The 72,089-nt window shown below is 49.4% G+C and overlaps 1 protein-coding gene across 1 annotated transcript; it reads right to left on the reverse strand.

Annotated features, from left to right (window-relative positions):
- Positions 1 to 17,410: 17,410 nt before the first annotated feature.
- Positions 17,411 to 56,398, reverse strand: Eipr1 (EARP complex and GARP complex interacting protein 1). Its single transcript, XM_028883155.2, has 6 exons — positions 56,222 to 56,398; positions 36,662 to 36,761; positions 24,863 to 24,999; positions 21,759 to 21,926; positions 19,980 to 20,144; positions 17,411 to 17,985 (listed from the first exon to the last, which is right to left on the reverse strand). Exons 1-6 carry the CDS (start codon positions 56,335 to 56,337, stop codon positions 17,811 to 17,813), a joined length of 861 nt encoding a protein of 286 aa, XP_028738988.1. The 5' UTR covers positions 56,338 to 56,398; the 3' UTR covers positions 17,411 to 17,810.
- Between the last annotated feature and the right edge of the window lie 15,691 nt (positions 56,399 to 72,089).

The following is a 72,089-nucleotide window of genomic DNA, read 5'->3' on the forward strand; positions in this document are numbered from 1 at the left end:
AATGCTCCACCAATAGGTGTGGTCAGATGAGGTGCCAACTGACAGACTACATTCTGTGCTGTCTATTGTTACAAAAGGAGTTGGTGTCACATCCAGCATGGCTCCAGGGATGTGGCCCGACTAGGAGCAGAAAGAGAATGAAAAAAAGACAAACAGAAAAGCTGAGTTTGGGTAAACTGTGCTCTTAGATGGAAAAGCCACAGAACCCTGGAAGCTCAGTGTATTATTATACACAGTTGAACAGGGAGGTGGGGTTAATGCATACAGATAAACAAGGAGGCAGTTTATGATATACAGCTAGATCGAGGAGACAGATTTAGCTCATCTATGTAGGGGAGAAAACTATGGTGAGCATTTTCTGCATACTCATCAACAACCACTCTTAGAACCACTAAGGAAGGCTTTACCATTTTCCTCTGAGCCTCACCCAAGAAAGGTAGGAGGGTTTGCTATTTCCTTCTGGGTCTGAGGCACTGGGGTCCTTGACATGGCAGTGCCCACGTCAACAGTAAACATTCAATCATGACTTTCTCACTCAGGGCTTCCTCTACTCCCAAGTTGTGGTATGTGTCTTCTTGGATATAAGGTCCAAGCCCCTTCCAGCATATTCCTGACCCTGCTTCCCCTTCTCACACACCCACAATCTATCTCATTTTCTACTCTATCCTGCAAAAGCATTCCATTTCCTCTTTAGTCCCACAGGCCAGTATCATGTATTTACCTGTATTGTACAAGGGGGTAAAGGTATATGTGTAGGTGTGGGGAGGTGTATGGTGTATGGACGGATGTGGGGTGAGTGTGTGTGTGTGTGTGTGTGTGTGTGTGTGTGTGTGTGTGTGTTCAAGTGCACACAGGCAGGGAGGTGTGGCAGCCAGAGGACAAACATTAGGTGATGTTCCTCAGTCAATGTCCACTTTGTTTTTTGAGACAGTTTCTCACTGGCCTGATGCTTACTGGTTAAGCTGGACTGGCTAGCCAGCAAGGCCCAGAGATCCACCTATTTTTGTCTTTCCAAAGCTGAGATTACAAATGTTACAAATGTATGCAACCACACCCACTCAGCTTTTCTCTTTTATTTAATATTTAAAAGTTTTCATATGATATATTCTGATCATATTCTTTTTTCTCCCCAACTCCTCCCAGATACTCCCCTTCTCTACCCAGCCAACTTCCTGTTCTTTTTCTCTCTTTCAAAAAAAAAGAAGAAAAAGGAAACACCCACAAAAACAACAACAACAACAACAACAAACCAGAGTCTTCCTGGAGTGTGGTTGATATACCCAGTGACACTCCAATACAGAAAACTGATTTTCCCTCTCCCAGCAATTGCAAATAGCTTCCCCTTCTTCCTGCTGGGACTCTGACTTAAACTTGTGTGGGCCTTGTGTGTGTGTCACAGTGTGTGCTTTAGCCCTGGTGGATCTGGAAGACGAGGTTTTCTTAAAATCTTCTTGCCTCCACTTCTGAATAGATCCCTGAGCCTTGAGGGGAGGGGTGTGATACAGACCACTTAGGGCTGAGTGTTTCAAGGTCTCTCGCTCTCTGAACATTGTCCAGTTGTGAGTCTCTTGTGTTAATTACCATCTACTGCAAGAAGAAGCTTCTCTAATGAGGTTTGGGTGATGTTCTAATCTATGGGTATAGCAGTGTGTCATTAGGAGACATTTTATTGCTGTTCACTTAGCAGAATAACAGCAGCAGGTATTCTGCTGGGCCCATGACCTCTCTAGCATCAGGTTCTTGTCCTCATCGACAGTGTCAGCTAAAGGTCCCATCTCATGAACTGGGCCTTAAGTCCTATCAGAAAGTGGTCGGTCCCCCTGCCCCGCACCCAAAAGACAAGCATTGCATGCATTCTCATATATATGTGGATGTTAGATTTTAACATTTATGGGTGTGTGTGTGTGTGTGTGTGTGTGTGTGTGTGTGTGTGTGTTTCATTTAGAATATCCAGAGGTTAAATACCTATAGTGCTACAAAAAGATAAAGGGAAACTAGGAGGATTAAATGAGGTAGATGGGAAGGCAGGATAAAGGAGGGAATATGAGGATAGCCAACAACACTAAAGGCCTTTTTAAAAGCCATGGAAACCTACTACTGTAGAAGCTTCATGTGTGTGTGTGTGTGTGTGTGTGTGTGTGTGTGTGTGTGTGTAATTTAAATGGTGTTACCATTGAAATGGGGAAGACAAAGCCCCACTTAGACATTTTATATTACCAAGTAAACACCTCAGTACCAAGAATGGGTTACGTCTCTTTGAGTCATTAGCCAAAGGAGTCCCATGGATCACTTCACACATTTCAAGCTATTACCAGTGCTACTGGTTACCCTCCACAACCTGAAGGCAGACTCTATTGTTGAAGATAACATATATGTACGTCACTGAACATGGGGAAATCAAGTTGATATTCAACTAGAAGTTTCATGCCTGCTGACAAGCACTGAACGTGCTGAAAGGTGCTATCTAGGCTACCAGAGAAGAAAGATAATCATCCATCGCACCCAGCTATGAACACTGTGAGCCCAGCTATGAACACTGTGAGCCCAGCTATGAACACTGTGAGCTGTAATAAGGACCTGTATGCAAGACACACTGGCACAAATGTTCTGGAGGCCACACACCAGCTTTTCAAACATGGGTCCTGGGGATTGAACACAGGTCCTCATGAAGGTAAGAACTTCAAGGTAAAAGACCTCTCCCTACCCACTACCTGCATTATTCTAACAGTATCTAGGCAAGACCTGCTTCTTCCTAGCCATCCTGTAGCTACTGAGGTGAAGTTCTTCAGACTCCTGAAGCTGTGACACCTGATGCTGTGCACACATGAGAGATCCCAGTCATGGTGCACACACAAGACTCCTTTGCATGGTGCACACGTGGGGCCCTTCTACCATGGAGTAAGCAGCCATAAGAACCTCTTTTCATGGAATATACATAGACTTACATCTATCCATGGCATTCCTCCTTTGCTATCACAGATACATGTCAACCTGTCCATCCAGGGTAGAAGACTGCTCCCTGCCAGTTCTGTCTCTCTGGCTTCATCTCATAAACCTCAGATAAACACCTGTACTCCACACACAGACTCTGGTTATTTTAGTAGCATATTTTCCCCCAGGTGTCTTCTAATAGCATCATTTGCCTCTTTGCCAGACAACTCTCATCTCTCCCGAAGCCTTAAGACATCTTTCTAGTTCCCCTTAGGATTACATCGCCTGTTCACAAGTCTCTCTCACCACCCAAGTCTGAGCTCCCTGAGAGCGGGGACATCATTACACTTCTCTGTACTCATGCCCAACCAGGTCATGCCCACCCTATGGGCCCTTGGACACACTTATGAACAAGGCCCAGAGCACATGCCATACCTGGGTGAGTTCTCCTCATTCATGAGTCTGTATTAGTTCCCAACCTGTGCTGAAAGCATGCTGGTCCCGCCTCTTCCATCCTTGCAGACTAAGCCAGAGCACTGGCCCGCCAGCTGGTGTTTGCTACGCCCTGCTGAGGGTGCAAGGGCAGTGGGCAAATTCAGCACCTTCATTAAGAGCCAAAGAGGAATGCCAGATGTGGTGGTACACACCCTTAATCCCAGCACCCTGAAAGCAGAAGCAAGCAGACTCTCTGTGGGACCAGCTTGGTTTACATAGAGCATTCCAGGCCAGTCAGGACTGCAGAGTAAAGGACTGAGACAAGAGAGAAGAGGTGTGTGTTGGGGAGGGGGGGGGACCTCAGTCCCATGGGGAAGAAACAGGCAGGGCATAGCTCATAGAACAACTGGAAGGGGCGGGGGGTCGGTCAGATCTGATATGACTGCCTACAGGGCATGAAGCAGTTACTTATGCAAATTTATAGGCCAGTGTGTGTAACTGCAAAATACAAATCACAACTAACCTATCACAGTACAAACAGAGCCCCAGGCACTCTAGTCTGAAATGAATTCTGTTCCTGCAGCAGGCTGTTCACAGCCACTTTCGTGGGACCCTGGACAGAGCCCCCTCAGCACACAGCATCAGAACCTGAAGTAGCTGTTAACTGCAGAAGTACCTACAGCCAGTACCAGGCCAGAGGCAGCCACAGACTTTCCTCTGTACAGGCTAGATATGACCTGCAGGAATTCCTCAGCTGCCTAGGTTTGTGCACTGTGGGGTGGGGGTGGGAGGGCAGTGGTTAAAGCGATACGGTTGTCTCTGCACCTCACAGCTACCATTTCCACATCGCAAAGGTATGGTTCTTGCTGTGAGGCATAGCACTAAGTCTAGAAGACCTTGCAAATACATGCTAATCCCACTTTGCAAACGAAGAAACAGAGCAGAGAAGGCTACTGGCAGAGGGCAGATGTAAAATCCAAGTCCAACTCAGGAGGACTGGCTTCTGAATTCCAGTTCTGCTGGGGGTGCCTAGTAGGTATGATTCCCATAATGCTATCAGCTGGCAGCACAAACTCAGATAACAGGGAACAGGAAACTTTCCGCCCACCTGATTCCCCTACACCCAAATCCAATTCTCCCTGTAACAGTCCCCTCAGCATGGATTTCCCGGGAGTGCCACACACCAACTGATGGGCACTGGGCTTAAGGAAGAAGACTTACCTTGCAGGTAAAGGATTTGTGAAATGGAGCGGGTGTGGGCAGAAGCATGGGACAGCTCATCTTTAAAGGCCAGAGCTCTGGCCGCAAACATGTCTAGAAGAAGCTATTTGGAAAGCACTTAGCACAAGGAGGCTCTAGAGCAGTAGGAAGGTATGTGGTTCCTCAGCCCAACCTCGGCTGCCTGTGGCACTCTATGAGTGCTCAGGAGACACCCGTGTCTTTTTTTGCCCAGGCTCCATCCAAATCAAGGCAGGGTGACATGGATGTGTTAGGGTGTCTGATAAGAGGCTCCCCCTACACTGTAATACATGACTTCTTATACCATAACATGCCCTGCCTGGTGGTTCCGTGAACACTTTAAAATCCCTCCCATGTAAGTCTAGCCCAGAAGCTAAAGCTTAAACAAAGGAGTGACTCACCTTAATCCTTCCTCAGCTTAATCACACTCGACATCTTGCATATTTCAAAAGGAACACACATTAGCAGTATTCGGTCGTGAGCATTTGAAGGTCACACTGGATTTATTCTCCAAGGCTGGAATAAGAGCTGGCGAGACTGTTAGGAAGATAGAGTTGCTGCAGGGGCCCTGAGTTCCAGCCCCTCCTTCATCACGGTTTCCATGGAGAAAGGTCTAGGCTGGTGTCAGAGGCCAGGATATTCTGGGAACCTCATTCCCATCAGGTGGAGTTCTCTTAATTACACAGGGACAGACACTTTAGCACCAACTCCAGAAACTCCCTAACACTGGGGCTCTTAATTCTGTGGCAGAGGGCGGGCCCAGGACAGCCAGAAGAAGCAGAGCCCCTAGTTCCACCTCTAGAATCTTCTCTCGGCTTCTTCAGGCAGATGTCACTGCTAAGACGCAAGGCCCTCGGCTAGATCCTGCATCCTAGATGCAAGCAGCGCTTTGCTATCTTCTCTGCTTCCTTGCCTTGAATGACTGAACTAAATCATGAGTTCCCCAAAGATAACATTTCATCTCCTTTTGTCCCTAGCACTTAGCAGAGCACTGAGGCCCAATGTGTGCTTGGTGGATGAATGGTGTCTAATACCACTCTGTGGTGACCACAGGATAGAACACACCCTCTGCCCTGAACCCTAGAGACAAAGCTTTGAGATTTAGTCTACTGTCTTTTGTTTCAATGTTTGATAGTTATCCTTCAAATGTTGTATTCTTCCCTAAAATATCTGCGCAATTTTGAAGGAGAGTCTGTCTCTTTATTCATTCAGTATTGACACTTACTAGAGAACAGTGGCCCAGGCTTGGTTAAGTGCACAAAATTCAATTAGCATGGGTCACGGTTCTCTGTCCTTTTGACCCCTAACCTCTCAATCTGAGCCCCCAAATGAGACAACTGCTTCAAAACTGATATTAAATATGAAGTGGAAATACTGATGAATGTGGAGGCCTGGGGTGCACCCCAGGGATAGAGTGCATGCCCACCATGTTAAGGGCTTCCAACATGAAAGGACTGGGGTGCTGTGCTGTCTCTCTGGGGTGAACAAAGTCTTTGCTCCCATCCTGAGTCTAGTGTTAACCTGCTGCCCAACATCCTGAGGTTCTTCTGTCCTCTTCCTGAGCCTCACAATCAGCATGGGCACCCTAGGTCAGAGTGTCCTTCCAGGAGAGTGGGACCTAGCTGTGGGCAGCAGATGGACTAAGTACAGAGAAGGTGACCAGGGGATCCAGCAAGAGAAGGCATCCTTCCTGGAGAGAGCATGGAGCTAGGCCTGCTACAGGGGCTGCAGCCTCCTAGAAGCCATCATCGCTAATGAACGCTGCACAGCTGGCCAGATGCCGCAGCCCTGACCATGTACTGCCCAGACATCTACCACGCTGCACTGGTCTCCAAACATGATTGTGAAGCCTGCCATGTTTTTCTTATCAAGCTCAAACCTGCCTCCTTTTAACATGCATTAGTCTTCACAGATGTCTTGAGTTTCAAAACATAGACTCAAATTTCACTTCCACACTTGGTCTCCAACCAAGGTCACTCTACCCTTGCCCTGAAATGTCTTTTCTCACGGGGGGTCTAAACCACCCCAGTATCTGGATATGAGGCCACTCTATGCAGCACTCAGCTTGGGGGGGCAGCCCAAGCTCCATGCATCCTAGATGGTGCTGGGCGGGGGTGCAGTGCAGAGGAGAGGCCACCAGCTGGGCCAGCGGTTAGCAGGCCACAGTTGTACTGTGCCTGACCACTATGATATCAGTGAATGAGAGGTGCCCATGGGTGTGAGGACCATGAAGTGTGATGGGGTCATGCTAGATGCCCTGAGGACTGGGTCCAAGTGTCTCTGAGCTGAGGGATACCTTGGGGCCAGCTGAGTCCCTGAGTCTGAGGAGTTGGAAGTTCCATGACTTCTGTGCATGTGTGTGATACCCCAGCATGACCATGGGTTAGACAGTGCTCATTGTCCAGGGCATCTCAAACCAGTATCCAATCCAGCTATATCACCTGGAGGGATGCCTCTTGAAGGAGCAGACCACGTCCATCATGGGGTGATGCAAATGTGCTCTCTTCTCCCCTCCTCCCCCTCCTCTTCTTCCCTCCCTGTTCTCTCATCCCTCTCTCCCTTCTTACTCCCCTTTTTTGACATGGAGGGGGACACTGGGAGGTCTTTATATGTTGTCCAGGCTAGCCCAGAACTTCTGGCGCAGGTAATCCCTGTTTCAGCCTTCCGAGTAGCTGAGACTACTAAAGCTGGCTTGAATGGTCTCTCCTTGATCACATCTTGTTGCTTCACAGAAAGGTGCACAGGATGGATGAGTCTGCAGCGTTCAACAGGAGAAGACATGCAGGATGAATGGACCTCAACAGTGTACACTCTTGCCCTGGCCTCCTTCATTTCATCCTCAGCCCTCCTGAGCCACGGGCTGACAGGCTTAGCCTACCCACTCTGCAGTTCACAGTCCAGCCAATCTGGAGTTCAGATGCCGATGGAGCCTCTCGAGGCCAAGGACAGTAGCCTCATGCAGACACACCTGAAGGGGCTCTACGACATGTGAAGGTCCTGTGCGCCGGCAGTCGGGACTTTGTGGCCTGTGACTTCCCTGCCAGGACACTGCCACATCGGGTCCTCAAGCTCCATGCAAAGGCTTCAGGCTGGTCCACTCCACAGTGTCCCCCATTTCCACACATTCTCTGGGCTATAGGCACCACCTCGCAGGGCACCTCCGAGTACTGACGATGGTGCACTGACCAAACGTCACTGACACTTGCCTGAACAGGACAAGACAAAGTACAGAGGCGATGACACACTGGCCTACCGGAGATGCTGCGTGGTACCACTCTGACTGCTAAGGTGGGTGCATATGGCCTGTCTGCAGGGTGTTCATGGACTACGGGGATAAGCCAGGAATCAAAATGATGGTAAAAGGGAGGATGTAGGGCCAATATTTACGAAGGGCTGTCCCAGGGAACCCACTGAAGCCGCATCACAGATATAGAACTTGTAATACTCCACAGTACCCCTTGTCTTGATGAGGATGTTGAGGCCAGCACTGGCCTGAGTGATCAGAAGTGCCAGGAGAGAGCACCTCCCAGGAGGCCTGGTGACCAACCTCACGCAGGGCTCTGGGAACATCACAGAGTTCTACCTTCACTTTCGGGACAAGGTCCATGTTACCTTCTTCTTTTTTACAGCTGGAGACTCCTGCCCAGAAAAGGAAAGAAACCTGCCCTAGTTCATCAGGGAGCCTCCCCAGCAATCAAACCCAGATCCCCAGGCTATTCATAACCACCTGACCTGCTCCGCTACCACGGCTGAAATTAAAAAACACACGGCAGAGGGGCAGAGCTAAAGACACAGAATCACACTGGACAATGCACTCCTGTGATGTGTGTCCATTGAGGATCTCCGGCCCGCCTGTGTGCAGGGAACTCACCCGGGGGGTTGGGGGGGGCCACCCATTGCGACTGGTGGTCTCAGGGAACCCCTGTTCTACTGAAGATGTTGTAGCCAACAACCCATTAAGAACAACTTTCTCCTAGTATGTGCTACCAATGCTGAAACACATGGCCAGGACCAAGTCTGTTGCATGCTTCTGGGAGGCTGAAGCCAGAGGCTATCCTTCCGCGGAATATTCCTCATTTGGGCGAGGGAATTTCTGCCATGGGAGCCTTCTCCCCTGGCTCGCGCACTATGGGCTAGGTCCTGTACTCCCTGCCCCCGGCCTTGACGGCTTCATTAGTCAGGGCTGCACACCTCGGCCCTCCCCTGCACTCCGCAGTGAAGCCAGCGCTGAGATGGCAATAGAAAGACAATTCTGCACAAGCCTTTCCATACGCTTATTAAGCAGCAAGACACAACAGGGCATGAATTATTATGCAATAACTCGTGCCTGGGAGCAATTTCAGACGCAGAAGTCGGCGGATTCATCATTATCATATATTCGGTTCTATTTTTCTTTTTCACGCTATAAAAAATCATGTCTAAGTCTCCTAAAACCATCATAGTTACATCAAAAAGTGGATTGGGCTATCAACTTCGACAGTTTAAGATAAGCTAGGCGCTGAGCAGGAAAAAAAAAAAAAAACTCTTAAGAATTCTTTACTTAGGTTTGGGTTCTGTTGCTGGGAGATGATGATAAATATGTGATTTCTTATTCCTGCTTTAAAAAAAATCAGCAAAAGAGGAAGTTCCCAGTTTAGGGAGCCAGGTACCCTCCAAGACGCCACTGCCCACCCGCTGCTGCTGCACAAAAGGCGAGCGGCACATCGCAGGGCGGAACTATGGTAAGAGGGAGGCCATTTTCCCGGAAAGTGTGGGGATGGCCTCAGTCACGCAGCTGCTATAATGGATGGATGGGCATGGGGCGGCTCAATGCTATTCCGTGTCCTCACAGGAATATGGACGTGGCACCTTGCCATCCCTAATGAAGAACGGACAGCAGTGATGGGCTGCAGAGTCCCTTAAAGAGACTTGAGGGAAAATTTAGGATTCTGCGGCCACCCATTCCTGGGACATTAACGATGGCCTCAGGCCAGCCGGAGGGAGGTGCCACCAGCAGCCTGAGGTAACTCATTACAATAGACACCCAGCTGTAGGCTCTGGCTTAGGGCCCAGCTGCGGGACTCATTAGTTACAGCAGAGAAATCAGTGATGCCGGAGAAAGTGCAGTTCGAGGTCCCACCCACCCTGTGGAGAGCAGTACCGCCTTCTCTGTTATTCCCACATGGCTGAGGGACAAGGCCAGCACCACCCAGGGAGCATCAGGACAAGGACAGCAGGACCTGGTGGGGACACGTGAGGTGGTTAGGGCCTCAGCTGACGTCACACCCCCTTCTGAATCTTCTCAGCGATATCTACTCCAGCACCTTCCTTCATTTCCATCTCAGTACCCGCCCCAGCACCTACTCCAATTATCTACCCCCAGTGCCTATCCACCTGAGTATCTACCCAAATATTTACCCCGGTATCCATCCCAATATCTATCTGGAAATCCATTCCAGTACCTACCTCAGTACCTACCTGAATATCTACTCCAGTACCTACCCTAGTAACCACCCCATTACCTACCCCAATATACCCCCAAATACTCACCTCAGTACCTACTTGAATATCTACCCCAGAACCCACCCTAATGTGCCCAGTGCCCAGTACCTACCCAAGTATCTACCCCAGAATCCATCCTAATGTACCCCAGTGCCCACCCCAATACCCATCCAATATCTGCCCCAGAACCTACTATAATGTGCCTCAGTGCCCTCCTCTGCACCCACTCTAATACCTATACCCCAGTATCTGCCCTGGTGCCTCTGATATGTATGCCGCAGTATCCACCCCACCCAGACCTGCTCCAGGCCCCTGAGTCCCCACAAGGCCAGCAGCCAAGACATGGGGAACACTGAGCCTTAGGATCCAGCAGGCTGTCTCCTGCTGCTCTGCCTCCCTCCCATATCTGATTTAGCTGACCCCAAACCTCTGGATCTCCATCTGCAAAGGCTGGGAGACTGCTGGCAAGAACACCCTGAGAACAACAGGAATCAGGAGCCAGGAAATGTCGTTCAGTGAACACAGCAGAAATTCCATAATCAGAGAGCGGCTGATGGTACAGCCACTCTGTGCGTACACAGCTGTGTACCTCAAGCATGCACCCGGACTGGACAGCCCTGGATCAGTGCTGGGTGGCTGGGCTTGTGCGCTTGTTGGTACCCCAAGAGTGCAGAGCACCAAGAGTGAACTCATCGTGCACCACATCGTCACTTATCACAACAGGTCGGCGTGGATTGCCAGGTGTAACTGTCACATAGCAAGAGGAGATGAGAGAGGCGTGTGGAACTTTGTACACTCGGCTCAAGAATATCTACCACTAACTAAATACAGAGCAGTGTGGCCTCTCCCTGAACAAAATGAGCCTTAACAACCGTTAATTTATGTGAGGAGAAACTGAGTCTCAGAAAAAGGCCCTTGTCCAAGATACCAGTCCATAACACCCATTCACAACTCAAGCCCAATGGTCATAACTGAGGGCCTTGCGGCCACTGCTGTGCTTAGGGGTCACCTCCAGCCCTCCCCTGCGCCCCCCAAATGCCCCTTGGCTGACCCTTCTCATGCTGAAGCTGCAGCCCCGATGCAGATGGGCTGGAGGTGAGGTGGTTTGCCCAAGTGCTCCTAGCTCCAGCTCTGTGTGTAATTGGCCTGGAAGGCTTTTAACAATTGCTGATAGCTGCAGACCTCAAGAGCAGCTCTGTTATTTTCTGCATCAAAGCAGGGCCCACGCCAGCCCAGCAAGTGCAGCCCCCTCATTCTGAGACCGTGGAGGGGGCTGGTGGGTGTCTCTACAAATGCGTGCTCAGTCACACACAGCTATGTGCACAGGACTGCACAGGACTGGGGTGGGGTAGGGGGGTGGTCTGCACTGCCCTGGGGTAGGCCTGGCCAATGCAGGGCCTGTGTGGTATTTGTGTCAAAGGGCACACCCCCCACCAAAGCCATTCCTCAGCAGGCTGTGAGGCACTGTACCAAGGAACTGCCAGGCGTGAGCGGGAGGGACTAAGAATTATGGCCATGCCTGGTCCTAAATCACAGAGTGGTGACAGGCATTCCAACATTGATCCATGAGCAGCGGCAGAGGTCTGCATGGCAAGGCCTGTGGTTAATCTGTGTGAGCTGGTGACCTGGATGGGGCCAGGGTTCCCCACTCACCCTACCACCCACCCCCTCCACCCACCCCTCCACCCACCCCACCCCCGCTGAGCCACTGCCGGAGCTTTAGGACTGGCTCTGCTTTGGAGAGAACTAAGACACAGCAGCCCCCTCTGTGACGACCTCATGTTATTTTCTTTGCAGCAAAAGCCAACAACCACAAGTAGATGCTGAGGCCTAGGAGATCAACATTAGCCATTCCTGACAGCCCCACCTACGGGACACTGAAGCTGGTCATGTAGATGTCTCCTGATAGGCATGCAGCGTGGTACTATGTGGTCAAGGTGCTCACTCAGGTGGCTTCACTTTGCCTGGCACACTGCAGTCTTCACCCAAAAGCCAGTGTGCATCCTGGCCCTGTGTGTCTCCTTCAGTGGAGGCAAACACCCATGTGAACAGAACAGGGACTGTGATTTCATTTCACAGGCGAGGAAACGCCTCCTGTGCAATTCTGAGCTTATCTGAGAGGCAGGCTTCAGACCAGCAACATGCCACCCACTTACAAGCTCTGTGCTTCCTCAGGGACGGAGTGAGAGGGCTCTTCAAGAAACAGGATTTGGGATCTGCGCTTCCTCAATGAAGATGCCCATCCCTCTTGGGGCGGCTCACCAGCTTCCACATACTGAGGAAGGGCTGGGGTCCTTCTGGACATCAACTGTTTCAATCACCTGCACAGCGAGTCCACTTGTGCATCTTACCGATGTCTGAAAACTACCTGAAGTGGATGACTTGCCCCTCCCTGCCAGTACCACAAGCAAGCACACCACAGACAGATACTGATTCCCTCTCCCTCCACTTTCCTATCCAGCCTATGCATCTCTGCCCATTCTAGGAGCCAGGCACCATGCTGACAACATCCCTTAGTTGGCCAGGCACCATCTGAGACATGGATGTGCTCTTTAGTTGACGTTCATCCACCCAACCCAGAGCGGAACACCCAAGCTTCCCAGTTGCTCTGGTGGCCCAACACAGGTCCACACTGGTACAGGGCCCAGCCAGAATGTATATGCCAGCTCCTCGTTGCCTGTGTGCATGGGTGGTGACCTAGCTCTGCTCAGGATGACCCCAGCAGACCTTTCAAACCATGCTGCTCCTCTTCTTAGCCTAACCTTTTACAAGGGAAAGTGGGAATGTCTTGTGCTAGAGGTCTCTCAAGCCATCCCTGCCACAGCCGCAGGATCTCCTTACTCTCAACTAGCACAGCTCAGGATGGTCTGGGTCTCAGATACAGCACTGTCATGCTGGGCCACCTCTGCCACAGCTGCCCATGTACCTTTGCACTCCATGCGTCCTCATGCACAGAAGGAAGAGTGCCAGCCACCCTGAAGGTGATTCACGTGTGTGGAGGAGCGGGCGCTCTTCCACACCCCTGCTGTCTGCCTCCCAGCCTCAGCAACAGTCCCTCAGGTCCCACAGAGGCCTGCCTTGCTAGAGGCATCTACATTGCTCTCAGTGTCCAGAAGAGCCCGGTGTCCCTCGGTCTGGCAGGCACAGGCCACTGAAGGCATCTGTGAGTACAGCGTGCACAGCAGCCTCAGGATAGCCCCTCTTGGTGGCTTCTGTTTGAAACCCTGATAAGTGCAATCCCATCATGTTTGACAAATGAACCCCTGAAGTGGACAAAGAAACGCAAAGTCCATTAAGGGTCCTGGAACCTTACTGCTGCCCTGAAAAGTGGGCTGCTGTCCCCTCTCCCTGAAGAGACCTGATGAGCCAGCCTAAAATTCCTATACACGGGTCTTGCTCATCCCTCATTCACGCTGGCCCTACTTTCCTCTCTTGCACGCATGCCTAGAGGACTCAGCGCTGACTCTCCTAGTGAAGGCTGCTGCCCTGACCTGCCTAAGCTTGGGCCCCAGAGATGACAGGCATGTTACACGGCTTGTCTTGCCCTTCCTTTTCTCAGTGTGGGGCATCCAACACTCTGGACAGGGCTGTGTCTGAGGAGGACTTTCTAGACCACTAGGCCTACTGAATGGAGACACCAGCCTTGGGAAGGTGGCAAGGACGGATGCAGAGGCGCTCCTGGAGAGCTGTCTCTGATGGGCAGGAGGCAAAGGGACACCAAGAAGATGCCTGGGGTCCCTGAGCAGGTGTGGCTGCCCTGGTCACTCTAGGGATGTCAGTGCAGTGGAGGGGGGCGGGGTCACAGATGTGGATGAAGGAGGCTTTGGGGGCCCTTGGTTCCTACTGAGCTTCAGGCCCTCACCTGCAATGGGATTTTCCGCTCCAGATGGGGACCACAGAGTGGAGCGCCCTTGAAAATGTCAATCATTGAGGAAGGTAATTTATACTTTATGAAACTAGATGAAAAACAGTTAGCCAAGGTCAGGCCTGCTTGGACCTAGTGACTGACCGAATGGATACTCAGCCGCCACACATCACCCCTGCCCTACCTAGCCTCGCTTGCCCCTTCTCGGACTCAGAGTATGAAGCAGTTTTCTCTTTCAGTTCCTTTCTGTCCAGAGGGTGTGGGCAGGACTAGGGCAGCCTGGCAGGACCTGGTGCTATGAGGAAGAGAGGCCCTGGAGCACTCACAGAAGGCAGGACTCTCTTGTAGCAGGTAGAGAGAACGGTTTTGAACTTCCCCACCCAACTGTGGGGCCACAGGGGTCACGGAAGCCTCAATCAACTACAGATGTAGACCCTTCTCCTCTGACCAATCGGAAGACACAGGGTCTTTTCTGTTCTTCTGCCTCTGGCCCAGAAACAGGCATTGCCGTGAGATGGGCACCAACTGAAGGACTTAGTCCTCAGGGAAGTGGTCACAGGATCCAGAGGGAGGCTCCAGGGAAAGTTCTGGAAAATATCCCATGAAGGTCCAAAGGAAGTCCTGATGAGGCAGAGAGTGGGGGGAGGGAATGAAGCAGCCAACAAGCAGGACCTGATAAAGTGCATAAAAAGAGCCACAGCAAGGAAGGTCAGCAGCAAGGGATGCTGGGACACCTGGACGTCTACATGAAAAGAAGCAAGACCATCCCAAATGGATCCAGGAACTAAACGCAGAACCAGAAGAAAACACAGTTGGTCAGGCAGGGCCAAACCATAAAGGGAAAGGGTAGACAAGTTGGATTTCATCTTTTTTTTTTTTCCTGTAAGAGATACTGCTCAGCGAGCCACAAGGTGAGGAAAACAGAGGTTGTTTGAAATTACACAGTTGATAAGGGACTTACACCCAAAATAAAGAACTGTCGAAATCAATAGTAATTAAACACACAATTAATTCACAATCAACTGAATTTACAGGCTTTGGCAAGGAGGACATCGGATGGTTAATGAGTGCGGGAGAGGTGTGGCAGGGGCAAGGTTTGTGGCGTCTAAGGCTGCAGTGTGGGCTGAGAGACAGGGACAGGGAGCCCACGCAGCCTGGAAAGCACAGTGTACAAAGTTAGACACATCTACACATCTACCATGGACCCTGACATCCACTTTTTGTTTGTGTCTTTGAGACAGGATCTCACCATGTATCCCCCCAGGCTGGCCTTGAACTCACAGCAACCCTCTTGCTAAAGGCTGAGTGCTGGGATTACAGGCCCGGACCTGGAATCTATTTCCGAGTGTCTACTTGGAGCAGGACCAGGAAACCTGGAAGTGTCAGCAGAAACAACCAGATCCTAGGGCCAGAGGGTTACCAGGTAGCCAGCCCTTCACCTCAGGGGCTGACCACCATGTGCTACCAAACATGGCATGGATTTGGCCATACGTCCTCGGCTGACCAACCCCTGCCCAGAAATAAGTGTCTGTTCCCAGGGACCTGTGCATACATTCAGGACAGCTCTACTGTTGACTACCTATCACCACAAGCCACAGCCACCCTTTGGTGGGGAACTCGCAGTTGTCATGGGTCCCCAGAGCAGAGGGTGGCCAGCAGGAAGAATCGAGATGTCTGGGCTCAGCCACCCAGGCACGATGCTCTGTGACGGTCTCCAAAGACAAAATTCATACAGGCAGAAGAATCCAGACAGTTAGGCCAAGAGCTGGGAACCAGAGACACAGAAGGGAAGAGTTTGACAGACCGTCTGCCTTGTAAAAACCCACAGACTGTACAGTGAGAGTGACATCAGCCAGCAGGGCAGTGAGCGTGTCCATGCACACCTTCTGTCCCTGCCTGTGCCCAGGCATGCAGCGCCAGGATGGGAAGTCTGGCTTGCGATGTAGGCTGTCCAGAGAAAGCAAATGTCAACTTCCCAGGTGTGCAGAGATGGCAGGCAGGTCAAGGGTTCAGACTGAGGCTGCAGTCTGATGAGCAGGCCCTAGCACTGACTGGGCCATCCCTCTCCTCCATCCCCTCTTCTGATGGGCAGGAAGAGTAGGGCATCAGGTAGGAAAGCAGTGTCTACAGGAACAGACAGACACCCTGTCTACTGCCAAGGTGGCTTCTCGGGTGTGATCATATGTCAGATACACAAGACAAGGCTCCAGGACCCACAGACAAGACAGGAGGGTAGGTCAGCAGTGCCCAGGGCTCCCTGAGAAACTGATGATGGAATGTGCTGCTGGTCTACCATGGTGACTCGAACTCCTGACTTCTGACATGACAGAGACCAGCAAAAAGCTAGCTGGCCGTGGTTTCGTTCTATAAGCAGACATAAGGATGCCCCACTGGTTGAGTGAGGACTTCACTACAGGTGCTGGACAGTGTTATGTCAAATCGACACAAGCTGAAGTCATCCAAGAGGAGGGAACCTCAGTTGAGAAAATGCCTCCACAAGATCTGTAGGGATTTTCTCAATTAGTGATCAATGGGGGAGGGCCCAGCCCATTGTGGGTGGTGCCATCCTGGGCTGGTGGTCCTGAGTTCTATAAGAAAGCAGGCTGAGCAAGCCAGTAAGCAGGACACCTTCATGGCTTCTGCATCAGGTCCTGCCTCATCCTGCCCTGTTTGAGCTCCTGTATGACTTTAATGATGAATAAACCTTTTCCTCCCCACCTTGCTTTTTGGTCATGGTGTTTCATCACAGCAATAATGACGGTAACTAAGACACTATAGCAAACCACCAACAACCCAGGCTCTCAAGACTGGGCACCCGTCCTTCACACCTGGGGTCAATAGTTAACAGGAGCTCTGCCTAAGGGATGGCACCAGGGAGGGACACCTGTCCATAGGTGAGGGATGGCCCTGTGGGGAGGGGACACCTGTCCACAGGTGAGGGATGACCCTGTGGGGAGGGGACACCTGTCCATAGGTGAGGGATGACCCTGTGGGTAAAGGCACACCTGTCCATAGGTGAGGGATGACCCTGTGAGTAAAGGCACACCTGTCCATAGGTGAGGGGTGACCCTGTGGGGAGGGGACACCTGTCCATAGGTGAGGGATGACCGTGGGGAGGGGACACCTGTCCACAGGTGAGGGATGACCCTGTGGGGAGGGGACACCTGTCCACAGGTGAGGGATGACCGTGGGGAGGGCACACCTGTCCATAGGTGAGGGGTGACCCTGTGGTGAGGGCACACCTGTCCATAGGTGAGGGATGACCGTGGGGAGGGGACACCTGTCCATAGGTGAGGGATGGCCCTGTGGGGGAGGGGACACCTGTCCATAGGTGAGGGATGGCCCTGTGGGGAGGGGACACCTGTCCATAGGTGAGGGATGACCCTGTGGGGAGGGGACACCTGTCCAGAGTATTCATTCTTTCCAGGTTGTGATGGAGAAAACAAACAAAGAGCCATGTGATTTCCTCAGTGAGGCAGAGAGCCTGAAAGGAGGCTGTGTGCATCCCCATGCACTTTATTTCAGTCTGTAATCTCATGAGAATAGCAAGGTGGAAACACACTCGTGAAAAGTTAAACTCCCAGCACCCTCAGAACAGAAAACAGACACCGAGCAGAGGCTGGGCCGCCGTCAATTCACATGGCGGGCGGCACAGGAACCCCCAGCACGGCTCCCTCCCATGCTGTGCACTGTGCCGACGGCTTCAGAGGAGCTTCTGGCAGACGCCCCATGAGTCCCTTAGAGCTTCTGGAGAAGCGACGTTGGCTCACCCATGGAGGCATCGGTCTGCAAAGGGAATTACCTCACACTGCAGATTTGTGAGAACCTGCCACGTACCAACCAGCAGTGCCACGGGCCACTAGAGCAGTATGTGGTACTTCAGTGCCCTGGGGACTCTGTTGATAACCAGCCTCCCGTCGTAACTCAGGGAAGCAAACAGCCACGGGTCAGCTGAGGCCCAATCCACAGCATACACGCTGTCCTCATGTTCCTCATAGGTGGCGATAACGTTGTCCTGCAGGGGTTCCTTACTCCTACAGCACAAGAGATAGAAACCAAGTGAGACACAGAGGATGTGAGAGGTGACAGAGGAAAACATGGCAGAACAGCAGGCAGCCTATGTGGGGCCAGCATGCTGAAGGCCAGGGGCCCTCCTGACAGCTATGGGGACAGGGGACAGCCTATGGATTATAAACATCGTGAGTGTCTAGTAACGCCTTGTGCCCCCATCCTTGACACCATGAGTTCCTGGGTGATCATCTGTCTACAGACAGGGACACTATGCCTAGTAGAGCAGAATGGCAAAGCTGCCAGCATGTGAGCCAGGACACTGGGAACAGCCAGGCTAGCTCTGTGCTGCACAGAGTAGCTGGATTCTGGCTACAGAAGGCTCTGTTCAGGTGTGCAGCCTTCCTAGGTCTGGTACTGGGTGAGGCAACACCCTCTCCCCACATCCTTAGATGTGAGCCCAAGCGGCCTTCACAGAGAATCTCAGGGCTGTGAGCATGTGGCATGCATTCCCAAGGAGCGGGCCTGCTGGCCTGCATCAGGAGCTCTGAAACCCCATGTGCGCAGGCCACTTCTCAGAAGGCACAGCTTTCTCCCCATTTCACAGAATGACTGCCAGGCGTTGAATGCAGTCTGGGAGCCCTGAATACCTGCACAAAATGCTTCCTTTTCCCAGGAGACAGCTGAAGCTCTTAAAGTCCTCCACCCACCCTTGACTTTCACCTGGAGTCTACGGTATCAGGAGGCCCCCACTTTCCCAGCAAGTGGACCTGCCAGTGGTCAGAGAATACTTTGTGACAAATACCAGGAAGAGTCTCCACAGGGAATCCAATCTTCCTGAATTCAGTGGCGTCAACGTGGCAGGAAGTCATCAGGACAGTCTGCCAGCCACAATCCCTCCCCTGCTTCCATAATGTTCCCCACACGGGGGGCAGCACACACATTAATCACTCAGCAGACGAAGGGAACAAGTCAGTTCCTCCCCTGGCACAGAGCGGTGAGAGACAGCCTCCTTGGCAGAAGCCAAGTCTACAAGGCGCCTGCCTGGGAGGAGCGGCTGGAGGCCTGCACCTGTGCTCAGCAGCGCAACAACAGCAAGTGACAGTGGACGGACAAACCCTGCAGATGAGCCTCACGGTGTCTCCTCACCAAGAGAACAAAGGAGCATGTGTGCACGCGGACCAGTGCGGGCCTGCAGGGGGCTCCGGGCGGTCGAGCTGTCCAACCTATTGGGCTTCACTCCAGAGCCTCTTTTCTCTGCAATCTGGGCACAGGTTTCTGGGGCACACCTTAAGGGAGGCCACTGACACACAGGAACACGGAAAACCACTTCAGAGGACAAGAGCATCTCCTGCAGTGAGCTCCACAAAGGAAGCTGTGCACCCTGCTGCCTTCTCTGAGGGCACCCATGCTGACCCACCCTGGGAGCCCGGCCAGGCAGGAACTCTGCGATCACAGCTGTAGCAGCAGCCTCGGACCCCCGTGTGTGCAAGAGACAGGAGCCCTGACAGGAGGGTGCGGCCACAGCCACCTCCCAGACACACTGAACTGCAATGGTGCGGCTGGGATGTGCACACCTGGGCACTGTGTGCAGGGCTCGGGGCTGAGGGGCCGACCGACCCACTGACCTGGACTGAGACCCGCATTATCCAGCTGAGGGCTACAGGGGAGTGGTCAGCACTAGGAACCATCCACTGGGAATCCTGAGGACACTGTGATCGTTCCACAGGGAGTGACAAGACCCAGGGAGAGTCATTCACACTGTTATCAGGGTTCAAATCTGGAGACAACAGTTGTCTTTCAGATAAGACATGTGGCATTCAGAAAGACTGGAGAATACAGAGGCAGGGGCACCCCATGCAGGGAGACCCCTTATAACTGCACTGCTCCTTATCTCACAGCTTCAGACCTGTGCTCTGTGACTGCAAAGGGAGGGGACATCACTCTTATCACATGCAGAAATCGCCTGGCCCCAGATGTCATCTGTGACCATAGAGCACTCTTGCCCAGAGTCCCTTACTTCTCAGCATGGTGCTCCTCTGGGTCACTGACGTCATCATCGTCCACCAGGTGGCCGAAGGGCTCCGAGGAGATAGACACCATGTTGGACAGGATGACTCTGCTGTCGCTGCTGCCAGTGAGGACCAGCTGGTCGTGAGAGTGGTTGTAGCGGACGCTCCACACCCTGCAACGGTCATGGTCAGATGAACAATGGTGAGTGAGCACACAGGAGTGTCCCTGACCTCACTGGACAGAGCTGCACCAGGTGTGGCCATAGCATCAACACCACATCTGCCGAGGCCAGGGACTTCCGGGAAGGAAGTCCAACAAACAAGGCCGGAAGACTAAATGTCAGCCTGCACCTGTCACTCGGCACTCCACCTTCCTTGAAGCAGCACTTGGATCAGCCACACCCTGGAGCATCTAATGAAGCCCCACACGCTTTTGCAGCCATGTGCTGCCTAGGACCTGAGACAAGGGCCTGTGCTTCTCCCAAGTGTCAGGTCTGATACTGGGGCCACTTCCTCCTCACAGTGGCCAGGGACCCTGCTGAGTTTGGTGCCCTGACCCTCTAAGATCAAAGGAGACTCGAGTGCCTGGTTGGAGAGTGCAGCAGGCCTAACACACAAAGCTGTGCTCAACATGGTGGGTACAGCTGAGCTTTCTGCTCAGGCTGCAGCAAATTACAGCCGTTCATCCAGTGCATCAGAACTGCACAGGAGGACCCTGGGGCTTGACAGCCGCGGCAGCACTGCTGGGGAGGAATTCACAGAGCCAGAGACACAGCCTAGGAAGGAAAAGCCCCATAGGGGCCTCCTTACCAGGGAGGAGTCCTCAGGAAAGTGGCTTTCTCACACACACATTATACACACATACATACATACCCATTTCCTACACATACATGCACACACACATTACACATGTACACTCATATACTCACACATTTCCTACACAAACACATGCACACTCACATTTCCTACACATACATGAACACCCACATTCACATATTTCCTACACATACATGCACACAGAGACACATATTCCAAACACACACTATTTCACACTCACATTTCCTATACACACATGCACATATTACACATCCACACATTTCCTACACATACTCAAACACACTCACATACACACTCACATATGCTCACACACACACACATTCCCTATACACACATACACATTGCACTCACACATTTCCTGCACACATAAACACACAAACACATGTGCACATGCGCATGTAGGCTTTGTTGGAATAAAAACATGTTTTCACACCATATAGACTAGTCTGCATTTCACTCCCTTTCCTCTTGGCATATGGTACACATCCAGACAATATCTGGAGAGGATGAATGGTGTTGGGCGCCCTTCCATATCCACACATACAGAAACGCCCCATTCCTTCTGGCAGCTGCATAATCTCCCCTGCACGGATGTCACCAAATCTACCTCACCAATCCCCTGCTGATGGACATTTGGGTCCTGTCCAGGTTCTGTGCGTGGCAAACAATGCTGTGTGAACATCTGTGCACATTTACTTTTCCACACTTGAACCGGCGCGGTTTAAAGAGGAACCAAATCTGGTGTTTTTCTTCTTCTCCTACACTTATAAATCACAAACATTCACATTTGGAATTAGTGTTTCTTTAGGAAGAATAAAACTGGGCTGATTGAATGATTCACAGCAGCACAAACTAAGCTGGTTTGTGCTTTTCCAAATGGTAAAGTAATTAGCAAAATAAATTACATAATCCCCTCTTCCCTAAAGCAGCATGCAAATGAGTTTCCGTACCAGTGGGAGTGCTCCTCCAGGGTCTTCACAGGCTCGGTGACATTCCGTGTGTCCCAGAACTTCACCTTGCAGTCATCTCCGCAGCTGGCGAGGTAATACTGCTTGTTGGGGTTGAAGTCGAGGTCACGCACCAGCTGCCCGTGAGCGTTCTCGATGCAGTATATCTGGCTGGAGGGAGAACGGCACATGGAAAAAGTGCCGGGCTGTGGTAACCACCTCACCTTCCCAGGATGCCGACTAAGCCCCCAACTGAAGGAAGAGCTGGCTCATGTCCCTGTTGGCAGCCAAGCAGAGGGAATCCCAGCCTGGGTGCCCAGGCCATCCACGTTCCTCCCCCTGCAGAAGTGGTTCATGGTAGAAACAGTGCTGACATGCCAGGAGTGTATGTGCAGTTCCCCAGACCAACTGCACAAGTGGCTGTAGGTATCGAGAGTGTGACGTGGTGGCCAGTGAGAAGGCACGGTGGTAAAGGGGCCTGCCACCAAACTGGATCACCCCAGTTTGCTCCCAGGGACCCACACTGTGAAATGAAAGAACCAGTTCCTTCAAGTTGTCCTCTGATGTTCACAGGAACACCATGGCACTCTAAACAAATGAATGTAGTAGTTTTTTTTTTTTTAAGTTTTTAAATGTACTTGGTATCTTGGGAGTGGGAGTGCCCAGAGGGACAATGACAGCCATGCAGAAGCTGGACTAGACGTGTGAGAGCCCTGGCAGCTGTGAAGCACAGAATGAGAAAGGAAAGAGAAAAAGACTACACAGTGATGGTGGTGTGCTGCTACTGTTTGGAGATATATGTAGAAAGAGAAAGAAAAGTGGAAAATGTTGAAAAACCTATGACAAAAATGTAGATGGGGTTTGCTATGCTGGACTTATTCTGTGTCTGTCTGCACCCCACTAGTTCTCAAGGCAGCAGCTGTGGGAAGGAGGTGTTTGAAATTACCCATATGGTGGTTTAGAGTGCACACCCTCAGTGCACACACACAAACACCTGAACACATATGTACACTGCTCACACACACATGAACTGTACATGCACATGCATGCATGTACATACATGCATGCGTGTATATATATTCATGTTCATTCTCTCTCCCTCTCTTCTCCCCTTTCTTCTCCTCCCCCCATTGTGCAGCCCCCATTTCTCTGGCTGCCCCTCACAGGGTCATTACGATGCCATGTACCCAAAACAGGGTCAGGTCACCCAGTTAGTGCTGGACCCAGTATAACCCTGCAGTGCCCCTTCCCACCCACACTTTACTGACCCCCTGTTCCTCTGAGAGGACTCAGCCTCCAGTGCTAGCATTGGCCTCCTTGTTTGCTATGGCTTCAGTGGGGGTTGGAGAACAACCTGGAAGACATAAGTACCTTTCATATAGCAGAACCTATCATAGTCTTCTGCCCTGCAACAAATATCAACTCAACTCCTTCCCTTCCCCTCAGATTGGACCCCACAGTCTGATGGCATTTTAATTAATTAACTTATGCTTGTGTGAGATGTGTACACATGTGCATTCATGTACATGGGTGCAGGAGCACACGTGTGGAGGTCAGGCCACACTCAGGTATCTGTCCTGTCTTTCCACTGTAAGTTCTGAAACAAGGCCTTTTTGCTGCTGTGTACACCAGCATCTGCCCTTGAGTTTCTGGAAGCTCCCGAGCCTCTGCCTCCCATCACTCCCTATCAGCAGAGTGTGCTGGGATCACAGACACTTGTGTTGCTGCATCTGGCTCTTATGTGGGTCCTGGGGGTGTGAACTTGGGGTGTCAAGCTCATAGGGCAAGTGCTTTTACCCATGGAAGTGTTTCCCCAACTTGGCATTTTACAGCTTCAGCTGGCTCGTATACACTACACTTTTTCAATATCCTGGTATCCCTACCCCCAAAGTAAGATGCCCTAAACCTTCAGAACTCTCGTGCGAAACAAGCAGCGCTATGAAATCAAAAGTGTGGAGCACTCTGAAGGTCATGGGCAGTCAGAGGTGTACTGTGCCTGGCTGAGGCTTGCTTCAGGTTCTGGCAGCACAACTTTAACAGACGCCAGAAGAAACAGCACGGCAGCCTGGCTAGACAAAAAGAAGGCTGTTGCCAAAGGAGTCACCCGTCAATGGGAGGAGTAGGGTTTGCTGTTCCGGTGTCACACAGACAACCTGGGCACAACAAGGTCACTGTGGGGAGCTGCCAGCCAATGCCATATGCATCTTGTATTTTGGTGTGTAAGCCAATCTTTGAGATTCTCGCCTTCACATCCTTCAAAGAGCAGCAAGGAGAGAAGCCCAGAGGACAAAGAGAAGTGGGCTGCGTGGGATATCCATCACGGTTGGAGTCTACGGCCTCCAGCTTGATCAGGAAGCCAAATCACTCCTCTGTGCAGATATGCACAGGGGAGGAGTGCCTACCGGTCATTTATCAGCCCTGGATTTTCACAGGGCCTCGGAACTAAAATTAAAGGTGTTCCCCCACCGTGGAAGAAACTCACGTTATTACATGACATCCGTCTCTTCAGCTCAGTGATAAATGATGGTGTGCTAAGGGGATAAACTGCATCTTAAAGAAGCCTGTGCAGGCTCCTGTTGCCATGGCAACAGACATCCCACCATCACTCCTCTGCCTATCAAAATCACAACTGGAACAGAAAAATCGCTCTTGTTTGTTCCATTAGAACTGCTGGTTGTTGCGTATAATTACTTAAATGACAAAATATGATTGCCCAATAGGTATGGCTCTTGAAAGCACAGAAATGGCCAGACAACTCCACAAGGGAGGCTTAGGCTGGGGACTGAAAGTGCCAGCCTGCAGCGCTAATCACAGAGATGGAGCATCTGTGTCACCATGGGGCTTATGAGGCACCACAAAGCCCTGGCCTTGGTTTCCTTCTACACTGCCTCTGACACAGGAAAAGCTAAGGGACATCACAAAGCCAGCACCATGACAGCTCCCTGCAATGGACCTGCCAGCTTAATTTGGGATAGATAATTCCCCAGAAATGAGATGAAGACAGCAAGCCACGTGTCCCCAGCACCTCTGGCTTTCAATCAACTCCTTCAGAAGAGGAAAGGATGGGAGAAAAAAGCAGCGATCCAAAGTGTGGGCACATCACTGACCTCATGCTCCGGGTGTCCCATCCTCGCAGGGTGGTGTCACTTGCTGTGGCCACCTGGGTACAGTTGTGGTGTGGGCTCCACCGCCCCGCGGTGAACCTCAGCTGTCCCCTTCCTTCCAGAGCTGCTGAGCTGGCCAGCTGGGCATGATGGGTATTGTTCAAAGGAGAGAAGAAAAATTTGAACTGTTTACAAGATTCTCAGGATTTTATAGAAATAATTAGGACAATTAGGAGGTTCAGTCTTTGTTTCCCTCCCTTAAAAGACAAGAGCATTTGAACCTTATTGGAAAAATAAAATAAAATAAAACCGAGCACAGCAAAAAATAGAAGGCACATTAATAGCCCTATTATGGAGGGCTTGCTTCAAGTGTGTGATTAGAGACAATCAGCTCAAACTTGAAGAGAACAATATGGAATAACTCAAACATCTGGCTTTTCCGGAGACAGAGAAAAACCAAGTCCCCATGGCCAGCTCCTTCCGGAATGACACATGTTCTTTAATCAAATGTTGTTCCCAATACACAGCCTCTTTCCCCTTTATCATGAGGATCACAGGATACTCACAGGGTTCACTCAATTTCCACAGGCTGGTGAGGCCCACAAAGCTGTCTCTTGGGGTACTGAGAGAAGGCAGGCCTTGGCTGCAAGCCTGGGAGAGAAGCCCACTGCATGTTCCCCCTGCCTGGGATCTTCTGTCAAAGGCCTGCAGGTCTTCCCATTTTCCATTTGAAGCTCTGTTCATCTGGTTAACTTGGGCACCATCTCTCATACTTCTCCAACATGCCCAGACCCACTACTGATGAATTCATTTAAACCTTCAAACTGTGCTCTTCAGAGCTCCCTGAGAAGCTGTGTGGCCAGTCACCCAGGGAGCCTGGCCAGTCCTCAGCAGCTGGGAAAAGCCAGGGGAGAAGGCCTTCTGGGTTTGCTAATGAGGCACAATGTCCTGTGGTAAGACCTGGTGTTAATGTGCCCTCCAACCATCAGAGGAACGTGGGTCTGAACCACAGCACTAGGAAGCAAGCCACGAGGGCACAGAATGGCAGAGTCATCAGGGACTGAGAACGCACCCTTACCTGAGGCTCAGGCCTTCCTCTCACCAGTGGAGGCCATCATAATAGAGGTGTTCTGAGGTGGAGTTGAAAGGTGTCTACATTGCTTTGAAAGAGCTGACTGAACAGTGGAGACCCTGCAACAGGTCCTGGCTGGACAGGAGAAGACAGGTGCACAGAGGTAAAGGCCCATCTAGTGGGGGGTGGGGGGTATTATGACAACTGTAGCTCTTACCTCTTAAAACCAGACACTCAGGAAGCTATCACCCAGCAAAGCCTGTGTGAAAAGAGGTCACAGGTAGGTGTGACACCGGAAGTCCTTGAAGGGAAGAAGATGGTGGACCAGCCTGTCCCACAGAGTCCATGGAAACAGCCATGGGTGCCCAACAACAACTCAAAGAGGCTATGAAGATGCACCTCCTATTCCTCTTCCCTGGGCATTTAGGGGAAAGTACTCTCCTTCCCCTTCGGGGAGACTGTGAGCCAAGGAATACACAAGCAGTACTTCTTCAGAGCATATCTTACAATGCAAATCTCTCTGCCCTGCTATCTGCTGTAGTGAGTGGTCACCACCCAAAAAGACTTCAATACCCCAGAAAATCACACACACACACACACTCTGCAAGCCTCATGCTCCTACCTGACTCATCAGCACGTTGTTTGGATGAGCCCAACTCTGAAGACCCAAAGGCCTGAGCTTTCAACCCCTCAAAGAGCTGAAGGCCATTTCTGGTCTATGCAGAAGGTATTCACCCTGTTCCATGGGGACATTGAGGCAGGTATGCAGGTACCAGAAAAAGGCCCAACCAAGATGATAGAATGAGGGCAGAGAGAAGAGAATCCCTAGGTCCTTGAGGACTCCAGGGAGGGATTAGGAGGAGGAGCTATCATGAGGGACAGGCCTGGGAAATGCATTAGGTGCTACGGTGGAATGGGAGCAGCTGTGCCAGCAGCAGCAGTGGGAAGAACATACAGATGGATGTGGAATGTGTTTGGTGTGGCTCAACAACCCCTTGCACCCAGTGAGGATGTGGCAGTGAGGGTAGGTAGGCATGGTGAGCCACTAAGTTCTCATAAGACAGGACTACAGCAGGAGTCTGCTCACACAGCAGCATGTAGCAGAACAAGAGGGATGGATATGGTGAGATGCCAGGAAGGGATAAAGAGCTGGAGGCAAGGTCACTCTGCAGGCCAAGGCCTACACTCCCCAACACAGTCAGGTCACCCAGCAACTCAGGAAGAAAGTAGGAAAGAGGAAGAGGAATTGGAGCCCAGTCTGGGCTATCTCAGGATCATCAGTCAGGGTGGTGGCTGGAGATCAGGGCAGATGAGTTCTAGGGACGCCAAGACTCCACCCACCCCTATTAGGAATGATGCCCAGAGCATCTGGGAGGCCATCACTGGCCAGTGCAAGCCAACTTTCAGAACTCGCCATACAACTCCCCAGAAGGGTATCACATAGCCTCGCTGCCAACCAAGAACAGCCAAAAGGGACAAGGTGAGTGAACAGGGAGGTGGGGGAGGGGACAGGCAAAAGAGGGGTGCTCCACTCATGAGACTTGTGTTTTCTGCCCTCTCTAGTTTACTGTATCAGGTTCCCAATCTCTTGCTTTTCCTTACGCTTGCAGAATGGGGAGCTCAGTTCTGCTACCAGGGTCTAGTTCCTTTCAGTTAGCACAGGGGCATGAGGAGGGCGGGCATGTGGCTCAATGGCAGAGCACTGCTTGCCCAGTAGGCACAGGGCCCAGTTCTATCCCAGCATTGCAATTAACAGCAACAAAAAAGCACACGAAAGGAAGGTTCAGACCCTGACTGAGCTACCAGGAGACACTGTAGAGCAAGTGAAGCACACAATGGGGTCTGAGGAAGAAGCTGCTATGGTGCTGCACAGGAGGGAGAGAATAGTGGCAGGACGGCATGGTGGTAAGAGCTGGCAGCCATGATGGAACAGTTACAAAAGCGGGGAGCCAACAGCAATGCTATGTCAAGCTCTAACAGAATTCTAACCAGACAACAATATTAACACCCACTCAGTATTACCACAATAGGACGCAGAACGGCCAGTCTCGGGCAATAATGCTGACAACTTAGGCTCAATGTCTAAATCTCCAAACACCCAGTATGAGTGAAAAACTCTTCCCACAGTACCTTTACACAGAGCCCCTCAGTCTCCTGAAAACCTAGTGTTCTGGTTAATGACGACTCACTGGTGACAGAGACTACACTAAAGCACTTGAGCTCTGCTGCGGGATGGTCTGTATGTCAAATGCTCTGATTGGTCAATAAATAAAACACTGATTGGCCAGTGGCTAGGCAGGAAGTATAGGCAGGAATAACAGAGAGGAGAATTGAGAGAACAGGAAGGCAGAAGGAGTCACTGCCAGCCGCCGCAATGACAAGCTGCATGTGAAGATGCCGGTAAGCCACAAGCCACGTGACAAGGTATAGATTTATGGAAATGGATTGATTTAAGCTAGCCTGCCACGGCCATACAGTTTGTAAGCAATATAAGTCCCTGTGTTTACTTGGTTGGGTCTGAGCAGCTGTGGGACTGGCGGGTGACAGAGATTTGTCCTGACCCTGGGACAGGCAGGAAAACTAAAGCTACAGAGCTCCATAAGCAGGGACGTTTTGTTCTGCCTACTCAACTCTGGGCTCTCATCAACTTCCCTTTAAGCACAATCATTTGCTGTCAAAGTCTTCAGGAAAATGACAGTATATGGTCATATTAGGTTTTTTTAAGATTTATTTTTTATTTTATGTGTAAGAGTGTTTGCCTACATGGATGCCTGTGCACCACATGTGTGCCTGGTGCCCCAGAGTCCAGAAGAGGGCTTTGAATTCACAGATGGTTGTGAACCCTCCTTTGGGTGTTGGGACTCAAACCTGGGTCCTCTGGAAACTAGTGCTCTAAACCACTGAGCCATCTCTCCAGCCCCAGGTCATATCTTTAAAAGAATACAGATTCAAGGAGGGGACAGAGCAAGCTCACTGACGAAGCTGATGTGAGAATGCCTGGTACTATGCCAGGAGGAACGACCCCAACCTCAGACAGCACAACTTCATAGAGACTCCACAGCAGAAAACCCAACTACAGAGCCAGGCAAGGCTATTGGTTCATTTCCTGATTGTATAATTGAAAGTCACAAGATACAGACGAGGAAACCATGGCTGTCTTGAGAATTCAAACCACATGGCAATGAATAAAACTAGTAAATGAGTGGTGGGGCCAGGTAAGCAATGATGGTATAAGTTTCCAAGATTTCCCCGGCTGTAGGAAGGAGTGCAATTTCCTGAGGGACAGCCATAATGTAAGCTGGGAAACAGGAGTGAGGCACTCAAGGCAGAGGTGAGAACAAGAACAAAATAGAAAAAAAGGGGAAGGGGTGGGGAAGGGGTGAAGACCAGGGCAGGCAGAAAGGGAAGCAACCAGGATGTCCTCAAGGTGAGCAGGAGATGGAGCTATGGGAAGATGAGCTCCTCAATAGGAGCTGGAGATGGAAAATGCCTACGGCTGGCCACAGCCAAAACAGTCAGAAGTCTGACCCTGGGCTTTATGGCCTGAGCAACTCACTCCCTAACCAGTCCCACCTCAGGGACCACACTGTGAGAAACACCCTGCAGAGGCTCAGTCAGCAGGAACTGCATCCTCCAAAAGCCAATGTTGCTGAGCTTGGAAGCAGACTTCCCAGGAAAGCCTTCTGTCAGTCCAGGGACAGTTCAGATGAAGGACCCATTGGGCCATACTCAGGTCTCAAGTGGGATGTAAAACACAATGTATCGGTGTGGGCTGTGCGAGACAGGCACTGTTGTGGTCAGGAATAAGACAGCAGCAAAGGTCCTAAGCTGAGGTGTCAGTAAGTTCAGAGGTCAAGGAGAGACGAAATGAAAATGAATCTCAAGCGTAAGCCTCCACAGAGCCTCCCTTACTTTCCTCCTCAAGTGGAGCGGGGGACTCACGCATGGCCACACGGCCAGCTGAGGCAGAGCCAGGACCTGACCCCTGAGCAGGCTAATGTACGGACTCCCGATGCAAGGAGTTGAGAAGATAAACCTTAGAAACGGCCCACTGAGGGCAGCAACATGGGTATGCTGCAAGGATGGCCACCACCCCTGTTTTCCTGAGACATGGAGACAGCTCAGCAGGAACTCCACAGGGTATGACAAACACAGTCATGTTTTTCAGCATTAAAGAGAAATATTCAAGGTTTCCTGGTCCAAAAAGGACGATTAAAGGCAACTAACAAATGTTGTTCAGATGAAATGTCACTAAAACAAAAGAAAACGCCTTCCAGCGAACACACTGTGGTGACCTGAGTCCTCCTTGAGCCTCACATGGGTGCGTTTCAGAAAAGCCTCGGTGTTGGAGTTGCAAAGACAAAGGGCTGCACTTTTACCACCACGGCCACTGAGCCAGGCAGCACCCGGGAGCAAGTGTGATGCTCACAGCAGCCCTTCAGAAAGAGCCAAGCATCCCTACCCTGCCTCCTTGAACAACAGACGGGGCTGCGGTGCTTACACTGTAAGGCAGCACAAAGTGACCCGTGCATGCTGTGTGAAGGGCAAGGCTGCAGCAGCTTCTGTGACAGCTCTGTCCACCTTACTCTGAGCCCCTCCCTTCCCAGCCTTGGGCCTGACACTGCCTGAAGCCAGGGACTAGTTTAGATATGACATGGGATAGTGTCTGACACCTGGACAGAGGAATCAGCTTTCTCTTTGCTGGTACTGCAGGAATCTGGATGTGATGGCTGGAACTGCTGCAGCTGTCTTGCCAGCATGATGACAAACACCAGTGAAATGCAGACAGAGCATTGTAGATGGGTAGGGAGCCGAGGACCTTGCGCTGCTGAAAAACTGCTATGTTCTTCATCCTTGCATCAGACTGTCCAACTCCCTTCTCTCTTGAGTCCCATCTTGAACTTGCAGTGAAATGCAGTCTGCCATCTTGCAACACCATCTATAAGTGCTGACTACAGCAGAGAGAGAGAGAGAGAGAGAGAGAGAGAGAGAGAGAGAGAGAGAGAGAGAGAGAGAGAGAGAGGATATCTCAGGCTAGGAACTCTACCCCAGGGGTGATCTGGCTTTGCTGGCTTCTGAGGGTTACTCTGGGCAGGTTGCTAAGTCTCAGGAGGCATGGCATCCTCTAATGTAATTTAGGTGCACAGTGAAGACAGTCCTGGTAGGACTGGGTACAAGGATCAAATAAAACAAAACAGTAGTTGTCTGGCACATGGTATTTTTCTTGAGTTTTGTCAAGACTCAATACACAACACATGGAACATTTCAAGAGCTCTGAGTGGCCCTGGGATAAGTTCAGAACAAAGGCAATGCAGTCTGTAGATACTAGAAATGGAATTCATAGGGGAGCCTGGGTTTAAAGATGATGGACTAATCTGCAGGAAGAAATCTCAAAGCTGTGGCATGGCCGTTGTTGGCTGCTTCTAACCAGGTTTACAGTGGGAATCAGAAGCTACAACACAAGAGAGAGGCCTGAAAACATGCACTTTGGCTAGGAAACGAGCACACTGGAAACTGAACTAGCTGACACAGCCACGAAAGAGACTCAAGCTACTAGAAAGGCCTCGTTTCTCAATGGAACAAAGGAAGCCACCTTGAGAGCATCTCAGGAACTGGCCAGATCCCACCTGCCAACAGGGATGAAAAAACAAACCACTGAAAGACCTTCCCCTGAGACAAAGCATCCCAGGGTCCCCTTCTTACAGAGGTTGCCCACCCAGGCATCCAGAGGCTGCTACCAGTCCAAGAAGACCCGGCTGCCACTCAAGCTGGCAGCAGACCTTGGCATCATCCACATGATGCTAATTTTACAGGCATGCAGAATATAAGAGCTGCAGTGTCCACCCAGATTTGAAAGGAAAGCCGGGGAGGCTAGGCAGTGTGTGGCAGGGCCAGGATCCCTGTGTGCAGCCCTAGAAAGAAAGGGTTGCTGAGGGCAAGGCCCTGAGAGAGTGGTGTGGACTACGAGGGTAAAACCAAAGCAGCAGTCGAGATCCCAGTATGTTGGGGTGAAGAGAAAAACAAGGGAAAACAGCACGCACTGAACAGAGCCAACCCAACAGAGAAACCCCGTGGCTGCCCAAGTCCTCTGGCCTCGCATCACACTGCTGTGTGCTGGTTGCCAGACACAAGAAACTATAGGTTTTAATATTTGCCCTCCTGAGTTCCAGTTTTGCTTTGGTCTGATCTTTCACTGCTGTCTTCCTGCCTCTCCCTTTGGAATGGAGATGTTTACTTGGTGCCATTGTAAACTGGAGTGAATAGCTTGTTTTTGGAGTTTTATAGGGCACACAGCTAAGAGTGGCCTTGGTTGAATCAACATGGGCTTCTGAACAATGTTTGAAATGTTAAGACTGGGCACTCTTAGAGATGGGCTAAAGCCATTTTACATTATAAGATGGCCATGACCTTGGGGTGGGTATTATGGTTTAAAATGAGATGGCCTCTCAGTTTCATGTTTTGAATGTTCCTATTAGTAGTGCTATTTTGGGGAAGGGTCTGGAAATATTAGGAGGTAGGGCCTAGCTGGAGGAAGTAGGTCATTGTTATGTGCCTCTTTTTTTTTTTTTTTTAATTTATGTGCATTGGTGTTTTGCCTGCATGTATGTCTATGTGAACACCAGATCCCCAGGTACTGAAGTTACAGACAGTTGTGAGCTACCATGAGTGCTAGGAATTGAACCCAAGTCCTCTGGAAGAGCAGCCAGTGCTCTTAACCTCTGACCCCAGTCCCTGGGGTGTGCCTGTTAAGGTTGCACCTTGTTTGAATTCTGTGGTTTTTTGCTGTGCTTCCTAACCACCATGATATGAATGCTATGCTCTGCCACCACCGGAGTGGGCTGAAACTAAGCAAAATAAGTGTCTTCTTTCTACATCACCAGTAACAAGGGCTGTGGCACAGCAGTGAGAAAGCTAATGCAAACAAGAGCCTGGAGACAAGGTAGAGATGGGGTCCTGCCACACTGTATGGGAACCACAGCTTGATTGTGACACTGCACATCAGTGGGCACAGAGGCCAGTGTGTCACTTATATACTACCATGGCAGAGACATCTCCCTGGGATGACGTACTCTGAATTATATTAAATTGGCTGGTTTGAGGGTCTGGAAAGGCCTCCTTGGAAAGGGAGTCTTTCCTGCATAGAAAATGCACACAAAAGGGTAGTAACAGCATCAGGTGGTAGAATTCCCTATCACAGCCATATACTCAGTTTATACCAAAAATGGCTCTGTAGACCTTTGCTAAGCATATTCTTTATATAGAACATCTTGGTCCTAGAAGGCCACATGTGCAACCTCACAAATTTTTACCAGGATGGACCAGAATGCAAAAATTGTTTCTGTGATACCAATTAGATACAAGTGACCTCTAAAGAGACCTCCTAGCTTTGGCCAAGAACAGGACATTTTGTGAGGAACACCAGAGGCTTAAAGAAAAGTAAGGCCAACAGCAACAAAGTTAGACTGTGTCCACATCAGGCTTCGTTTCTTTTTGGTTTTTGAGATGGGAACTCTCTGGGTAACTCAAGATGAACTTGAGCTCTTCCTGTCTGGGTCTCTCAAGAGCTGGGCTTACAAGCTGAGTACAGACACACTTCCATCTTTCATGCTGGAATGTCAATCATCACTCCTTGACTCTGGGAACATCATTAATCATGAAGTAAATACAATCTGCTTTTTGGCACCTTAGTTTCTTTCTTCTCTAGCTTTTGCCTCTGTCCTAAGATGTTTAGTGGTTGTTATCAAATCCAGACTGAACATCAAGTACTATAGCATCCTATAGATCCATCCATTTATGCACCATGTACCCATGCATCTACCAGTGCGCCTCTCCACGCAAGTACGTTTCATGCTGGCCTCCCAGCCAGTGGCCCACGGTCCAAAACCCACTCACCCACCCACCTGTCATCAGGCATGTGCCAGATGCTAGCCATGTCACAGTGGGAGATTCTGTCCTGACAACTCTGCTATTACATGTCATGATCTCTCACTCAGGGATGTGGATGGAGATGCCTGGACAGGCAGGCAGAAACAGGCCTTCACCCCAAAGCCCGCAGTGCCACCCTGGTGGCAGGCATTCCCTTGCCTGTACCCCTTCACCTTAGCCTTGCCCCCTGCCAAGGCAGCATCTGGGTACTGCAGCCACAGGTTCTGCAGGGGGTCACCTGTCAGAGTGGGGACCCCGGATGTAGAATGGTGGGCACTCAGAACATGAGGACACTGGGCTTGCAGCACAACTCCAGAGTTAGCAGCCACTTTCTTTCCGTAAACACACCTAGTCCTAAAGGTTTCCGCTATTCTGGAGACCAGGGCCTGCTAGGAAGTGCTCTACCACTGCATGAGAGCTCTGCCCTCTTAACTTTTTATTTTGAACAGTGCCTCGCTGACCTTGAACACATTCTATATATAGTCAAGAAAGCCTTAACATTGCAATTCTCCTGCCTCAGCATCCTGATTAGCTGGAATTATAGGTCTGTGCTACTTAAAGTCTTTTTTTTTTTTTTTTTTAATGAAAACCTTTTGTGTGGGGAAGTGCAGGGTAGTGGGACAGTAGGGCGGTAGGAAGAGAAATAACAAAAACAAAAATGAAATTTGTTTCAAAAATGCCATAATGAAAGCTATAATTTATATGCTAATTAAAAATGAGTTGGGTGGGTAGGGAGGTGGAGGAGGATCTGGGAGGAATTGGGGAGTGGGCGAATATGATCAAAACATGTATAAAATTCTCAATGAATAAATAAAAACACTTAAACAGAAAGCAAGGAGAGAAACAAAACAGCAAGAGAAAACGGCACAGCTTTATGCCGGCCCACACGAAGAAGATGGAAACATTATTTCCAGACCACACAATTCGGGGCAGGAGACCTACAAGTCAAAGGAGACAAGCCGTGGACACAGTGTTAGGACTTCAGGGACACTGTCTCTTCCCGGGGTGGACACTAGCAGAAGGGTCACCAGGGTCTTTGCTGTGCCACCTTGACAGAGACAACAACGTCCACAGAGGGAAGGCAGCAGGGTGTGGAGATGAGTGAGCAGATGCAAACAGGGAGGCCACCCATGCCTTCATCGCTGTCCACACACCCCATAGACCCTCCCACTCCAGGCCTCCCCAGGGTTCAGCTAATGATTATAAATGGCAAAGGATCTCCAATTTAATTGCAGAAGGTAATGATGCAGTGAGCATAAGATTAGATTCACCACAGAAGGCAATATCCTCAAACAATAGAAAAAGAGAAGCCAGTGTGAGGAGGCTGCAATCGATGGGAAGGTTTCTGTATTAAATACCACGGCACTGGGTCACAAAGGGATATTGACAGAACTGCTGACAGCAGATAAAAAAGGGGGAGAGAAAACTAAATTGGTCTCTGCAGAAAATAAGTTACAGATTAATCACCCCGCCATGAAATGCGTTAGCAATGACTAGGGGTGTGAAGACGTGTTCACCGTCTGACCACAGCACAGGACAGCCAAGGGCAAGCAGGGCCTCCTGAACCACTGTGCCCCGGGGCCTCTGCTGGGCACAGCCCCAGTGCAGGGACACCAAGCGTGCTTGGGAGGCTGCGCTAGCTCTTCCCCAGGGTCATGGCAAAGCCTGCCTGATGTGCAGGGGAGGAGTATTTCCTTCTCTCAGAAAGCTTTGACAGCTAAGGTACAGCTGAAGGAAGAACTGGAGGGCGGGCCAGCTACAGCCCAGTCCTCCCCATATCTCCTAAGGTGGAGGTCATGAGTGTGTTCCCAGCTCTGAAAATGTCCACAGGCTAGCCAAGGCACTACATCTCCTGCCTGATCTTTTACCTTAAAAACTCCTGTGGATTATCATATAGAATGTGGTGATTTTTAAAAATTATCTTTTTAAAATGATGACTTTTTGCCCTTAAATAATATCAATGCTCTAGGAAAATAAGCGGACTCAAACTTCACTTGATAGTATGACCAGAGTTTTTAAGCTTTAAAAAGTCAGTTAATATTTTAAGAAGTCTAGCATCCATACCTCATATTAATAACGACGCATCATCACTCATGTTTTCTCTTTAACCTAGGGGCATTATTAATATTGTAAGGCACCGAGAGGAAAAGGAGCTCAGTAAGCATTATGGGAACAAATAAACATAAGACATTGCCACCTGAGGAACCCATGCTCTGATGCTGTAAAGGTGACAGCATGGCCCTGGGGACATGACACTATAAGATTTCATTGCAGGGTTCCTGCGTTTTCTTCTTCCTACAGCTGATACTTTGACAACAAGCACAATGAATGTATAAAGTACAAATGCCTGTAAACATGCATTTAAAAAAAAAGATTTCAAAGAATCAAACATGAAAAATACACACGGTTTTACTCTACAAAAGGCAAAATACTTAAAATGAGTAGCCAGAAACAAACTGACTCCTAAGAAAGGCTAGCATTCATTTTAAAATTCACATAAACACATGTGAAGCTGGCCAGGAACGTGGAGTCCAGCCTGTGTACACGTCCCTCTGCAAGTGTGGCTTTAAAGAAGTCTTGTGAGAAGAGCACACTTGGGCCTGAAGCCACCTCACAGTGCTTTCAATTTGTACCCACAAGGCCTAACACTCAGGTCTCTGCTTTACACCTCAGTCCCTGCATCCTCCCTATCTGATAATTAATTTCAAAATTCCAAATGTGTGGACCAGGTGTGTATTCTGAATTCAACCCAAAAAGTTCAATTCCAAAGACCACCCAGTGAGACCTTTGTCCTTCTTACTCACCACTGCCTGACTTGAGCTGGCCTGGAGGTCCCACAACAGGATGTGGCTGTCCGCCAGAGAAATGACCTTCTTCCCATCCCCCATCGGCTCCCATACGACGCTAAAGAAAGACAAATGCCAAATATTAATATGAGCAATGGGGACCCCCGAGCACGTAGCCACAGCTTTTATAGATGCCCTTCACACTTCAGCAAGCTCTTTCCTTGGCCCAAAGTCTCTAGTGTTTATTAACACTGGCATCTAATAACCTGTGTCAGAGACACTAACGTTGTCTCTGTGCCCCCAAAGTCATGTGTCAAAGCTGTGACCCCCAGCATGATGGACACATTGGGTGGGAGAAGATCGTGGGGGTAGGCTCTCTGGATGGGGCCTGAGTCCCTGAGCAGACAGCAGAGAATTTGCAGTCCTGTCTCTCTCTGCCATGTGAGGACAGTAAGAAGGCAGCCATATAAGCCAGGAAAACAAATCTCACCAAGAACTAAACCAGCCAGTAGCTGGGTGTTGGTCTCCCAAGTCATGAGTCACAAGTGCACCCCACGCTAACTCAGGTACTCACACCACACAGTAACTCACTAGTAACTACGGAACAAACAGCTGGCCAGGAGTGGGCGGCTGGAGAAGCACTGGGAGAGAAGACTTCACTTGTGACCCCTTGTCTTTGGCAGGGCAGAGCTGAGAGTTGCACCCACACCCCAGGCTCTGGGTGGGCCACGCGTGACAGGAGCTGCTTCCTTGTCTGAGCCAATCACAGCCATTTCCCGCTGTGCAGCTCACCCACTCCAACCATGGATTTGAAGGGTCAATAAGAGGCAAATGTCTTAGAGAGCTGGGGTGGATGTGATCAAGGCACAGTGATGAGGGCTCCCTTTCCCCGACATCCTCTTCAGCATTTGTTGTAGGCTGTTTCTCGGATGTTTGCCATTCTGACTGGAGTGAGATGGAATCTCAAAGTTGTTTTGATTTGCAGTTCCCTAATTGCTAAGGACAATGAACTTTTTTTCTTTTCTTTTTTTTTTTTTTTTTGAGATGTTTCTTAGACATTTTTACTTCTTTTGAGAACCCTCTGTTCAGATCTGTAGTATATTTTTTGATTGTAGATTAAAAAAAGAAAGAAAGAAACCTCCAAATGGATCAAAGACCTGAATGTGAAACCTGAAGCACTGGAAATGCTAGGAGAAAACACAGGTGTGGGAAGGGACTTTCTGAACAGGATTCCATTTGGCCAGGAATTGAGGCCAATAATTGACAAGTAAGACTGAAAAGCTTCTACACAACAATCAGTGGAGAAGATGTTGAAGAGTAAGACCACAGAATGGGAGGGACTCTGCTAGCTATATACCTGACAGAGGATTAATAGTGATAATATATAAAGAACTCAAAAGACAAAGAGTCAAAAGAAGGAGAGAGAGAGAGAGAGAGAGAGAGAGAGAGAGAGAGAGAGAGGACAGAAAGAAAGAAAGAAAGAAAGAAAGAAAGAAAGAAAGAAAGAAAGAAAGAAAGAAAGAAAGAAAGAAAGAAAGAAAGAAAGAAGAAATGGACCATTAGGGTGGGTGGGTGAGGCTGGGACCTAAACAGAGTTCTCAAAACAAGGGATAAAAATGCTGAGAGAGAGAGAGAGAGAGAGAGAGAGAGAGAGGAGAGAGAGAGAGAGAGAGAGAGAGAGAGATAGTTCATCATTCCTAGCAACTAGAGAACTGCAAATTAAAGCAACTTAGAGATTCCATACTACCCAGTCAGAATGGAAAGATCAACACAACAACCAACAACAAATGCTGGAGAGGATGTGGAGAAAAGGCAACCCTTATCCACTGGGTGATTACAAACTGGTCCAGCCACTCTCGAAACCAGTGAGCAGAGCCCTCAAAAGGCTAAAAATAAATCTACCATGTGACCCAGCTGTACCACTCCTCAGCATATGGCCAGAGGATTTAGCAACCTACTCTACAAATAATTCCTCAGCCATGTTCACTACCATTCTGTTCAAAAGAGCTACAAAGTGGAAACAACCTAAACGTCTTTCAACTGACAAATGGATAGCGAAGATGTGGTACTATACAGATGGAATACTATTCAGCTGTAAAGAAAAATGGAACGAACCATAAACTTTGCAAGTAAATGAATGGAACAAGAGAAGATAGCCCGGGTAACAAAGGGGACTCTAGTTCTGTGTCCTTTTTCAGGAATGGATTTGGCAAAGCCTATCTGACACTTGCAGAAGCCAGTGCCTTGCAGAAGTCAAGGTTGTGGTTTCTGGGGACCCAACTCTTCCCCCTGGGCTGTGGTTATCAAGCCTATGGCAATTGTGTTGGAGATATCCAATGTTCTCTTTGCCAACATTGTCTGTTCTTGGTTGATTTTGGCCATTTTGTGGCCTCTCTTTTTGTTTGTTTGTATTTTGTGCGTGGGGGTGGGGGAGGGCTGGGGGGTGTTTTGTTGTTGTTAATTCGGTTTGGTTTCATTTTTCAAGACAAGGTTTCCCTGTGTCAACAGCCCTGGCTGTCCTGGAATGCACTCTGTAGCCCAGGCTGGCCTCAAACTCAGAGATCCGCCTGCCTCTGCCTCCCGGGTGTGGGGATTAAAGCTGTGCACCACCACCACCTGGCTTGCTGCTGCATTTCTTAATAAACTTACATCAGCTTATAAAAGACCTCCTGGTCCCAGCTATTGCTTTTGTCTTCTTTGTTTGTCATCCCTGTCCTCCCTCTCAATACTTCGCCACTCAGAACCCTTATTCCTGCCAGTTCAGACCACTGAGGACAGCTTTCATGGTAGCAGACAGTTCCATGCAAGTTTCCAAGGGAGGGAAGCAACCAAGTGTCTACCCAGATATGACACCTATGAACTAAAGCAACAACAAGCATGGCACAATAACCAAGGATGTAGTGGTGGCCTACATACTTTGCGAATAGCCCAATAGCTCTCTAGTTGGACTCAACAAGAGGGAAATCATGCTGAGTACAGGGAACCAAGCCAACCACCCAGGGCTAGTGAAGTCATGAGCTCAGAGGAGAACCTACAACAACCATTTCACTAGACCATAAACTACATTCTAAATATTTATCCTTACAGCCACGGGTTAAGTATAGGTCTTGCCCTTCTCATCAAAAAGTCTCCTTGCAACAGATGAAGACCATTACAGAAAAACCACAATTGATGAAAATACATAGAATAAGTGCCCCTGAGGTGCCCAGTGCTAACTGACAGATTGACAACACAAGATCCTAAGGTGGGATCACCATGGAAGAGGAGTGGGAAGATTCTAAGAGCCAGAGGGACAGGAAGTTTGCTGCCATTTCATCTCCTAGATATATCTGCAAAGCTATACCCATGAAGTCTCCTCAGTGTGGGTGAGCCATGGTGTTTACAGGCTGGCTTCTCTTCCACCTGAGTGGTTCCCTATCCATGGACACAAGCAGGGAGCTTCTTCCAGTGGCCATGCCTTTCCTGCCACAATAGACTGTGACCTCTCAAGACCATGAGCCCGGGTAAACCCCTCCTCCCTCTGTTGCTTTCTGACAGATGTTCGGTCGCAGCCATGAGAAAAGTCACCTACACATGAAGGACCCAATGAAGCACATCTCCCGCCATCCTAACCCAACGCTCACAGGACCTTATGGGCAAGACACCGCCCTGCTAACACAGGCCTGCAACGGCACCTGTCCCCGGCCAGCATGGGTCACACACTGCTCCACCCTGCAGAGCTGTCTGTCCCTGAGAAAAAGCTCACATTTCTCAGTATTTTGAAAAGGGGGGTGCATAAAATTATTTTCAAGTGGCTGTGGAAAGAGCTTTTATATCCAAAAAGGAGAAATATATTCTAGTTTGAAAAGGAGCCCCATATGCTTAAGGCTCACAGGAGGCAGCATTCGCTTGCTTTAGAAAATAACCTGGTTCTGAGTTTTTACAGCTGAGCATTTACAAAAGCTTCATGTCCCAGACACAAAGTCTCTGTCACTTGTGTTCTGAAGGTCACGATGAATATAAAACCTAAAGACAGCAGCTCTGTAGCCTAGAAGGGGCAGGCAGGCAAGACACGGTACTCACCAAATCCAAAGAGGCTCATCCCTGCTCTAGGACCCCAGTAGTTGGACAGGTACATGATGGCATCACAGGCTGGTCCTTCATCTCACTAAATGCTCACTAGATAAGCACACAGACAATGCTAAGTGGCTTCTAGAAAGTCATGAGACTGCCTGTCGATGGAAGCTCCCTAAAATAGAGCTCTGTGCATCGAGTGTCCTGCAGGGGCCAGATATCAAGACAAACTGGAAAGGGTCAAGGAGACATTCCTAGGACCCAATAAGAAGCACACCCGCATCTTAAACACCCTTCTGATCTGAGGTAAGAGTAGCATTGCTCTTCACTGGCCCAGAACTGACACCGGACAGGGCAAGTCAGCTACCATAGTCTACAGGTACTAAGACTCATGGGAGATGGCACCTCCTCTCACCACTTCCCCCACAGACAGCAGTGAGCTGCCCGCACTGGGTGCATGGGGCCATCCCTTGCCTTTCTAAGTGGCAGATGCACCATCCGTCACACTGTTCACAGCTGATTGTCTGGATTCCCAGTCAAATGTCAATTCTCACAGCCTAGAAGAGCACCACACAGGCAAGCATGTCCAGTAAACTTGAGATGCACAGGGGAGAAATGAGCAGAGATCCCACATAACAGGTACAGGTCAGGGAGGAGGTGCTCATTTGCAGGGCTGCTCCCCAAGAGCACAGGCTCCTTCTCAGGAAAAGTACTACTCCCCAAGAGTACAGCAGTCTCCCCAGGAAGAAGGCTACTCCCCAAGAGTACAGGAGTCTCCCCAGGAGGCACCCCCAAGTACAGGAGTCTCCCCAGGAGGAGGGCTGCTGGGGAAGTAACTCTTGGGACTGCTGAAAGCAGGAGAGTAAAGACCTGCAGGCCCTCGATGGACACAGACTTTTAGGCACCTCTGTCCTTAACCTCCAATGTGTCCACTCCTATTCCCAGCTGTAACCTGCAGGGCAGCCTTGACATCCAGCTTGCACGCCTTGCCCCAAGTGCATTATTGACAGTGTTGCTTCTTCACCTGGAATTCCTAGGGTGCTGCGCTCTGCCATACTGCCCTTCTGTCAGCAGTGTTACTTGTGGTGTTGATGCTCTTTGTGGAAACACAAGCTTGGGAACTCTTAAACTCCACAGGCAAAACTAAGCTTGATGAATTGTATCATTTAAGAACTTAGATTGCCATATTTTATGGAAATACTGCCCGGCCAACTTTAGCTCAGTGCAACTCTCAACAGGAAGCCTGCTACAATATTGCAGTAAGATCTGATACTTAAGGAGTACCAGGCATTGCCTGTCACCACTGCCTTACGCAAGATACTACAGGTCATCATCTGTCTCATGCCAAGCACTGCATGCACGTCACCACCTGCCACATGATGGGTGCTGCACGTGATCATTTTCCTTACTGCAGACACTCACCACCACACACTTACTGCAGACACTCACCACCGCACACTTACTGCAGACACTCACCACCACACACTTACTGCAGACACTCACCACCGCACACTTACTGCAGACACTCACCCCCACACTTACTGCAGACACTCACTACTGCACACTTACTGCAGACACTCACCACCACACACTTACTGCAGACACTCACCACCGCACACTTACTGCAGACACTCACCACCACACACTTACTGCAGACACTCACCACCGCACACTTACTGCAGACACTCACCAGTACATACTTACTGCAGACACTCACCACTGCACACTTACTGCAGACACTCACCACTGCAACACTCACACTCACCTTACTGCAGACACTCACCACTGCACACTTACTGCAGACACTCCACCACTGCCACCACACTTACTGCAGACACTCACCACTGCACACTTACTGCAGACACTTCACCACCACACTTACTGCAGACACTCACCACCGCACACTTACTGCAGACACTCACCACCGCACACTTACTGCAGACACTCACCACTGCACAATTACTGCAGACACTCACCACTGCACACTTACTGCAGACACTCACCACCACACACTTACTGCAGACAATCACCACTGCACACTTACTGCAGACACTCACCCTCATACTTACTGCAGACACTCACCACCGCACACTTACTGCAGACACTCACCACCACACACTTACTGCAGACCCTCACCACCGCACACTTACTGCAGACACTCACCAGTACATACTTACTGCAGACACTCACCACTGCACACTTACTGCAGACACTCACCACTGCACACTTACTGCAGACACTCACCACTGCACACTTACTGCAGACACTCACCACCGCACACTTACTGCAGACACTCACCACTGCACACTTACTGCAGACACTCACCACCGCACACTTACTGCAGACACTCACCACTGCACACTTACTGCAGACACTCACCACCGCACACTTACTGCAGACACTCACCCCCACACTTACTGCAGACCCTCACCACCGCACACTTACTGCAGACACTCACCACCGCACTTACTGCAGACACTCACCACCACTGCTGTATGTGATGCCACTGTCATTTGTCTAGAGACATTTATTTCCCTTCAAAGTTGACTCCTTCTGTCGTCCTGAGCCTGGTGGCTGGAACCCACCTAGTGCTCTCTCTCTTTCATCTTGCTGCCTTGGGGACTTAGCACACAGACTTGCTGAGTGTTTGTGGCATGGGCTTCCCTGCTCCTCACGTGGGTTTGCCGATGGCAGCCTGGCTGACCATCGTTACTGCTCCCAAGTGCTCCCTGCCAGCACCGTCCTCTCTCCTTTTCAATGAGCTTGAAATACACAACCACCAACCTCCCTCCTCTGGGCATTAAGTTCAGCATGGCACTTGTCTTTGTGACACCTCATTGAATCTCAGTGTTAATTTATTCTGCACACACAAAGTCAAATGCCCAAGTCAACAGATGTGGATTTAGAAAGGTTGGCACCCCTCACATTCTCCCCACCTGATGACACACTGTTTGGGACATGTGCTCTCTAGGCCCTCTCTAACATACAGGGTGCACCTAACACAATCATAGAGGTTCCCTGGAGGACTGTCACCAGCCATTGGTATCACTGTGCAACCTCTTGTTCCTTCTTAAAATTTATCCTGGTCAACATCCTAGGTCAAATACATACATTTCCGCAGGCTTCACATTTCTGTAATTTTTAAATGTTTATTTTATGTGTATGGGTGTTTTGTCTGCATGACTGTCTGTATACCACGTGAGCACCGGTTATCACAGAGGACAGAAACGGGCATCAGGTCCCCTGGAACTGGAATTACAGGTGGTTGTGAGCTGCTATGTGGACGCTGGGAATCAAACCCAGGCCCTCTGAAAGAACAGTAAACACTGTAAATCCATCTCTCCAGCCCTCGGATTTCTGTGCCATTAAAATCCAGTTCCACTACATGATGGTTCTGGGCTTTTCCAATTTTTCACACAACTGATTCATATGATAAAGCTGTAGGTATCTGAGAGATAAACTTTTTGACCGGTGAGGACTGGTTCTTAGGACCACAATTTCTGATTTGACAGACATGCTTACAGCCTCTTCCCATGGAGGTGTGTTCCCAGTTCTGGTCATCAATATGATCCTGGCCATTTGGTTAAGAACTCCCAGTTCCCCCAGGGTATTTGTTGCTCTGATTTGCATTTCCTTGACAATGAGGAAACTGTGAGTAGCTGCTTCCAGTTCCCTTGTGAACTTGTTCTTTACGACACCATCTCTAAACCTTCACAGAAGCACTTCCTGACTTGTGAGGACTCATTCTTCATCATGTTTCATTGGAGCAAATTCTCAGTGAGCAAAAGCCTATGTGGGTGAAGAATTACAGGACCAGAGAATCACTATTCTTTCTTTTAGAATGCAATCAAATTTATTCAACTGGAAAATAAAAAACTATAATGTCACTTACAACATTAAGTGAAATCCATAATTTGTTCAGCAAAAATTTGAAAATCTCAAAGTCGGGAGTCACTGTGTCCTCCAGCCTCCTCCACAGGGCTGGACAGCAAACAGTGAACAGGTGAGCAGTGTGGCTTCTGGGCCAGCAGAGCTCTCCCTGACGCATAAGAGCAGTTATAGAGGCACAGGACCAACCCTGGCAGCCAGGATGTAATAAAACTTTATTTACGAGAGGGACCCAGTGACAGGGAGGCGAATGCTGGGAGCATTATGCCAAAGCAAAAAGATTAGCAGGGACACAGAGCTCTTCATTTGTTCAGAGTGACTCACTGTGCTCAGTCTTTTCTCAGTAAAATACCCAGAAGTCACTCATTTAATGTCATTTCATGCCACCACTCTGTTCCAAACACATGGGCGCCCTCCTCCTCATCATCCCTTTGCTATCTTTAGGAACAGGCATGCAGCCCTAAGAATGGTGGCAAAGCTCCCTCATCAACTCAGGACAACCACCTGGGAGTAGAGAGCATGCTACAGTCTTGGCTGTCAGGCCACGTTGCCAGACTCTCCTAATTAGACCACAGAATGCCGACCCAGGAGTTGAGAGGAAAATCAAAATGGCCCAGGTTCTGGTCAGGACAGCCCAGGGAGAGGTTTGCTGGCACCCTGACAGAGAAGAAATAGAATGCTCACCCCATTCATTCTGCGTCTTTAGACTCTAACTGTCCCCAGTCTCCCTGTGGAAGCACACCGCTCCAGTGCTGTGGGATGGTCTGTATGTCAAATTGCTCTGATTGGTCAATAAATAAAACACTGATTCTGGGAAGCGGAAGGCTGAGGCAGAGAGACACTGCCAGCCGCAGCCATGACCAACAGCATGTGAAGACGCCGGTAAGCCACCAGCCACGTGGCAAGATATAGATTTATGGAAATGGATTAATTTAAGCTATAAGAACAGTTAGCAAGAAGCCTGCCACGGCCGTACAGTTTGTATGCAATATAAGTCTCTGTGTTTACTTGGTTGGGTCTGAGCGGCTGTGGGACTGGCGTGACAAAGATTTGTCCTGACTGTGGGCAAGGCAGGAAAACTCTAGCTACACTCCAGCCATGTATGACAAGCATCTCTCTGCATTCACAGCTTGGAAGCTCCTGGACGCTGCTACAGCTTCTTCCCATGCCCTGCCCTTGGCTCACAGCTCCCTTACTTCCAACAAAAGGCCACCTTTCCTGGGTGTGAGACTCAGAGAAGAAAAGACAGACATCTCTCTAGCCAAAAGCCATGTCTTTGAGAAGAAGGCAAGTCATGGGATTTAGCAGACCATGGTAGAAAATACTCATAAAAAAAATAAATAAATAAAAAAGGCTTTCTTTTCCCAAAATATACTGAGTGAGGAATTTCAATGAAGTCATTTTTGTTTGTTTGTTTTGGGTTTTTTATCTTGTTTTATCTTATTTTGTTTTGTTTGTTTTTATAAAACTGAAAGTCATAAATGATTCCATTAGCAACTTAGAGGCTGAGGTGCAAACCTGCAAGAAACCACGCCCACTCCACCCCCCCCACCCCCCACCCCCCGAAACAGTAAATTGAGAACAGAAAAAGAAGCTAGTATGGTAGTACACAACTTTAACCCCAGCACTGAGGAAGAGGCAAAGGCAGGAGGATCACTGTGAGTTTGAGGCCAGCTACACAGTAGATTCCAGGTCAGCCTGATCTATACAGAAGTAAGTTCCTGGTCACCCTGGCTACATAGTTAGTTACAGGTCAGTTAGAGCTACCCTGTGAGACACTCTTTAAAATATGTACATATTTTACCTGCTTGATGACCATTTACCTGCTACCAGAAGAAGCCTTTAATTGCAGCTATTTGGGAAGCTAAGGCAGGAGAGTCATGAGTTCAAGACCTGCTTGAGCAACTTGGTGATCTTATTTCAAAATAAAGAGAAGGCTGGGATCTGGCTCAGTGGTACAACCCTTGCACTCCATGTGTTCACTTCCACATACAGAATCTGGGGATTAAACACAGGCTTACACATGGTATCGTTCAACACTTCAGCTTCTGGCTCTCACTGTGCAGATGGTAGCAGCAGTAACTCTCGGTCACTAGAGGCAGTCTTTGAAAACACACACATGCACACCCACATATACAACATGCATGCACCAACAACCAAAGCTCATTGTGACTTCCTGGTGTCTTCCAAAGGTGGCTGCAGTGGGCTGAGACCTTCAGGGTCTCACCTTACAACTGTCTGACTTTCCTGTTCAGAGCCCAGCACCAGAAAGCCCTTGGGGTCCTTCAACTGGAACGCTCCGGTAGGGCTCAAAGTGGACCGGTCATGTCAAATCCAAGACATGGCCGAGTTATAAGTAAAGATTTAACATGTTTCCTAATGATTACAGAATTGTAAGGTGTGGATTATAGCAACATAAGCAAAGTGGCCACAAAGCAACACAACGTCTTCCTTCAGGAGTCACTCCTTACCCATCAGAACTCTACTAAATGTTGACTAGCACTAGGATTTTGGTCTGGACATACAGAGCTTGGGATGAAGAACACCTTTTCCTAACCATTACCCACAACTGCCTCCTCTGCACTGTCTGAAGGCTGGAGTCTCAATACCACCTGTTTACCATGAACCTCAGGTTAAAGCTCAGCAGAGGAAGGTGTGCCTTGTAATCAGGGCCAAGTGACATTCATGTCCCACAGACACTGTCCGTGTTCCAGCCATTTCACCACAGGTCAGCTGAGGAAGAGTCACCACGACCATGGGGACCACTGTCTCGGGGACTGGGGTCCTGGGCTAACTAGAATGGAGAAAGTGAGCTGAGCACCAGCACTCATCTCTGCTTCCTGACAGCACATGCGACATGACCCACACTCCCTTCCTAACCCCACAGCTGGAAGCTACTCTCATCATCACGCCTTCCCTGACATGACAGACTATGCCCTCAAGCTAAACACCAAAACAAATCCTTCCTTCCATAGGTTTCGGCTGTCGGATATTTTTGTCAATTAATACAATCCCATGTATATAAACACACCGTAGAGACTGGTTTGAAGGGGGAAGCAATCAGCAGAGTCCAGACACTTGGCTCTGTAATGTGCAGACACTTAGTTGTGCTTCGCTCTCCTGTGCACCCGCAGTCCTGGAACACAGAGTCACCTTCATAGTACTTGGCTTAAGGTCTCTGATAGTCATCCACCCCAAGCCATGCAGGTGCTGCCACAGGCTCACTAACCAGTCCTTTAAAGGAGAGTCGGGGGAGCAACCAATCAGCAGGACTAAGGAAGCTCCTGGACATTTCCTCCTAGGACAAGTCCAAAATGGGTTTAAGGACCGAGGAGGAGAGATCGGGGATGTTCTAAGAAGAAATGACATGAAAACCACTAGCAACCACACACGAGATCCACCTCATCCAAGTCAGGGACACAGAGCAGCTTCCTGCTGCCACCATCAGAGCCCCAGCCCCTAAAAGTGAAGACATTTGAGTCAGGCTTCTGGAATCTCTGACAGTAGACTCCCAGAAAAGTGAGAAGTGGCCCTTTCATGCTCCCCAGTGGTTGCATGAACCCAGAGTGGCCTTCAGGACACGCCTCCCTGTTGATGAGCCCCGCCTCAGGACACGCCTCCCTGTTGATGAGCCCGCCTTCAGGACACGCCTCCCTGCTGATGAGCCCCGCCCTCAGGACACGCCTCCCTGCTGATGAGCCCGCCCTCACTTCTCCTAACTCTTACTTTTCAGTTTGTCATTTACGGTGTGGCATGAACTCACAAAGGACCAGGTAGAAAGGGTTTTAGTTTCCTGCAGGCAGCATGAGCTGCAGCCCTGGGCAGGGCTGGCAGGGCCTCTACAGAGCTGCACCGCCAGTGAACCTTTACCCATGGCCATTGCCTCTGTTGCTGTTTCACAGGTGACCTTCCTCTAGTCTTCACTGTTTATGACAGCTATAGTCCACAAAAGGCAATAAAAAGGGAAATTCTGTCTTCTTTTGGATCATCACCATGAAACAGGGCTATAAATAGGGGAAAGAGCCTCTGTTTCCTGCCATCCTTTTCACTCCAAACTAAGTTTTATTTATTTTTTGTTCATAAAAATCACCCACTTTTTATCACACTCTACCAAAGAATGAGGACATAAACAATATTAAAAAGTCAAGAACATAGTGCCACGCAGCCAATAGGAGTGTCTGCCCCTATACAACCATGGTGCAAAATCACAAGCAAGGACTATGAGTAAACCAATGAAATTACAGCTGAGGTCCTCTGAGAAGTCAACGAGGGCCACAGAAGCAGGATGACAGCTCTAATTCATTGTTAGCACCCAGGGAAGGGACAGCTCCATGGCCATCAGGAAACTCAAAGCAACCCAAAGCAACTTAAATCTTAATTGTCAAGCATGCTCCTCCTCGCTTCCCTTGATCACGTGGAAGAGCAGGGCAGCTGACAAGAGGGTAGAACAGTCCACACGGGTCCACTGCGTGAGAAGCAGCAGCCACAGCTGCTGAGTAGAGAAATGCAAGAAATGTGTCTATGCAAGTCAACTCTTTAAAAAATAATATTGCATAATAAATTCAATGTAATAAACTCTTTCCTTGGATCATGGCACAAAGGTCTGGTTAATAAACCTCACACACATGCTATAAGGACTGAAAGAGCGGCTTTGGGAGCCGCATCAGAAAGTCAGCAAGCCCTTCTGACCCACCTGCAGGGGTGCAGGGCCTTGATGCTGTGACACAGGAAACTTCCAGGGACAGAGTCGTGTTCATATGCTGCCTGGGAACTCCCTGACAGGTGAGCATGTAACTTTTGACATCAGGTGACTTGGTTATTAAAAGTCTGTTTATTCTGACATCTCACTGGGACAAACTTATAGCTCCATCAACCAAAAATTCCACTTTCAGGCAGACAGAAAGCCAAGGGCAAACACTGCCTGGAGGTGAGGGGAAGGTGGTTTTGTCAGATGTTTTCTTCCTGTCTGAGTGTAACATCCAGTTAACAGCTCAGGTACAGCTCCACAGGATGTATGCCCAACTCAAGAGTCATCTTCTACACGTCAAAGAGGGCCAGAGACTGAGAGTAACAGGGAAGTCCCTTCCCCCATCACAAGTCGTGCACTGAGTGTAGACACACAAACTCTCCACTCCACACTGCTGTGCACTGCTGCCTGGGGTGGAGGAAGGCTGAGGGATGGGCAGATCATGAGGGGCTCTATGCTATGGTATTGTGTTCCCCAAAATATTGTGCACCCTAATAAACTTATCTGGGGTCAGAGAACAGGACAGCCACAATATTAAACGTAGAGGATAGGCAGTGGTAGCACACGCCTTTAATCCTAGCATTCCAGAGGCAGAAATCCCTCTGGATCTCTGTGAGTTCAAGGCCACATTGGAAACAGCCAGGCATGGTGACACATGCCTTTAATCCCAAGAAGTGAGCCTTTAATCCCAGGGAGTGATGGTAGAAGGTAGAAAGGTATATAAGGCGTGAAGACCAGAAACTAAGCATTTGCCTGGTTAAGCTTTTAGGCTTCTAGCAGCAGTTCAGCTGAGATTCATTCTGGATGAGGACTCAGAGGCTTCCAGTCTGAGGAAACAGGATCAGCTGAGGAACTGTCGAGGTGAGGTAGCTGTGGCTTGTTCTGCTTCTCTGATCTTCCAGCATTCACCCCAATACCTGGCCTCAGATTTGATTTTATTAATAAGACCCTCTAAGATTCACACTACAGTTCCTCATCTACCTTAGAGCCGAGTGAGCAGAGCTGGCTCAGGTCATCTTCACAGAGGGAATTTAAAACTCACACCATCCCTGAAACCTACCCTGGCTCATGCTCAGAGCCCCAACCCTCCTTTATGAGGCTACCAACGCCCAACACTCTCCTTGCAGGAGTCCACCTAAGATTCAGGTGATGTCCACCTGACTTACAAGGACACATTATATAACAACAAAGATTCCTGTTCCTACGTCTCTCAGCAAGTTTAAAGGTAGCTTTTAAATTACAGTAAATTTTGAAATAAAGAACAAACTATTATTGGAATGCCCTTCTGATCATCCAGGTAAGTCCTTCTGTCTTCTCATCTCTCACCTCCTCAGCATTAGGAGTGCCAGCCATAGAGAAATGTCCTACACACAGGATCTCCACACCTTTAGGTTTAAAATTGTTATTGAGCCTTCAGCTTCAGTAACAGAACTTCAAAACCATTGGTAGTTGCATCAGAAGCACCAAGGCCCTGGGAGGTGCTCATCTTCCTGTGTATACATGAAGGCACAGCGACAGGAGCCATTGGTGAGCTGGACAGAGGGACTTGACCAGATGCAAGGTCTTCGGGGAATATGAGCTTGGGTTTCTAGATATCAAGACTGCCAGGAATGAAATTCTACCATTTAAAAAGCTGCCCCATCTGCAGCACTTGGTGGCAACAGCCAGAATGGGCTAGCTTCCTCCCTCTTCACGGGGCACAGTGGCAACCAGAATGGGCTAGCTTCCTCCCTCTTCACGGGGCACAGTGGCAGCCAGAATGGGCTAGCTTCCTCCCTCTCACGGGGCACAGTGGCACTCTCTGTTTCCTCCCACATTCTGAGTGACACTCGGCTCAGAAAAGGACTAACAGAAACATACTCCTAAAACATTTTATTTAATGGAAACAAAAACTGAAGTTTGGGGAGAATATGAATTTCTCTTTGCTGTGAATAATGACCTATACTTTCTACACCATATTTCCAGATTTCTGTACTTTGACTCTTCCCAGAAAAAATTGTCTATACACTGCATTTTAACTTTTCTAACACTCAAGGAAATGACACACATTCCTTTTACAGTGGTTACTAAGGAAACATCGTAGGACTTTCATAGTGCCCTTTGGCATCATAGAACTGTCCTTCCCCTACCCCCACACTCCCACCCCACCGCCGCACAAACTAAGCAACAGTCTAAGGGACAAGTCTGGTATTGACCAGCAGCTGGGAATCAGCTCGTGAGTGTCTGCTTACGACCTGCAGTGGCAATGGAATGACCTTCTCACAATGTGGTCGATCTAACAATGACCTGCGGTGATCACTGACAGTCAGAACACAAACCTCTGAAAACCTCAGATGTGTGTCCTTCCCTCAAGCAGCTTTGCAGGACTTAAGACAACCATCAACTTGCTCCTCACAATATTCACCCTATGCCAACATCCACTGTTCCTCATATAAACCAGAAGAGAAGGAAGGAGACACAGGGCCAGGTCTTCTACTCCAGACAAACACTCTAGGTTCCCTCCCTCTCCTCTCTCAACACGACTCCTGCCCTTTACTTCCTAATCACCATCTTGCTACGCACGCCAGTCCTCCCAGGTGTCCTGCATGCTCGGCCTGGCTGGCATTTCAGTGTGATATTTACTTTATCTGTATGGGAGGGTGTTTCTTCTTCAGCAGCTGGCTCAGGAAGCAGGGGTCAGTTGGCTGTGTGATGCCAGTCACTCAGAATGCTGCCAGAGAACTACCTGCATGGAGTTGCACGCTTAATACAGACACCTAACACAAGCCACACCCTGGATGCAGGAGCTGGGAAGACGCCACATGGGCTGCAATTAATGTTATACACATCCTCACAGCTCCTGACGACTACTAAAGCAACTTCTCCTGTGAAGGAGATCTTCACCACTCGGAAGAGTAGTTTGCAGGACTGCTCCATACACAACTGGAAGGGGCACACAAAACAAGACATGATGAGGTTTCTATTGTTTTGGCTTTTCAGTTGGCCAAAGTGCTCACTACCAAGCGGCTGGAGGCCTCTTGATCATCAGAAGGAGATGGAGAGTGGCAGAATCACCCTGTTGTGGCTAATCAGCCGTTAAACTCATGGTGATGCTGCTACATTGTACGACTCTTGGAAAGTAATCACCTCCTTCCTTTCTCACAAGCTGGGCTCCAGAAAACCTCCCCTTTATCAGGACCCCTAAAGATGCCGAGGTACACCAGCTGGGCAGATAGAAAGTGCTAGAAGCATTCAAGCGTGGTGGTCCAGAGCTAACATACCCACTCCACACCAAAACATCACATAAGCATCAGTCTAGTCACTAACTCAAGGAGAACTACACAAAACATAAATGAAGACTTAAAGAGCTCGTCCTCAGGCTGGAGAGATGGCTCAGTGGTTAAAAGCACTGGCTGTTCCTGCAGAGGACTCAAACTCAAATTCTATTCTTAGCACCCACATGGCAGCTCACACCATCTGCAACTCCAGTTTCAGTGACTCCTTTTCTGCGTCCCCCACACCAGGCACACATGTGGTACAAAAACATACATTCAGGCAAAACACTTACCACATAAAATTATAAATAACAAATAAATAGATAGTCCTCATCTACTCTTAAAGTGTGTAATGGACTCCGGAATGTGACACTGGCCTCCAGTCCCACACCAGTGACAAGGTAGGATTCTGTTCACTGTACTATGCAGATTCCTGCTATGGAATGCAGCTGCACACAACCTACTGTCTCATAGTGTGTGACACACTAAAAATGATCACAATGTCACAGCAAACTGGCAATATCTGGCCAAAACACCCCCGGTGTTGGGCCCACACCCACTCTGAAGCTGCCTGTCTGCTCACTTGCCTTACCACAGAAGGATGCAACTGGGTGGCCTCCAATCCTGTGCTAGGACACGCTGGGACCATTTCTCTGGCAGGTCCCTTGCCCAGCCACCTCAGCCAGAATAGATGGTATGTCCATTCCATGCATTCACTGCTGGATGGGTAATAGCAAAGTCCTGTGGCATTGAGTCCTCGGAGAGAGTCCACAGCATCTCACTAACAGCACTAGAAACTGTATCAACCATCCCACAAACACCCAGCCCACGGGAGAAAAGAAGAGCAAAATGAGAATGTGGTAGGCTGTTGGCTCTGGACATGAAGTCAGACCCAGGGCTGTGCCTAAGCCCACTGCTCCTCCAGGGCGACAGCAAGCCCCCTGAGAATCTGAGTGGGGACAAGAAACATGCTAGGAAAGGTAGCAGGGCCTCCCCCAAAGCCTACCGTGTTGTATCTGCCTTCCATGGGAGGATGAGAGCGCACTGGAAGCCTACTCTGATGAGGTTAAGCATTCCCAACACCTGAAACAACAGCCAGATCCCAAGTGATGATAGCTGCTTCTGTCCAAGTGGCTAGGAGGCAAACAGGCTTCTGCCACAAGTCCAGCAGCCCTCTAAGAAGTCAGCAGGCCTCTGCACTCTGCTTCACTCCCCCAGCTGCAGGACTGGCAGACCCTTTCACGGGCTCGGTGGACAAAGGGCCTGACAAACTGATAGGGGTCTGTCTCACACACAGGCGGCTCTATCTCGCTGTGGCAGTGATCCATCCCCAGCCTCTGAGCCCACCGCTGTCCGTGGTGCTGAAGACGCAGCCTCGCCCTGACTAAGCGCAGTGGGTGAGGGGGGCATGAGCGTGAGCAGGGCGGGGACCGCCGGCTGGAACTGGCTGCTGGGAAGAAGAGGGCACAGAAGTGACAACACCAGGTCCTGGGGAGAGTGGAGCACAGACTCTGAGGAGCTGAGGCAGAGCCGGAAAGGGACTAGCAACAGTTACTGGTCACCTGACAACGCCACTAAGCGTGGACCCTCTGTCCCAACAGTGCAGACAACGTGGGGCTGAGGAACACTTGTCAGCCCTCACTGCCTTACTGTGAAGTTATTACTGTTCAAGTAAGTTCCACAAGATGGCATTTCCATCACAGAGTTTGCTTCCGGTGAGGAGGTACTGAGAACTGAACTCCCATGCATAGGCAGAGGCTCAGTGTGAAACCTCCAGGGACAGTGGAGTCACTAGTGTCTGCCATCATGCAGTTACATAGGAACCCAAGGGAAGGGCGCACAGAGCTCCCAGGTCATTCCTACAATAGCTATTGGAATAGCTGTAGTTACTTTAAGTAATACACTTAAAACAAGCAAGTGTGAAAAAAGAATGTACCACAATGCACTGGGAAACCAAAAAGAAGTTGAGATATTCTGAACAATACAGCAAGGTCAGAATCAAGAGCACTCCAGATGACTCTGAGAGCCGTCACACATACTGGGTCGGCCTTTGTAGAGTGTACGTGGGCAGAGAGCAACTGAGCAGGCGCTCTGACTCAGTGTCCTACAGTGCACACAGGTCTGGCATGCCCTTCTGAGTGGGTGTGACAAGAGTACTTGCATGCTGGAAGTCAAGAAGCGACCTTCAGGCCCCTCATTCCCAGGCTAGTTGGACCTTCTGGATAGGACCAGCCCTCTCTAAGTACAGTTCACCTGCCATGGGATCCTTGGACCGCCCTCCATTGCTGCTGTGCCTCTGGAAATGTGCACGCCCATGGCACCCACAGCCATACACCAAGGCCTGTTCAGTCAGGGAACACCGTCACTGTGTGACATGAACTCCGCAAGACTCTATGCAGGCAGTGGAGTGACGGCACAGACGTGTCACTCCTGCAGCTTAAGGACTCTGGTTTCCTGTCGCCTGGGAGACTGGGGTGGCACCCACACTTAGCGCTGCTCTGGACAAGCAAGTGGCCAGTGACCAAGCAGAAACACAGAAACATAGAAGCCATGAAACCAATTCCCTAAGGCTAGCACTGAAGTCAGCAGCGCCCCACACAGCTTGCCTGTGGAACAGTGACAGACTGGTCCCAGAGTGAGCAGTGCCAAGTGCTACCTCCAGGTGAGTCCCTCTTTGGTTCTCCAACAAACATGACTCACTGCTTCCTGATGGGGCACAGTACACACTCACGGCAGGTCCCAGGTATGTAACAACCCATCTGGGTTTCCCCTAGGGACCATGACTCCTTAAGGCCATGTCTGTTGACATTCATTCACCCATGATCCTTGGAGTTTGGCAGGGTATGTGCAACAGTTGGTTAATACATGTTGCTGGGCTGAATTTATTCAATCGGATGAACTGACTGCCTGCATAGGGTCCGTGTCTTCTTACAGACATGCACATGCACACACGTGCACACATGGGCATGGGCACTGACACTGAAGGGCACAGTATCAAGTAAAGCAAGGTTCTTGCTGGGAGCAGCCGTAACAGCATCATGCAGTGAAGTCTGAAGCCATGGTATCCAATTTTACCAGATCAGCCATTGGCCACCGTGTGAGGCCCTGGGTAGGTAAAGCCAACTTCTAACCACATAGACAGGGACTGCCCAGGAGCCCCACAGACGGCAGTCACATTTCTTCATCTCTGCACATGCCACAGGATTGACAGGAAACCAAAGGAAAGGACAGAGACATGGGGGGACTGGGGGATACCACCAGGCATATCCTTTCTTCCTAAGGAGTCCACAGGAAGAGAAACTTGTGTGCTCTCAAGCTGAAGTGATGGGTGATTGTTTAAGGGCTGCACTGGGCCTGGCTAGTCTATTATTCAGTCAGGTGACTGCAGGCAATGCTGATTTGGAAGAGAGAAGTGCTGGGACATGTGCTCTTCAGCACACTTGGGGGAGAGGTTCTGTAACTGCGGGTGACCTAGAAAACACCTGGACCAAAAGTGACAGCCGAGGACAAACATCTAAGAGAAGGAGCATCGGGAGTGGGGAGCAGAGGGGGAAACTGGATGAAGGGAGCTGTGCACACACAGCACCTGACAGCCTCTAGGCTTCTTCTCTGTGTATGAAATATGTAGCATCCTACCAGGCCACGTTGCCATGGGCCCCGTTGTCAAGGTGACAGAGCAGCTCCAGGGTCTGTGCAGTGCTCGCAGGGTCGTCAGGGGACTCGTGGCTCCCGGATTCTAATTCCTTGGGCATCCTCCACACAGCCGCACACGCCTGGACTCGACTGTCTGAAGCTAAGCAAAAGGAAAATGTCAGCAGAGCTCAGCCCCACATACACTCAACACTTACACAAGCCTACAAGCAGGGCATGCTGCTCCCTGAAATACTAACGTGCAGGCAGCAGAGCAAGGCACAGCCTGCATCAGCAACAAGGAGCCCACGACCCCTGACTTATCATCGTGCTTTAGAGAATTTAACCTCCTCGAATTCAGTTCCACCCTGCTCTTTGACAGTGCTTTTTAAGAAAGGAACAAGATGGGGATACTGCCGTAAGCACCAGGCCCATGCTTAGGGTCTCTAGTCACAGCTTCATGGATCATAAATAGATGTCGAACACTGAGATGCTCTACCTCGGTTTGTCTAAAATGGTCAGTGACACAAGATGAAATCCACGTGTGCTCCTCATGAAATGCTTGCGTGTGAGAGGGGAGCAGCCAGGACCCAGGACCCTGCAGAGCACCCTCTGTGCACACAGCCCATCCACCCAGCTCCCACGCAGGTGGCTTAGTACTATTCTCAGAGCCTGGAGCTGGTATTCTACAGACACTCCAGAATCTGGGTGTTCTTAGAACACTCTGAAAAGTGTGAACACAGAAAATAAACGCACACAGAAAGAGTGGATTCACAGCTCTCCAGGCATGTGCCAGCACAGGTCTCGGGCACTCCAGAAAGTATCTTAGTAGGGAAAGTGTTTGAAAATTAGATTTTACATTAGATTCTGGCTATACTTTTAAAATTTGCTTTCCATTGAGTTTTAGTTTGGTTTGGGTTTCACTGTTTCTGTTTCTGAGTCTCATGTAGCTCAGGCAGGCTTTGAACTCCTATATAGCCAAGGATAGCTTTGAACTCCTTATCTTCCAGGCCCCACATCCCAGGTACTGGGCATAGCAGCACCACTCACAGCTGCCGTTAAGTTTTAAATTGCACACATGCTAAACAGCACCCCTGGCCTTAGAGATTACCTCGGTGAACAGACCCCTAGTGTGAGAGGGTCCACTCTGTGGAGTGATGGGGACAGGGCCCTGAGATGTCCAAGCAGCTGCTACGTGGGATCACCAAGGTCAGGTCCCTGGTGTGAAAGCAGATGTTCTGTGGAGTGATCATCTGTCCCACCCTGGCTGCTCACCAGAATCCTTGGTCATGTCATATAACTCTCAGTAAGTACTGAAAAGGTGCTTATGGTGTAGCAGTTTCCACTTTCCGATAAGCTCTCTCCCTTCCAAGCTCATACCAGCTGTCCAGAACACCCAGTAAGGGTGACCTTCCTCTCTGTTCACGCTGCATTATAAGCCAACCCACAACAGAAAGCAACTGAAGAGCATTCGAGAGCAAACTGTTAGAGAGTACACACTTGCTTCAATGGCCATACTACTCTGAATACAACAAAAAGGATCCTTTGTCTCTATTTTCTTTTCTTTTATTTACTCTTACTCTTTTTTTCTGTGTTTTCTCCTATCTGGCTTTAAAGACATAAGCCCACGAGGACAGACATACAGAAGATGGAAAGCAAATGGCTCAATGCCAAATGACTTAGCAGACAAGGGAACTGACTGGAGGCAGGAGTGGGGAGGCTTAGAGCAAGGTTGTTTACATCACTCGCAGATCTTGGGGCTGGCAGCAGCTGGCTGCCTACAGAAGCTAGGTAAACAGGAGAACAGGTCAGGCACAGTGGCCCAGCCTGCAACCCCAGCACTGGGGAGGCTGAGGCAGAAACACCTCCAGCTCAAGATCAGTTTGGGCTATACAGAAAGGTCTGTCTTGGCACAAACAAGCAAACACACGCAAAACTCAAAGGAGAAGAGCAAGGCCAGCTATTTGTACTTAGAGCAGCAACAAAGGGCGGCACAGGCTGTCAGCATCTGCAGGGAAAGGTGGTATCACAACAGATAAAAACACAATGAAGCGTCACATGGAGATGTTACAGATTCATATTAAAGATGCTCAGAATTCAGATGAGATGGTAAATTTGTAGAAAGACCAACACTTAACAGAACTGACAAAAGAAAAACTTTCTGACTAGACAAGGATCTACTTAAGGCCTGGGGAGAAGGCTCAGTGGGTAAAGACACTGGATATCAAGCCTGAGGCCTGAATTCAGTTCCTGGGACTCTCAGAGCAGAAGAGGGGACTCGGTTCCTGCCTCTTGTCCTCTCACCTCCACACATACGTGTGTACACACACACACACACACACACACACACACACACACACACAATAAATAAGTAAAGGAGTGAATGGAAAATTAATTCTTACACAAAACCCACTAAGCTCAGCTGATTACAACACAAATCTTTCTAAGCTTCTAAACAAAGGGCAAGATAGCAGGTGTCGTAGTTCCTGCTTGTAACCCTAGCACTTACAAAGCAGGAGGAGGAAGACTACATAGTGAGATCCTGTCTCAAAATGGGGAGAAGGAAGAGAGGGAGGAAGGACAGACGAGGGAAGGAGGGAGGAAGGAGAGCTGTCTGCTTGATAGCAAGAATCTAGAAGAAATTGCAAGACACCATGTAGCATCATTCTCAGTAATACAGGTGCAAAAATGATAATATGTTGCAAGGAAATGAGGTTGGGCCAGTAAGACAGTTTAATGGGGAAAGGCGCTTGCCTCCAAGTCTGAGGACCTGAGTTCAGTCCTCAGGACCCACGGAGTGGAAGGAAAGAATCAGTTCCTGAAAGCTGGCCTCTGACCTCCAGATGCACTCGGTTGCATAAGTGTGTCACCAACACACATAAATCAGTGGATGAATGAAATAATGAAACAAGGAAATGAGGTTGATTCCAAATTAAGCATCCAAATTACCAAGCCAAAGCGGGAAAGTATGACTACCATAACTACAGAAACACCCAATACAATTAAATCTGGGCTTGGGTAACACTCTGAAGACTAGAAGAGAAGAAAATTTACTTTGAGGGGAGGGGAGGGAGAGGAGGGGAGAGAGTTGGAAGCAAAAGTCCCACAGCAAATGTGAGCATTGTGGATGAAGTGTGAAGCTGCCTCTGCAGGAGGAGACGCAGCTTCGCACTGCCAAGGCCACTTAACATTGTGCTAAAAGGAGAGCCACTTCATCTGTGTGGCAAGAAAAAATAAAAGTGAAGAACAGGAAAAGAAGAACTCACACTGCCGTTGCTAGCTGGAAAACGTACATGAATCTGCATCACGCTATCGGGAGCAAAGCAGCTGAACAGCGATATGAAACTCGGCTGGCTATCTACTTATCATCAGACAAGATCAAAGACGGCACAGTGGGCTGGAGAGATGGTTCAGTGGTTAGAGCAGCACGGCGCTCTTCCAGAGAACCTGAGTTCAGATCCCAGGACCCACGTCAGGCAACTCATAACCACATGTACCTCTAGCCTGCAGTCACGTGCACATATCCACACATAGTCACACACACATACACATAATTAAAAATAATAAAAAAAAACTCTTTAAAGGCACTAAAAAGTTTAATACCAAATAATTTTTAACTAAAAATATGCAAGTGTGAGTGTGCACGCGTATTTAAACAAATTAACACCTGCAAGAAAAAAACTCAGGGAAGTAAACAATGGTGAGACACGCCATGTTCGTGGGTGGGAGGAGCTCTCGGGTGGATTCAGAAGCCGGCGTGAGAATGTGCACACCCCAGATACCCAGCAGTCCTGAGAAAGGAAAACAAAATGAGATGATATACAAGCCAGATGTCAGTTTTCTATGAGTACAGACAGGCAAGTGGTCCAGAGGAGAAGGGTCCACAAAGGGGCCCTTGCCAAGACAGTCACTGATGTTCAACAAAAATTCCACTGCATGAGAATGGACAAATGCCTTTCAACAAATTATGCTGGGTCAGTTTTGTACCCATCTGAAAAAGCCAACTTTCACCCTACCCACAGCACTCTCAAGTGCAAATGACCATAAGAGGAGCCGGGACCCAGAGTCCTTCCAGGTGCACATTGACCCCTCACAACCTGAGGCCAGCAGAGTTCTTCAGCAGCAGAGGCAAGCCAGTCACTAGGGAAAGATGGACAACAAGCAACGTTAAAATTAACATCTGCTCGCTGGAACACACTATTGTCTGGGCTTCATCAAAATAAAACACAGCTCTATTAAAAAACGAAGCAAGCCAGGCAGTGGTGGTGCACGTCTTTGATCCCAGCACTCAGGAGGCAGAGGTAAGTGGATCTCTGTGAGTTCAAGGCCAGCCTGGGCTACAGCATGAGATCCAGGACAGGTACCAAAACGACACAGAGTAACCCTGTCTCAAAAAAACCAAAAAATAATTTTTTTAAAGCAAAACTAGGAGGAAACAATATAAGACATATAACTCACTAAGTAAGGGCTGTGTCTAGAAGTTATAAAGAGCCTTTCAACTTGATAATAAAACAAATAGCACGGTTTTTAAAATGGGTGGCAGACTGAATGAGACACTGCAGCAATGGAAATGTATCAACAGTCAGCGTGTTCCAGGAGTGATGCTCAACACCTTCAGTAATCAGAGAAACGCAAAATAAAACTGAAGGGGGACACAACACACTCGGCCAGGTGTCAAATGCCTAATCCAAAAAAGACAACTCTGCGTGTGTGAACAAAGAACCAGATCGCCCATGGCTTGAAGGGCATGAAAACAGTACACACACTTCCAAAAACACCAGATGACCCAACAGTCCCCATCTTAAAGAGCCTGCTCAAACTCTGTGGCAGCTTCCAACTCGGGCAATTAAGTCTGGCCCCCACTAGTGACCATGTGTGGACTGCTGCGGCCGAAGTCAGGGAAGGCGTGAGCACAGTGCTGCACTGGAAGAGAGCTGAGGGACGGAAATACGGTGGCATACCCAGGGGCACAGACATGCATCCAGCTGCCTAATAGGAATGCGCGTATGTGTGTGTGCAGATACACCGGAAACAGCAAGAGAGTGAACACACAGGAAGCTGGTAGAAGGCAGTCTTTACCCAGGCCCAGCTGAGCCTGTTTCAAACCTGGACCCCACTGAGTGTAGAGACAGCAGCCCAGGGGGGAGGGGCCTGCAGCCCTGGGACCAGTACACACTGTAACAGTCACTCCAGTCCGCACCAAGAAACACCTGCTGCCATTTGCTCAAGTGGGTGATCACTGGGCAAAGAGAAACAAACACCTAGATATGGCAAGGCCTACCTAGCCAGGCGTGTGCTCATACTACCACCTGGAGATCCAAGGCATCATGTCTTCATGGAGACATTTGGGGACCAAATGTCAAGTAAAGCCCTGGACTTTACTTACAGAGGGTCCTTCCGGTGTGTGCACTCTGTGTCATCTCCATGGTCTACACATATACAATGAGACTAGCAGGACAGATAGTTTAGGGTCAACTTCCCAACATGGCGGTGGTACGTTTTCCGCCAGCTTGAGGAGCCATCAATTCTTAGAAATAGTGGGTCTAAGCTTTTATCAAAGCAGCGTGTAGCCCAGAAACTTTTTTTTTTTTTTTTTAAATACTAGTGAAGACTAAATCTACCACACAGCGTAATGTGCCACTGGCAGACGCCTCATTTCTGCCATACTGCCAGTCAAACGCACACGCCAGGAACCCACCAGTGTTCAAACCTGCGTTTTGCGGCGTCTAGCTGCCCGTATGAGACAAGAAGCAGGATCCTGGTTTTGGCTCTGTTTAGAATTGGTTATTAAATATGGTCAGGTTTAAGGTGGAAACTCGAGCCGTTGGGCGCCATTTGTTGCTGTAGGGCTTCTCTCCAGGTTCCCCAAGCCCCGCAGTCCCACAATCCACTTATAAAGTAATCACTCAGACGCTTATATCACTTATAAACTGTATGGCCGTGGCAGGCTTCTTGCTAACTGTTCTTTTATCTTAAATTAACCCATTTTTCTAAATCTATACCTTACCACGTGGCTGGTGACTTACCAGAGTCTTTACATGCTGCTCGTCCTGGCGGTGGCTGCAGTGTCTCTCCTTCCTTCTTCCTGTTTCCTCAATTCTCCTCTCTCCTTGTCCCGTCTATACTTCCTGTCTGGTCACTGGCCATCAGTGTTTTATTTATATAGAGCAATATCCACAGCAGATGGTCCATGTTCTGACTGTGGCCTGTGCACTCACAGAAGCTTCTGAAACTGCCCCCTCCACCATATTGCCAGAGGGTGGTAGAGATATTAGCCTACTCCCTCCCAGAAAAACAAAAGGGAGGCTAAAAACTGGATGCACACACAAACAGTGGAAAGCAGAGCACAGTCTTCCATAAGATTGTGTCTGCTTCCCCAGGCCCATTAGGATATAGTCCGAGGCTGGTGGACAACCCCCACAGGACATCACACTGACAGTGGTTGGTGACATCATGCTGACCAGGCAGGAGGAGAGTGCTGAAGGCCTCAGCCAGGGACAGGAGATGCAGCCATCCAGAGTCAGAGCCTGGCACTTCCAACAGGACTTTAAATACCATTCTGTCCTCAAGCCATGGAAGCAGAGATGGCACACAAGCAAGAGCATGGCCAGTAGCCTGGCTGGATCGTCAGTAGACTGAAAAGAAAAGGATACACCAAAAAAAAGGACTAGACATCCACCTGGTGACAGGCGGACGTTCCAGACCCCATCAACCCTCAAAGAGCAATGTTCATTCTTGCTGTAACCGACACCTACTCCAGGCGTGAGTTTTTCCCCTGAGCTCTGAGGCAGTCAGTGCATCGATGTATCATCACACATACAGAATCTGCACAGGAAGCCACTGAACTACTGAGTGTGCAAACTGACCCAGAATCACTGAAGCCACATCCTCCTCACACCACCTCTCCAAAGACTGCCAGGCTCTGCAGAGGGAAACCCAGCATGGCTTCAGCTGTAAGCACCAAACAGCACTGTGCCCCAGCAAGTGGCAGTGGCAGTGCAGGAACTTAGTTTTTAGTTATCGGAAACCGCGTCTATTTATGACAGACAACATCACATTCTGAATTGTAGAAGCACTGGGATGACAAAATGGAACTAAGTTAATACAAGCATTACCTTACCACATCTGAAATCTACTCCCTCACCAATTTTCAGGTAAACAATAGACTTCTGGAACCATGAACCTATCCCTCTTGTGAAATGTGTGTCTTTAGACCAGCATTCCCCATTAGCCCCCAGGCCCTGGCTCCCCACCAATCCCTCTAGGGCTGATGAAGGGGGATGCAGAACTGCTCTTCTGTATTCGACTCGGCACACCCAGCACAGTGTTGGCCACACTCACCCAAGGTCTCAGTAGTCAGGGTCTCCTCTTTCCAGGCTGAGTGGCAGTCCACTGTACGTACCTACCCTGGCAGCCGCCCACCCCACTCCCACTCCCAACTCACTTCCACAGCACAAGTCCTACCGCCTGCCCTGATCCCCCACAGCTTCGTCTCCCATTTCTCGTGGGCACTTTACTAGTGCCCTGGCCTCTCTGCACACTCTCACAGAAACACAGATACATGACAATTGAGGGAACTGAGTGTGGAAGCCCACGCCTTTAATCTCAACACTCAGAAGGCAGAAGCAGGCTGATCTCTGAGTTCTAGGCCAGCCTGATCTACAGAGCTAGCTCCAAGACAGCAGGGGAGATGCAAAGAAATCAAAGAAGGGGTCAGCGAGATGTCTCAGCAGGAAATGCATTTGCTTATAAGCCCACAGTTTCAAGTTTGACCCCCAAAACCCACAGTGAAAGGACAAAACAAACTCTGGGGAAAGTTCCTTCTGACTTCCACCAGCATACTGTAGTGCACATGCACCCACACTCACACTTTCACACTCACGATAAATAAAACTTGATTTTAAAAAATTACAACCTAGGATATGCATGAGAGATAATGTGATATTTCCTTTCTAAGCCAGGTTACCTCGCTGATTGTATTTTCGATTTCCATCCATTTTCTCCAGACTTTCAGAGGAAAGCAAAGGCTTTAATATTTTTTTTTACTGTCATCCCTCAGCATGTATCTTGCACTGCTTGACTTTGAAAACTGTTGCTTGAGTTGGTGGCTGAGTCTCAACCAAAATCATTCTCACAGGGTCTGGACAGACAGCTCAGCAGACAAGAGCATTTGCTGCTCTTGCAGAGGACCTGGTTTGGTTTCCAGCACCACATCAGGCAGCCACAACCACTCCAGCTCCCGGGGATCTGACACCCTCTTCTGGCCTCCAAAGGTACACACACAGTATACATATACATACACACAGACAGACAGACACACATACAAAAAAAAAAATCGAGGATTTTTTTTGTTGTTGTTGTTTTGTTTTTAGAGAAAAATCACTGAATGAATGTTGTCTTGGGGTTAGGATAGGATTTTCAACAGCTTTTAAAACGCGGAACACACTGCTGCTGTTTTATGTTGTATACTTTTTCAAAGCTGTTATCTCAGCACTGGTCATGATAATCATGGAACCATATCACTGGCCAACTCTGAAGAAGGCTGAAGATGCCCCATGTCCTACAGTGTTGGCTGAGAGCCAATTCCCTGTGTGAGCATATGCACATCCATCTTGTGCATGAACTTCCTTTCATCTGCAGTAAATACTAAGATATATGTAACTAAAGAGTTGTTTTTAAAATAGATTTATGAACTGAAATGTTTGATATGCATAACTATTTCATATATGTAGGGTTATACAAATATTTCTTAGGCAAAAAAGACTCAGCCACCAACTCATGCAGGCTGGGGATGGGAGGGGTCCTTGAGCCCTCCCCTTCCCCTTTAAGAAGTGGCCCCCGGGGGCTGGACAATGGGAAGGTCCAGAGGCAGCTCCCTTGGGGGCTTAGTCCAGGTGCTTTATAGGTGTCACCAGGCATAGTGATGCACACTTTAATCCCAGCACTTGGGAGGCAGAGGCAGGCAGATCTCTGTGAGTTCAAGGCCAGCCTGGGCTACAGAGTGAGTTCCAGAACAGCTAGGGCTGTTACACAGAGAAACCCTGTCTCAAAGAAGGGAAAAGGGGGGGGGTGAGTAGAGAGGTTCAGCAACCCTGGTCCAGATGAACACAAACAGCCAAATAGTTAGCTGAGACTGCTCGGAGATGCCTGGAGTAGAGGGCAACACAAGTACCCATCCCAGGACTGACCAATTTGCTTGTACAGTGGACACAAGCAAACCTTACCAGATACTTTGTAAAATGCCGCAAATCAGCACATGTATCAGTTCCAGTACCAAAATGTCAGCGCTGAAAACATCCACGGGAATAATGCTGTACAAACTGAGCACGGAGTATTTAGGATATATGTATACACGTACATTCATATAACAACAATTAAAAAAAGAGACAAATTTGAAAGAGCAATGAGGGGGTGTATGGGAGGGTTTGAAGGGAGAAATGATGTAATTATAATCACAAAAATGAAAGGAAACAATGTTACAAATCAATACATTATTCTAAAAATTGGTAAGTAAAAAGCAAAAAGGACTGTCAAGTATATGTAAATTTATTTTGATTTCTGAAAGATTACAATTTCTGTTCCAAAACTTACACTGAAATTTTAATGGGTTCAAGAATGTCTAAAATTACCCACAAAAAGATGTTAACACAAGAATGCACTAGGGAGACCAGACACTGCAGGTGTCTCACTCAGGCAGCGACTGCCAGCACCATGGCCCTAGAGATAAAACCAGCTTAATAAGAACTGTGGTGTCATTCCAAGGAATACGGTAGGCACTACCAGAAACTCTACTTCTGCAGAAACAGATGAAATTTAAGGTAAACAGAGCTAAGCAAGAAACACAGGAGGTATGCCATGGAGACACACAAATTGGTTCTGTAACTGAGGATCTCCATAGCTGCATGCATCATCTCAGCAGAGCAGTCAGCGCACATCCGGTGGATATCAAAGAAGCGGAGGGGCTTTCAAGGAGGAAAGCCCACCTTCAGAAGCAACGAGCTCTAATAACCAGGGAGGCATTCAGCTTTCATCTCTACTGTAACACTTGCCTGAAATAAGTTCCTATGATGTAACCACCTGGGCAAGATTAATATTACCATGACTAGGAGCCTATAGAGGGCACCAGGCACAAACCCTGTATAAAACAAAGCCCGCGGCATGGCACAAGAGACAGTCTATATGCAACCAAGACAGCACACCAGGCACAGACTCTGTACAGAAGCAGGCCACAGCACAAGAAACAGGTTCTGTATACAGACAGCTAAGCCAGGGCTCCAGGCACAGCCTCTGTACACGGCTAAGCCAGGGCTCCAGGCACAGCCTCTGTATACAAGCAAATCATGGCACCGCTTCACACACCACCCCTGTTCATGTTGACACAGAGTCAGAGAGCCACAAGACAGCTAAGCTAGAAAGGAACTGAACTGTCACTCAATAACCTGGCCTCTCCATTTTAGCAATGAGGAAACTGAGGCTGGATGAAGGTAACTGACTCTCCCAGGTCCATGGGGCTCATGACAATACCAGCATCAGGAATAAAACAGAGCCTCTTGCCTCAAAAGAATCACTACTTTGAAAGAGAAAATACTCAGTTATGTCTTCAAGGCCAATTTGATGCTTCTAACTATTTTTTTGTATGAAACACAAGAGCTAAAAGCACTTAATGAGATAAAAAGATAATCGGGGCAAAATGAATGGAAGAGGCATACTTGAGGCGCCAACTGTACCCGTGGAGTGTGCTGCTTGCTGTAAGGATTAGAGTCAAAAGGCTTAGAGGAATTCAAAGGGGATTAGAGCCTTTGTGGGCTGAATAGCAGCTGCAGCCAGCTTGCTAAAGGGCTAACAATGCCCTGGCTGGGGGACGTGGTGTGATCCCCAGCTGGAGGAGGAGGATGCTTCCGTGGGCTGCTGCATAATGAGCATACTCAGAGTCTAAGGGCTATTTTTAGAGACTACAGCCATCTCAGCATCTGGTGCAGGCCAGGCAGGTGAGTGAGACGGAATCCAGCCGAGGCAATCACCTGACACAGGCATAGCTCCGGGTGTACAATGAGTGCCTTGGCACCTGAGACTAAAAATACCTTCTCCAGCGGCCTCCACAGTGCTTCAGAGAGGTGGTCACATGCAGAATGCACAGTGAGTATGCGGGACACACAGGCTGACTGTGGTGAGGGGTCAGGGTTGTAGGCATCCCAGCATGGCACTGGGTCCATCCCTTTGCTTGGCTCTTGTCCCTCTCCAGGCAGATAGAACGGGGCACAGGCAACTCTTACGTTTCTGTGCAAGTGGCAAGTGCATAGGTTCCTGCTCACAGTGGAAAGGTCGGCTGAGAAGGGGGTGATGGCGATACAAGGGGTGTTGTCAGCAGCTCTGGGGTGCTTGAGCACCTCGATACCACTGCAGGTCCCAGGAGAACACTGAACTGAGTGACCAGGGAACAGCCATGGCCTTTTGCTCCGTTCTTCACCTGAGCCAGGTCACACAGATCAAGACCTCAGTCTCAGGAGGGCCCTGGTCCTCTCAAAGACAGGTCATGAATGCGGCCAATTCCTACAGACTCACACACAAGTCTGTGCTCCTATGGGGCTGTATCTTAAATTCAGCTCACAGAAGGCTTGGGGGCTATCTGTCCAACCTGCACTACTTCCCTAATTCCTGAGTGTGCATCAGAAAAGATGGCCTTGACAATGGCAGGGCTAATCCTCTCTCCCTAGCAACATCCCACCCAAGGTGTGCAGAAGAGCCAGTCATGCTAGCTGGGACATCATGGATGGCACAGAGCAAGGTCTCCGTGAGTTCTGACCCTGGCTGCTGCTGCCTTTTTCCCAGCCACCTGGCAGAACTGTTGACCTAAGCATAAAGTTAGTGGAGAAAGCTGCACATGGCCAGACTCTCCAGCAGGGGGGGAGGGGGGAGCTGTCCAGTGTGCTACTGCTATATCAAAACAGCGTAGCCAAGATCTATTATTGAGATTGATGTAACACTTAGTTTTCACCAGACTAGTTTGAAAGGGTCCTCAGAGCCACCTGTTATTACCTAGCAGGGCCAGGTACACACTCACTGTCCTGCTACACACAGGCCTATATCAATCCTTGAGTTCTCCACAGAATCTGGCCAGGGACTAAAGGGGTGGGTGCTGGCCAAGTCTGCCCTGCTGCCTGTTGTGTGATCCATGAGTCAAGATTGGCATAAAAGGACAAGAGGAAGAATGTGGGACCATGTGGCCTTCAGAGCCTCAAGTACTGCCTCTTTGGTCCTTTCCAGCTGCTGTACCCACATCCTATCACCAGTTCCCAGCTTCGGGTACTAACCTCACCAACACCCTCTGCTCTGTGCAAACAGCAGCATCCTTTAAGCACGTCTACAGAGACACTGTGGGGAGACTGCAGAGAGAAAGGCATTTATAATGTGGGCCTCTCTGTACCCTCAGTCATTCCCCAAGCTTCTCGACAGAGACTGTATGGACAGCTTCTCGCCCACACCAGCTCTAGAAGGCCTTGTGCCTGTGCCAGAGTTCCCACTTCCCTCTGGAGGTTGTCAGGGGGCTCCCAATCCCTCTGTACCCCATGGACTTGGGAAAGTGGTCACTGCCTGCCCAGTCACTGCAGACAAGCTCTGGGCTGTCCTGGACCCAGGTTCTCTGCCCTTCTGGGCCTGGGCTACAGTACTACTCCACAAGGTCAGCACTGTTTCAAGGTCTCTTCTCCTCGGGATCCTGGCATAGCACTAAGCCTCCTGTACAACTCGGTCAGCTACTTGCCTCGTTGTCTGCCTCGTTGTTGTAATTCTGCACTGAACTCTGTTGTTTAAACTGCCATCTGCTTCCCACCCAAACCAGACTGCAGAGCCCAGCAGAGTGCTGAGGAACCTCACACGGCCTAGTGAACGGCAGCCCTTGGGGTAGGGGCTGGGGAGTCTTAGCTGCCTAAGGCGCACAGGTACATGGGGTGGGGAGTAGGCCCATGGAGCCCCCAGCGCTGTCACAGGTTACAGTGAAGCTTCCAGGGCCAATGGCCTGCAGCAATGTGGAGCAGTTTTACCACTAAGCCAACTACCAGTGGCCTTTGGAGGTCTGGGAGGCACCATCCGACTTGTTGACAGCAGGGCTCCACCCAGTGGCCTTCAAAGCTGATAGTTATGCTTGAATTCTAGCATGCAGCACCACACTGACATCCAGAGTCAGGGGGCAAACCTGGACACCCGCAATGGGACAAGCACAGCTAGATGCTGGGGTGTGGAAGCCAAGTGGTGAGTGCCCTTTGCACACACCTTCTCCTGTCAAGAAACAGCCCAAGCCAGTCATGGCTTTGCACATCTGCAACTCTAGTACACAGGAGGCCAAGGACAGGTCTCACCCTGGTCTCACTGGGAAAGGGAACTGCACGGCACAAGAGGACTGTCACATACTGAGTGTGGGCAGCTCTGTTGGCCACAGCACAGACAGATGCAGCCACCCACTCCCCAGAGGAATCCTCGTGCTCTGCAAACACTATCACCTCGAGAAGGTGAGACGACGGAGGTGCACAGCCCAGACTCTGCTACACAGTGCTCCGCATCTCTGCTTACTGTGAGTCCTGGAGCCTGAGACGCCTCCCTCAGCTTTTAGAGATCTGCCTCAAACACGGCTCTAACAGCTACTACACAGAGAGGGGTGCCAAAAGGAACTGAAGAGAAATCCCAAGAAACAAAACCCAGAGAGACCACCTGGCCCCCCACATTCTCCAGACAAAGGGACAGTCAGAAACAACACCCTTTACCCACTGACAGGCAGGGCTTCCCTTCCGGCTATCCGACCAAGACACGGGCAGTACAGACCTGGTCCATGAGGAGCATGTGTGACTATACAACAGGCCCCAGAAAGCCCTGCTCTGCTGCTGCCAGCTGTGCGCAAGGCCTGGTGTGCACTGACCATGTCCCATGGTCGCCCTCAGGTGATGTATGAAGACACAGGGGTGGGGTTACTCCCCATGGTGACCAAGATCTATGCTGTTCCAGTATCCACCAGGATGTGGGATTCCCAAGTTTCTGGATAAAGCCCTTCTTTCTGAAAGAGCCACTATGGTTTCTAGACCCTAAAGATCAAGCTGGGTATCTTAAGCAGACATGAGTAATTCAGAGGATGGTTAGACTGGGTTGTATCGAAGATGTCAAGAGATGTCCAGGTGAAAATGGCCACTAGGCAGTTGGACATCTTCAGCTGGAGGCTGAAGTTTTGCCACTAATCCAACTACCAGTGACAGATGCAAAGATTGAAACTAAGTTTATCTTACAGTATGTTTAACAATTCCTTTTAGTTACCAACTGGCAAGAGTCTAGGATTTCTGATGTTAGCAACAGTACAAAGACCTGCCACCTATAAAGTTACCAGACAACATGTTAAACATACAGCTGACTTTCAAAAGACACAAAGGACACAACCAAGAGCAAAAACTAAAGCTAATCAGGAGAGTCAAGCGTTAAATACAGCTTCGCTGTCAGTACTGGTCCCTCCTGAGACTCCAGGACTACACACAGAGCAGGAAATTAAGCTGCAGGCATACAGAGTCAGTCAGAACTGAGACCTGTGTACAAAGACCAAGGCTCCTAGATTAAAGCCTGAGCTATAAAAGACCACTCTCAGCTGCTACTGGAACCATCAAGAACACGTTTATCCTCTGCAGAGACACTGTTTTATATTCTGAGGCATCTTTAACTTCTATGGGTCCTTTAAAAGTTTGAGGGGTTTTTTGCAGGGCGAGGGGTGCTATCAAGATGGCTCAGTGGGTAAAAGTGGCTGCTACAAAACTTGGCAACCTGAGTTCAATCACTGGAACCCACATGGTAGGAGAGAATTGACTCCTGCAAGTTGTCCTCTACCTTCCACACACACTGTGTGGCACAAATACAATAGCAGCACACCATGGCATGTATGCACAACCCACATACCCAACCAGCACAACATAAATAAATGCATATTTCCTAAAATCTGGGCTGGTTTCCTGGCATGGTTCAGAATTCTGAACCACAGGGACTCAGAGTCCCAGGAAAGGATGGCAGAATGAAGAGGAACAAGCAGCCCAAGGCCCCAGCTGCCACTTCCTGGCATGAGAAGGCAAAGGTAATCAGGCAGCCCTGGTGAAGAGCCTGGGAGTCTACCCACAGGACCTGCCCACAGCTTTTGCAAGCCTCAGATGCCACTGTGAGATGGTGAGTCCTCCTTCGTGAGTGGTCAGCAGTGGAGAGGGATTTTGTCATTTCCATGTCTCAGGGCTGTGGCTGAGGACCATCTAAAGAGGAAGAATAGGTTTAAGGCTCAGCTACTCTGTGGCCCTGGGAATGAGAATCAACCATAAGTTAGGGTGGGCAAGTCTGCGGGGCACTGTCTTGACTAGACTGACATACGAGGGCCACCCCACTGTGGGCGGTGTCACCCCTGGGCAGGTGGTTCTGAAAGCAAGCTGAGCAAGCCATGGGAGAAAAGACCGTAAACAGCACAGTCTCGGCTTCAGCTCCTACCCCGGCTTCCCTCGACAGACTGTAACCCGGGAGATGAAATAAGCCCATTCATTCCTCCCCAGGTTGCTTTTGGTCGTGTGTTAGGAGAGGCGGTAAACACTGACTGTCAAATGACATCAAAAGTAAGCCTGGGGCGTGGGAGGGAAGGAGTTTCTGGAGTGGGTTAGCTGAGACAGGCAGTGCCATTCCATGGACTTGGATCCTGAATAAAAAGGAGAAAATGAGCTGTCTCCGTCCCTTCCTACTGCTGTGACACAACACTATGACTAAGACACATTACAGAAGAGAGAGTTGGGGTTCACAGTTCCAGAGGGTTAGAGTTCACGGTGGTAGAACAGGGCAGGAACATCTGAGAACTCACACCTTACATCTGCAAACA

This window comes from Peromyscus leucopus, chromosome 22 (genome assembly GCF_004664715.2).
Source record: "Peromyscus leucopus breed LL Stock chromosome 22, UCI_PerLeu_2.1, whole genome shotgun sequence".
Classification (NCBI taxonomy): Eukaryota; Metazoa; Chordata; class Mammalia; order Rodentia; family Cricetidae; genus Peromyscus; species Peromyscus leucopus.

Coding starts and splice junctions, on each gene's coding strand:
- Eipr1 (XM_028883155.2), bottom strand. CDS start 56,337: ATGCCCAAGGAATTAGAATCCGGGAGCCACGAGTCCCCTGACGACCCT. Junction 36,762..56,221: donor GCCCATGGCAACGTGGCCTG/GTAGGATGCTAC, acceptor GTCTTTCTTTAG/CGTCGTATGGGAGCCGATGG. Junction 17,986..19,979: donor GAGGAGCACCATGCTGAGAA/GTAAGGGACTCT, acceptor CTTGTGCTGTAG/GAGTAAGGAACCCCTGCAGG.